The following is a 57,987-nucleotide window of genomic DNA, read 5'->3' on the forward strand; positions in this document are numbered from 1 at the left end:
ATTTGACATCATTTCTGTACTGAATAAGTAGAAGGCTTTCTGGCTGTTTTAGGATTTTCTTCTTTGACTGATTACATACTTTTCACTTTTGCCATGAACTGCAAAGAAAGACTTGTTGAGAGACTACTGTAACATTGGCATTCTGACTCGAGCCTCTGTTAGATCTATAGGCAAAAAGTGTGATGTATGGAATGGGTCCTGTTACGAATGTTTAGAATAGTAGCAAAAGTTCAACACTACGGGGCATTTTAGTGAGAAGAGTGGCTTGGTATACGGGAATGTCACGGCCCATATTCCTTTGCAGTTGTTAACGACAATAGTTTTAGATGAGAAAAGAGAGAGAGAAAGAGAGAGAGAGAGAGGGAGAGAGCTTTGTACTATACACACTTTTGTGCTGCAGACTGTTATATAGAGAGACGTGATATCCAGACATACACTTGTAGCTAGATTCATTCTGTTCAGCCTGTTTCTGTAAAAATGGATATGCTCCTTTTTGTGGCTGAAGCACATCATTGTAGCGAGGCAATCATGTGACATGCAATCCCAGAATCCCTTGCATTGAAGTCGGCGGACCGTGCCATACCTGTAGCCAGTGGTGTCCGAGAGGTACCATGTGATAGATGAGATTGACGTCTCGCCACTTAATGATATTTTCAGGAATGATAATCAAGGGATAATATTGCAGAAGGATTTCATATGTGTGTTGGATTTAGCATGTGCATTGGTTTATGTATATAATGTGTGTGTGTGTGTGTATACATTAATACACATGAATAACAGAGCAATACACATAAAGATATTAATATGTAAATAATACAGACTTTACTTTGCGAGATGACCCTCATAGGCAGTACATTATAGATAGAGATATTGGGTGTGTGGATTTTTCTTTTGGTGGTAAAGTATATGATATGCGACTTTATGATACCATGAAACACACGATGAAACGTACACTTCATATATGTCCTTTATTCAGGAGAAGACAATGCATATATATTGATTGACTGTAACATGTACACATTATCCAGAAAGTTATGAAAAAAAAATGTGTTTCTTGTTCATTTGTATATTTTTGTGGCACTATTGTCTAGTGCAGATAACATGTTAAAAATAATACCAACAAGTGTGTGAGTAGACGGATGTTACCAGTGAATGTATAGAAATATGCCTGTTTTCACCCATTGGATTTGTACAGTGGAAAGTTAACATTTTGGGGGCTTTTTGCTAGATTTAGAATATGTGTGGTATTTTTGTTTGTTGTTTGTGATTTTCTTATCTTTTTGGGTTGATGTGCAAGCAATCAATGTTGCATTCCAGAGGGACGGTGACTGGCGTCCTAGGCATAGTGCTCATTTCAGAATAGCTTGAGCTTTGATTTCAGGAACTTTTCTATAACAAACCTCAACAATGGTATTGAAGTGTTGAATAGCCAGTTTACTCTAGGTTTTCTTTGTGCCAATCTCTAGAATCAAAACGGGTTGCAGTGCTTGCAGCAGGTTGATTTTATCAAAGGGCAAGAATATTCAATGAAACGGACTCAAAATTTGTGTCACTTGACAGTGAGTTAATCAAGCAGTGTTACAAACAAAAACCTTCCCCTTATTTTGATCAAATTTTTAGATTAGTCAAACTCAATTGACGATTAAGATTAGGATATCTGCAATGAGAGAGAGAAAAAAAAAAGATGTTAAAAGTAGACAATTTGTAACCATTATCCAGTGTAACAGACACATACATGGTTCAAAAGTTTAAGCTACCCACACAAGATTATTTCCACATACAATGGATAATCCCTCATATTTCAAAGGTACTACATTGAATCACAATGTATTCAGTGGTCAGTATTATGCGCATGACATTTCTGTTGCATTATGGGAAGAGCAAGAAAAGCTCTATGTAGTTCATTTTGCATTCGTTCAAACATATTACTACTATTCATGCAAAATTGCATTATCATCACGTATCTTTTCTTTTTGTTATGAATGTTGCTTTTGTATCAGTACTTGTGAATATATCCCTCCATGGGAGGAGATAAATACAAGAGTAGATTACACTATGCCAGATATGTCACTTTGACAGTACACATGATGTTTTATGCATCCGTAAAAGTCAGAGATTCCGAAAAATGGCTCTATCTCAGTTTCTATGTATCAGCGGTAGACATAACTTAGCATTGGAGGTGATCAGTGCCAACATGTAACCTATGGAAATGATGCAGTCCAATGCAAGAAGCAAGTTCTGCCCACTTGGTGGAGAGTATTTTATGCCACTGGGGGAGCTGCCCGATCATCATTTCAATTTCCTTGCCCAAAATCACTTCATGGAAATGACATAATAAGCAACAACCCTCCCCGATATCCACCTCTTGTCAAATGGTAGCGATGATTTTTTTTTTTTTTTTTAATTTGTCTCTTTTAAATTACCTTTGATGCTGTGTAGGATGTGGATTGTTTACTGTTGATTTCACCGACTCGGTTTTGCTGTGAATGTGTGTACATTTTTTTTTCTTCTTCAACTGTTGTTGAACTGGCAAGACACTGCAAGTTAGAGATCAACCCATTCACTCACACATGAGGATATGACATAGTAGAGTCACTTGGAATATAATCAACTAATGTCAAAGAGAACAGTGCATCAATTGCCGTAGCCAACGTGGAATTGTCCTCTGTATTGTAGAGATTTGTTTTAGCACTTTCTTCATTTGGCCAAGTGTGAATATTGCACAATCATCTTAAATACATTTGTTATGTAATCATATCAGTGCAAACTTCATTGGTTACCCTTTGTCCCATGTGGAATATTGCCCTGTAGTATTTATTTGTTCATGAAATGTGAAATAGCATGCCCCCATGGTAAGCTAAGTCAATATACTTCCCTCTTGGAATTTTTTTTTTGTTTTTCTGACTTTTCTGCAGAGAATTGACTAGGACTTTTTATCACTTGATTGGACAGTTGTTAATGTCTTCCTTGCTGTGTTTCCCTTTTTTAATTTGATGGAGACAAATAAAAACAGTTTGAAAATAGCTCCGCTTTCTCTTCGTTTTCCCTCGGTGGATTCCCGTTTCTTTGTCGTACATGTTAACTTGGGTAATATCCTGCCCCCGCAGAAATGCGTGGGCACAGCTTGATATTGAGTGAAGGATGAGAATCAATGAGAGACCAGCTCCCAAGATGAATTGAATCATCCACTTTGCTTAGCTAAACAAAACTCTGTAACTTTACATCTTTTTCTCTTTACATTTTTACGTCACTTCTGATAAAGGTAGTTTCCCCTTTTTATCCTCCTTCAGAAGGTACTGTGAACGCAGTTTAACTTTTGTTTTTTCACAATCATCACACTTGAAATCCTTGACATAGTGGAGGAAGAGACATTGAAATGTTGTAAAAGCGGAAGTTTTCTCGCAATTAATATTGCGCGCTCAGACAGATAAGATGAATTTCACACACTTTTTAATTTCCAAAACAGTCACGACAATTGAGCGAGCACTTTAATCAGTTCACTGCTTCCATGGCAGTGAAGGGCTTTGGCAACACATACTATGGTAAAAGGTAACTGGTCCACATTTCACATTACAGATCTAGTAAACAGGAAGGAAAGTACAAGTAACAGAAAAGCAATACAATCAGCTAAAAAATTGCAAGCTTTTATTTTTGTGCTTGCTTCCTGTTGCATAAAATGTGGGAAAATTTCCACTTTTACAGGAGAACATAAAACATGGTTTGGTTTTGTCAGACATACATTTGCACTTTAATTACACGATTCCCATACCATCTGTACATGTGTGTTGTCTGTTTTTTACAAGTAAGCTACAGCTATGCAGCGCCCTGCAGGCATTCCAACTCCAACATGGTAGCTGGACTGGGGTTGGTGGGGTCGTTCTGAGGGGCTATTTCATGAAGCATTTTGTCGGGGGGGGGGGGGGGGGTGGCATTTCATGAAGCTATTTGTCAGATACTTTTTTCTGACAAACTGTTATAAGCTAACGAAATCCTTGCATCTGATTGGCTGAGAGAAAATTGTTGGACAAAACGCTTTATGAAATGCCCTATGAAGTGTTTTGTCAGATTTTTTTTTTCTGACAAATCTTTTATGAGCTACTGAAATTCTTGCTCGTGATTGGATGAGAGCAAATTTATCTGACAAATTGTCAGACAAAACGCTTCATGAAATGCCCTCCAGGTCAATCTGACAAGATTTACCGTGTAGTTTCCTCTGGTGGACCACACTGACATGCTGCCGATGGGTGCAAGTCCCATTGATGCATGGAGAAGGCCCACCCTATTAAAATAGATGTGTGTTTGTGTGTATGGGTGTGTGATTGGGTTTGATATGGGTGTGTGGTTTGCCGAGATGGAGGTCATGCAGTCCAATATATTCAAAATTATGTAGGGTCCAAAAAATAACTAGCCACGGTCTAGCAAGACATCAACATTTTGTCAACAGTTTTTAACAATCAACATCTAGTGAATCTTTGATGTGCACCACAATAGACAGAGGTATTATACCTTAAGTCCAGTGTAATAAAGTTAAGTTTAATGGTGAAGTGAAAAGCATCTCATTCATAGAGTGATGCTTTACAATTGTTTGAACTGGTGATGCAACATTTATGAAAACCCCATTTCTGTGAAATTTTAACTCTTCGAGACTATACCATTTCTTCAACTCTTTGTTTTTGAACATACAGTGTAAATTTGTTCACACTTTACCAGTTTGGTGCAACGTAAAGTTTTATGAAATTTGATATTCCGGAATGGAATTTCATTTCAAGCAGAATGGATCCGGGTGTGTGGGTGTCAGTTCACCACCAGAAAGACAAAGCTACGACCATTTATCTGGTCTCAATGTTATCCTTCTCACTCGCAGCGTAAACAACCTCCTTTCAACATCCGTTTCACCAAGCAATTGAAATGTGTACACCAGACTTCTCTTCTTGCACACTTGTCATCAAGCCCGATGGTATTTTGACACAAATTATTTATTTACAATGGTCAGATGTCAACATCACACTTGATGCATCACACCTGCTTGTGTATCATGACCAACCCCCTCACAATGTTGACTGATTCTATATGCTCCTGTAAACATTCATATACAGATAAACAAGACACTGAGAGAACTATGCACTTCCAACCAAACCAAAAGATGAGATCAGAAAACAAAGCAAAACAAACTACAACTGCTTTCTTTTCTCTGTTCAATAAATTATTTAATTTTCAGAGAGCAATTTTCTTGGGTGTGTGCCATTTCATAACAGGTCAAGTGTCCAAATTTATAAGCACAACATATTGAAATCATATACATTGTGATAAATGAGAATGTAGTCACCATTCATGCTTTTTTTAGATTTAGATTAAGTGGACTCTGCAACACTAGCTTCATGATTTAATTAGATGCATCTAAACTTTAGTTTGGCACAAAACAAAAACACAACTTGAGAGGGATAATTCATAGGACCAGCTCTCAATTTACTCCTCTGTGATATACACTATTACAACAAACAAAAAAATGCTAATAACAATAAAGTTGTGTACCGATCATCTCACTCAGCCATGTTTCACCACAAGAAAACGATATGAAGCCACTTGACAAAATCGTGGGCAAGTGTTGGTCTTTGTGGTCAGTTTTGAAAGTCAAAGCACCTTTTTGAGATATCAAATATGTGACCCGCTACAACAAAAGGATCCTAAAGTCGCTGACGGCCGAGCCGAGAAAATCGAGTTTGAAGTCACATCATCAAAATTGGTCCAAACAATCGGATTTCTGTTTTTGGCGTAATTTTGTAGTCTCATGTTTTGTCCATCATCTGCCGAAATTTCGAAGCTAAATGATCAAAGGAAAGGCAAGAAATTAGCGTTTTTCTGGGCCATGATTTTCTGACTTTCAATGTAAGAGAAACGTGTCCGAAGATTTGGATTTAGCGCCGCAGGTAGACTCTGCCCCTAGCAACGAGGGAGTGATCTTATTGGTCAGTGCGTGGCATCCTGATTACCGACTGGTCGTGCGTAGACCGCTGGCGCTAAGCTTGACTGAACATGGCGGAGGTCGCTAGGAGCGTGCCTTCTATTGTCAAGCGGTGAAAACTGTCTCGCCTCCCCATGATCATGATAGCGTCGGAAGGACAACTTTGAAGGCGTTTTTCTCGAAACTCTGATTTCCTCAACCACTTGACATGCGCTGATAAAATCATCGATATCTCTGCAACCGAGTACTTTTATGAGTTGTGCTTTATATGGAATTAAAGTAGAAGAGTATGGGAATAATATCATGCCATTTTCAGAAAATTGTCCTCCCCGACTTTCGGATCCTTTTGTTGCAGCCGGTCACATATCTCAGCAAGTAATAAAGACTGCCCTCTATGTAGGACACTGAGACAGTAATGAGGTTTATCTGTGTGAAGTGTCCACAGCTATCTACAAAGGATCAGCATTTAGAGACAAACTCTGGCCCATCTATCTGGATCAAAACCAACTTCATTAGACTTCTGGGGACCGTTTCATGAAAGTTGTCAGCCCTGACAAGTTGTCAGTCTCTGACAATCACCATAGTAACAGTCAGTGACCAAGGCTTCTCAGCCAATCAAATCCACAGATTTTGCTGAAATTGTCAAGCAACTCACAACTTGTCATCGCTGACTTAATTGATGAAACACCCCCCAGGATTTCATCCATATGTTGACAGTCCCCTGCCTTTCATTCCATGTCGATTTCTGCAGATGTCAAAAGATCTACATGCACACTGTACATATCAAAAATTCTGAAACTGAGCCACAGGTTGTTGTTTTTCTTTTCAGTATTTTATTTTGCATTTCTTTTTCTGCCCACCCCAACTCCCCCCTCCCACCCCCCCCCCCAAAAAAAAAACACACACAAAAAAAACTATCGTCCTTCATAAAGCTATCATCAGGAAAGTCAGCTTAAATAAGCATTGCGATGCGTAAAGTTATACACCTTACCATGACTAATGCACAAGCTAACAATAGCAAGAGAGGCCTCAGAATAACATATCAGAACCTTCCAATTATGATAGATAGTCATTGCTATTGTCACTTTCATATGTATGTACTGCTATTAAATTAGTCAATGAGTCTATAGCAAGAAAAGGTAAAGAATTGTATTGTATAAAACATGTCTTGCTATTGTGGGCTGGTAAATCTTCAAGGTAAAGTTCTAATTCAGAATTTGAAATTCTGAAAAGCCTGATGCATAGACTACTGAGAGTAAAGCACAGCTTTACAAGACTGCAAGAGAATGTCACATGATTGACTTGAACAACATGTCACTGTTTTCACACAATCCTTGGCTACTTTCCTGAAGGATGCATGTGATCTTTCGGGGTCAGTGGTCAACATGCTTTTCGGAATTTCAACGGGCAGATGTCAATTAAATTCATGCCAGTTACAGAAAGAAAATTGTAATCAGCAGCACTGGTGCAAAAATATTTCATATGGTCAAATCTCCTACATCATCCCAGAATAAGACATATAAGAAACATTCAAATGATAATAGGGACTTGATGTTGTACTCAAGTTTTTTCTACAAGGCCAGATATAAAATCTGTTTTACATTCGTTAAGAGTTCCTTCTCAGAACTGTAAAGAGCTCCAGAGTTATATTTAGCCAAATATGGATCAAACGACCTGCTCTTAAAAACCTAGTTCTACACACACTTTAAAACACTCAGGGAAAGATACTCATACCAGCAGCATTTAACCTTTGTAAAAAACTCTGGCCACTAGAGGGCGCTATATCAGTACAACATGCAATGCAGTCTCAAGAACTTGCTGTTGACAAGCCAAAATCCATGGAAGATTCATTTGCATGATTAGTGGAGGCAAACTGTCACTCTTCCAGGCACTAGAGGGAGCCCTATCTCCACATACCAGACCCTGACTCCACTGTTGGGTGACAAGGCCAAAATCCAATGCCTTGTGTTCGCCTAAATCTGCCCAGCACGCTGCACCAATCAGGGTATAATTAGCAAACCAACTCAGAGCACATCAGACATCATAAATGATTCGCCTACACTCCTAGGTCTCATTCAGGCATTGAATGGTGCTCCATCTAGATCCGTCCCTCACTCTGTCAGTGTTGGGACTGTATCAGTCTGGATTAGTACTGTCCATTTCCTCTGTCCACTACTGACATCCATCCAGGCGTTGGTGTGGTCTGGTAACGTCTGGTTGAGGAACGGTGCAATCAGATGGCGATCTCACCTGACTTTCTTGAGGCCGAGGACGGCTATTAAAACCCCAACCTCAACCAGGACTGGAAATGCACTGTAGGCAACAGAAACCACATTTTACACAAACAAAACAAGAAACAAACAAAATAATCCTTCAGAATGAACCACTAATTTCACTGTACATGAGATGTTAAGAAACATACAATTGTAATATGCATGTTTCGTTGTAGTTATTACTGTTGTTTTGGTTGTTGTTTTTTTTTTTCATTTTGTTTGGTTTCTCCTGCATTTCCTTTTGATAATCATATTATGTTAATCTAAGAGGTGAGTGGTGTACAGGTATGTACTGTAAACTACAGTCCGGTGGCCATCATAACAGCAGACGAAACACACATTGTAAGACACAAATGGACCAATGCAGAAAAAGATCATCTCCTCTGCTGAAGTATATTATATAAATTGTAAACACGGACATTTCTCATGAATAATTTTTCATTATCAGTCAGGTTATAAAACTGTCTCCAGAATCAAGATGTAAATCATTGTTACGTATTACAAGCAAAAATATTTGCACGCTTTTATTTTTGTGCTAGTTTTATGTCAAACGAAATGCGTGAAAATATCCGCAACGCAAAATTTACACTTTTACAGTACTTTGATAGTCATGCACAATGTATGTCTAATGGTTGTGTTTTTTTTTATTCTCTTGTATTTAACAAACCATGATTCCTCTAGCCAGGCTGTGTTTTATCAAATCTATGACTGTAAAGCATTAATTGCATGCATACATACATACATACCATTACATAAAAAACAAATACTTGTAGTTTTTATTAACTTCTTTCTTGAATACTTCTTTGGTTCCATTCCTATCATCGTATAGGATTAATTTCTTGAATTGATATCTTAACTTCAAGTTAAAAAATTGCTTTATTGATATTACAACAAACATGAATGAGTAATTACCATCAACAACACCACAATCCTTTTTGTCATATCCTAGCTAAATGTTATCATCTCATTTTGCCCTGACTGCATCCGATCCTTACCTGCAAAATCCAAAGATGTACCAGAAGATATAGCAGGGCCACTCCTCAAACAGGTAGAATGAAAGCGCAATGGCTGCACTTGAGTGACAAGCAGTTGCTATAGTGACACAAAATGAGTCAAGGTCAAAGCAGATAAATTGGAATGCAAGTTTAACCCGTTGAGGACAGGTCCCCAGTACATGTATACCTGGCAGGTGTCTATGGGAAATGCATGTCTTGGCAAAATCAGTCCGTTCTCAATGGGCTAAAGTGTGAAATCTCTCCAAACTTTGTGATCTTTATAGGTTGCATGTAAACTTAGACTTTTACCAGCGATGAATGGTCAAATGATACCAAATTCCATAAATGAGAGATATTTTTCCCAATTACCACAAATACAACCAATAATATGAAGAAATGTGATTGAGGTTACTGGTACTGAAATGTAATTACAAGACAGCAATTCACTCTAACAATCAAAGGCATATCTATTGTCTCTTTATCACTTTTTTTACTTGGAGTGAAAAGAGGCCTGAGTTTTCCATCCTAGCAAAATCTTTCTCAGATGCATTTTTGCCTCTGATGAAGATTCGACTAGAATTGATGGCTCAGGCCCCTTTTGACTCCATTTTACTCCATTGGCTCGCCACTATCTGATAAGCAGTTTTCAGCAGCTTTTTTTGCTACTTCTCTACTTGGTAGATAACTTAGCACAAAGCCAAGTAGGCTAAAATAACTAGCATTTGCAGAAAAAAATTCAATAAATAACCTTCTGCTTTACAGTGATCTTCAAGGAAAAGATAACCAATGTTAACAAAAATACACACTCAGATATGTTTACAAATAAACTTGAAATAGGTGTGAGTTTCTTCAACTTGTCTCCCTCTACAAATGAAATTTGTTAAGATTGTAACTGCTGATCTGTAAATCAAAAAAACATGTCGGAAAAAGGAACCAGTGGGAGGGAGAGAGGGAGACAAAGTGAAGAAACTCACACCTGAACCTTCACCCCTCTGAATAATATCTTCCTTTCACTTAAACTTGAAACAGTCATGTGTGTGGATTTATGTCTTCATAAAGGATACAAAGCAATCCAACTGGGTGGATGAACATTGAGATCCCTGCCATGAAGCCGATAAGTTCAATGGACAGGAATACTATGCTGAGAGCAAGACCAATTATCAACCTGAAAGAGACAAAAATTGGACGAAGCAGTTAAAAAATTGACCATACGTAAAAGAGGTTGCCACTCTTATGTGCAAAGCATTGTGGGATCTCACAAAGAAACAATTTGATATGCTTAGAATGACATTTTGATGAGAAAACATACTATGACTGTGATTAAAGACTTACATATCCAATGTTGGAAAAATAAACTGACCATTTATATCCTGACAAAAAGGGAATGCCTGAAAGTCTCAAATAGAAAAGTAAAGTATTTCTTGCTTTCAACAAACCATGGGGCATTTTGACATCAAATCTAAATAAATACATACATGTACATACACACATGTAGCAACATTTCTGCCATGTGTTGATGTCATTTTAAAGTTGGTAGAATCTTTCACAAAGAGGTGATTCAAAGTACATTTGCCTCTCTATTAGATCTATGACATGCTATGACATAAATAATTGTGCTAACCCTCTGAACACCAACACCCCCATAAATCCCACTGTAATTGTATGCAATGGTGTTGCCATCAGCCACCACAGGGTTAAGAGGCTGTGACCAGAGACTGTTAATTTTATCTTTTACTACTACTGCTTTTGTTTTTGTTGTCATTGGTGTTGTTGTTGTTTTTGTGTTGTTGTTTTCTTTGCTGCTGACGTCAAAAAAGTGGATACAGGAATGATTTCCACACTGCAGCCCAGAAAGGATGTTGGTAGAGGCATTTTCATCAAAGGTTGAAAAGCATTTCGCATTCAAAACTGATAACTGTCATGAACCAACCATAGTATTTCCTAATCTTTTATAAACTCTATTTGTAAACTTACGCTGTGTCTACAGAGTTGTACTGCTCTGCTGTGTACACTTCTGGTAAGCAGGCTCTCACATTGGCATCCTACGAGGAAAAAAAAAAACAAGCACTCTAATATTATGAATTTGTCATTAATGTATTACTGTAATTACATTTACAATACTATAATAGAATATGATCATCCATTCAAACAACTGTCTTTCCATGAATACTATTCTATAATGTTGGGATTCTGTGGCAGATAGAAAATAGTCTCATCATACCTCACTATCTATCTTTCTTTTTTAGCCATGAAAGACTTCAGCAATAGGGTAGACAAATTGACTGAAAAGTCGATGATTTTCCTAAACTTTATAATATTATTGAAAAGTCAGTGTTAATCAAATAGCATACCATTGCTGCATTCAAATGATTGCTCATACTTCTCCCCCCTTTCAGAGCAATCTTGAAATTCCTCCTATCAATGCGAACACCTGACCAAAACAAAATACACTGTGAATGTGAGACAGAGATTATCCACTGTCTTCACATGGAAAATTAAAAGTGGAATCACTATTTTGATAACATATGAAATTTAAAGAATATTGAGAGAACCTGCAAAATGTACTTTCATTCATGTCATTATCTGAACTGTCTACCACAATCTTCACTATCTCAGTTTATGAACTTCATTCATTTAACACATTACGAACACACAGTTACTTCATTTGTAAACATCACAGTTGTTTGCGCTATTGCTTCTCATACCTGCATCTGTTTAACTGTATGTTTGTCTGGGTTTTTTTTTTTTTTTTTTTTTTTGGGGGGGGGGGGGGGGGAAGGGGTGGTTTCTTCTTACTTACCCTAGACCAGATGAGGGTGATCAATATTACCAGGTGAGCTATCAGGCACAGAAATCGCGCTGGTATCAGATTTGTTATTGTCATGGTGACTTGAGTTGGCTGAGATAATCTGGAATTCCAATACAAAGAAAAATCACAGGATGTAATTGGGTCTCTCCTTTTTTTCCTTTTCTTTTTCTTTTTTTTTTTTTTTTTTTTGTTGGGGGTTAGGTCTAAAGTCCATGCTCTCAACTGAAAATGCTTTCTCATAATCAGAAATAGTGATTTTCAGATATCAATAGTGAGCATGAAGATATCATGGTGTAAACATCACTCATTTGTTTGTAATCATGTCTTACAACACCAGAGTAGTCTTGGTGAGTGAAAAATTAAAATGATCAAATGAACATCAAAGCGATTCAAACATTGCCTGCATCAACAGTACTGTGATAGTCCATGTCATCTTATTATAAGATGACATGGACTGTCACATAACTTGTAATCAAATTACAAGTTTTGTGTTGAAGCTGTGTAGGAGGAAGATTCAACTGTAAGACTATTAAAAAGCATTCAAATGAATCAGTAAGGTAATAAAAGTATGATTGAGGGTACCACCTATCGGCACCCTAAGGATCTGCAGCTCATTTATTCCAAAAATGTAAAACAAATTCGCCTCAGTTTTTCCTCAAAGTCAAATATGCCGTACTGCAGTTTCGAATCTTGTTACCGTCCTGTTGTGTTGATTCTGAATCTCAGTTGTAAAATAACTCAATTTTAGTGCATGCAATGCATTTTCTTCGTGCGGCTTGTAAAAGGGTAGATCTAGATCTACACTGTATCTAACGTTAGAGTCTACCTCAAAATCGGCACCTCTCCCTCCATGTGAATTTCACAGTCATGCATCGTTGCTGATCAGCTAGCGGATGTGTAATTGAAACGTGTTTAGTTTGGTTTGTTAGTTTGTTTATGAGTTTGATTTTCGTTTCTTCGTAATTATTGTTTTCAGAGCTAATGGCACTTAATCCCACGCGTACCTTTTCGTTCTATACGCAAACAGCGAATGGCGTATGATACGCAGGGTGCCGATGTCAAAGCCAAAAGTTTACCCTGCCAATATAGGTGGTACCCACATAGTAGTCCATACTCATTCTTCCACAGCACCACAGCAGTGGATTGGAACCTAAAGTAACGGTAGGCCTAACGTTACTTGAGAAGTTGAGGAGTAGACAGTAACGTCTTATTACAGCTACAGTACAGTTCAGTGTAAACTGCGACCAGCAGCCCCAAACGCGTAAGTTGGGGCTGCTGGTCGCAGTTAAAAGTTCAGTGCAGTCTTCACTCAGCAGGGATCAGCGAGCTCGGCACACTTTACCCCCAAAAGAGCAGGGCTCTGGCCTCTGGCCTCTGGCTCTGCCACAAGGCCTGGGGGAGAGAGGTGTCGCTTGCTCTGCCCACCCAACCCAACTCGTTGATAACCCGTACCCCGGCCCCGGCCCCGGCCGCACCTTGCACCCCGGCCCCGTCCCGTGTCTGTGGATTCCGATCCTCTCTGCACCTCTGGCTCTTCATCTTCCCGCCGCGGCATGCTGCTAGAAGAAGCCTAGAACAACTATCATCTGCCACGAAAATTGACACATCGTTACCACTTTTCGCAAGGTCGACAATTTTTATATCATTTCATTCATTTAGTACCCCGTGAAATAACTATAAACTGTCATTTTAAGACTTACCGGTGGTACCTCTCCTTACCTGTTCGAAACTAGGGACGCGGAATGTTTACGGTCGAAAAGCGGAACCGGAAGCCTAGGTCAAGGGTTCGTGTACAGTGCAGTCACTGATGAGAGGTCAGTGAGAGCCACTGTGAGATCAGTGGTGAGAGCAGTGCTTGTGCAGCAGTGCAGTGGCTGGCATGCAATACACAGCTAGTTAGCGAGCGAGATGATGTGGAACTCCTTCTGCCACGTTTGACAAACCACTGAAGCTGCGGTACGCGAAAATGGTGAGTGTGTAACTGATTTTCCGCTTTCATAACATATTTCGGTCACATCAATCGGTCACATTGTCTTTGTACATGTAGTATATAATTCTGATAATCACTGTGCATGTTAGAGAAATTAATCACACTCAGATTCAGTCTGTCTTGAACGAAGAAACATGTTCATGATGTTGAAGTTCCTCTGCCGGTGCATTCCTTCCGTCCACTCACTGTGCTATTAAACATAGACACAGCACAGTCCGATGCATGTAATTGAGACGTGGGCTTCAATAATTCTGTTGATCGCAGAGAAAGAGACCCTGAAAGACAGATGAACTTGAATTAGGCCCTATGTGGTTTATTTTGAGGATTTGTGCAGAGTGCATTTGTCAATTCGATCTTTTTTATGTGTAGTGTCTATGTGTTTAGACAACCACAACACAACGGTTATTAAACATGATAAACCAGGAACAGTGCGGCTCTGTTCTGTATTTTTCTAGGCCCTAGTTTGATTTACAATTGTGTAAACTGAGATGTGCTTACTTGACAAATGCCTTTGAATGGTGAACTTGTGAGTTGTAATGCCATGGTAATAAGATGCAACATTTCATGTGGGTCTAACACTCACAGGTATTGGAGCTAGAGATAGCTCGATAGTGACACAATTACATATTCTTTGTGATACTGTCAAGTGTTATGATACATGCAGATCTACTACTGACGCATTTGTAGTTTTACTTTAACAAACTCCTTGCATTCACCATGATTCATACTCCAGTCTTGAAATACTAGATCAGTGTCATGCATACAAGAAAAATAACCCTAAACTAAAAGAAGTAACAAAACAAGTTTTGAACTCTTGTTCAATGTTATTGTATTTGTATTTTGGATTTATATGTCATGTGATCATATTTTATTTGTCTGACTCTTTTGCAAACATCACATAATTTTGCATGTTTGAATAGTATCTCCTAATCAATGTTTGATTTATTTTTTTTTTTTGGGGGGGGGGTCCAAAGAAATTCATTGAAAATCTATCATATTGTTTCCTTTCAGTCATATAAAGAAGTTTCTAATTTTATTACACTGTACTCTGAAAGAAAGGTCTAAATTGCCTACCTCTACAATATATCACCTTATGAAAGGACTCTAATTTTCAGGGTTGCAAAAGAAGAATGATAGCATTTAAAAATCAAAATTACAACACAAACTTGACATAAACTTAAAGTTCTCCAGAACTACAACAGTGTTTCCTATTGTAAATCAATATGATCACCCTATTCTCTCTCTCTCTCTCTCTCTCAATTCTTTTTTTTTTTCACAGCCACTAAGACTTGATATAAAGGTGAGTTTTTCCAAAGCATACGGTACTTTTTATTGTTGCCGAACCCGTGCATGTACATACAATGTATGAGTGTTGAATTGCACTCAGTCACCTTTCTTTGGAATCCTCAACTAACAATGTCCTCTTTGTCCTGTTACTTTGATTGATAACGTCTTACATTTTAACTAAGATTATCCAGCAGGGTGACGTAAACCTTTATACCTCGAAAACACCTAAATGAAACTACAATTTGTACAATGTAACATAAACATATTCATACTTTTCATATCCATTGACAACTACTAGACAATTACTGTGAAATATATACAACTCTACTATTGAATCATCCTTAAATGTTTGTTGAAATTCAACAGTTTATCTGAGACCATTTGTGTGTATTGATTGTTGTGAACTATTTTCTCCTGTAGCGGAAACTCTCGGCACGGTCTGACCGTGTGAAGAGTGTCGACCTCCATCCTAGTGAACCATGGATGCTGGTCAGTTTGTACAATGGCAACGTCCATGTATGGAACCATGAGTCTCAGGTGAGAAATTCTCTCACTCTCGCTCTCTCCTTCTAGCACTGTTGTAAAACCAGCATTGGGTCGCAGGAATGAGAACAAAGATGTCTTCGAGATTAATTGATACAATGTAGATGCACATCAGATGCACAGCATGTATCTTGTATCATTTTTAAGAATATAACAAACACAAACAGAAGAAAATTGACTAGAAATTAATATAATTTATTAGTGAAAAAATGGGCAAAGAAAATGGGATTCCATCGGGATGGAATCCCGATGGAATATTCTTTGCTCATTTATTCACTGATAAATTTTAAGAATATGACGCTTCAGAAAATTAATTCTGCATGAAGCAAAAAATATTCTACAATTGTGTTATAAGATGCATTACAGTGGATTTGAAGAGTACTCATATGCTTGACTTTTGTGTACTTTGAATACCAATTGTTATTATTGTTGATTAAAAAAAAAATGGATTGAGAGCATATTCCTGTTTCCTTTATTAACTATATATTCTTTCATTTCATTATATCTAGACTCTGATCAAGTCCTTTGAGGTCTGTGATCTTCCTGTTCGAGCAGCCAGATTTGTGGCCAGGAAGAACTGGGTCATCACAGGATCGGTGAGTTTTTGTTCATTTTCTTTGTTTGCTCCTTTACATGAACACTGTTGAGTGTTTACACATATCTTTATGAACATCAACTCAGACTTTTCTCAGATGCTTTTCATGTTTCACAAGAGGAAATAAACTTTTTGTTCTGTTGAATTTATAGGAAACTATTTTGGTTTACAATATTTAAAGGGATGGTACAGTATTGATGGAAATGAGAATTGGGCTTTAAACGTTTTGCGAGATACCAAGAAAGCATTTATGATATAGTGCAGAGCATACCATTTTAAGAGGAATTCAAAGTTTATTTGATGAAAATCGGGTTTGGAATGACTGAAACATCCACAAACAAAGTAAAACAAAGCGATCATAATAAAGTGTGGGTCCCACACTTTATCAGAATCGCTCTTTTTTGGATATCAGCCATTTGAAAACCAATTTTCATCAAATAAATGTTGAATTCGTCATAGAATTACATGCTCTTTCATATTTCATAAGAGGTTTCTCATTATCTCACCAAAAAAATGTTAGAAACCTGAAATTAGGTCTCAACCAAAACTGTACAATCCCTTTAAAAGCATGGCTGGACTTAGGTCTTCATGATATGAGGAGATGTATTAGCACTAACAGTGACATCAAATTATGCAACTTACTTGTTGTGGTTACAGTTTGACAATTTGGTTCTTAATCAATCCATGCATAACAGGATGATATGCAGGTGAAAGTATTCAACTACAACACTTTGGAGAGAGTGTTCTCATTTGAGGCTCATTCAGACTACATCAGGAGCATTGCTGTCCACCCCATCCAACCATTCATCCTCACCAGCAGTGGTAAGTCTTTCCCTTATCCAACCCTTCATGCTTCACCATCCCACCCTGTTTGACAGCAGAAAGCCCTTTGTACTGCAAAATACTTGGTATGCATGAATCAGGATTCCTTCAGGTTTTCAATCCTCGCCCTTCTTCTAGATGTTCTTTTAGGAAAGTTTTGTTTATTTTAGTTTCCCTTCCTCCACTGTCTCCATCTTCCCCTCCTGTCAAAAGATGTTCATTCCTGATACCTTAGACGACTATTTTCAGACCCTTAAAGCTCCCCAGAGAAGAATCTCTCCATCTTCATTCCCACTCCCAGCTGCCAGATGTCCAGGGTGTTCGAACCTGTCATGTTTAGCTGCACTTTGTTAATGAAATCATATTCCAAGTCTGACATGTACATAATATCTAAAGTACAGTGTAGTTCTGTTTACTAGGGACCTCCTCCTTTTTGGAAAAGCAAACACAATGATTCCGTTCAAGTATCGAGTGTGTGATTACAAATTGAACTGTATGTGATGCTTAAAGTTGCCCTACTGGCAAAAGTTTTATATTAAAAAGAGAGAAAGAGAGAGATGTGCAAGAAATGCCATCCATACAACAGAAAAAAATGTGCAGCAGGTTGAATATTTATACTGAAAAAAAAAAAATGGTTCCCTTGTCTGTTTCCGTAACGTAGATGACATGTTAATCAAGCTGTGGGACTGGGATAGGAAATGGCAGTGCACTCAGGTGTTTGAGGGCCACACCCACTACGTCATGCAGATCATCTTCAACCCCAAAGACAACAACACCTTCGCCAGTGCCTCCCTGGACAGGACAGTCAAGGTATGCTGGGCTAAAATATGATTATGATTGTTTATGAAAAATGGCCTTCTGCATTTCTATGACACTTATATTTGCTTAATTTGTCTCTTGAACTGCAGGTAGGTTGAAATCTAAAAAGCTTTAATATGCTTTGATAAAATGACACCTCATCACTATTTTGTATTATCATGAAAAAAAAAAAACTGTGTATTTAAGTCAGGCATTTACCTGTTTCATGTTTATTTACTGTTAGATTCCAGTTTTACCAGTACTTTTTAACTTATGTGGAAAAGGAATGCAAAATCACATCAAATCAGATCAAATCAAAATCAAAATGACTTGCTAGAAATCTTCCGAGTTTGTGCATCATTATTAGACTTAACGCTCACATTGGAGTTTCTTGTATTTTAGGGTGAAAATTTTATCTCAGTATGGAAGATGTAGTTTTGATGTGATTCAGTCGTGATATTCACACTCTTTTTTTTTATTTATTGAGAGATGCGAAAATATTAGGAGACAGATACTTTTAGTATAAAGAAAGTGATGTGTGTGTTTTCATGATTGTTTTTTGTGTCTGTAGATGTTTTCGGAAAGGAATGTGTTGGCAAGCATTAATGTTAGGTTGAATTCAACAATCATGTAATGGGGATTAAAATCGTTTCCTGAAATTTGGGAGCTTCAAAGAATTTAAGAGCAAGCATATGCAAGGCTGACCACTAACATGGATCTATGAGCTACATCCATGATTAACAAATTTCAAGGTTACAGAGAAGCTTTCCTACAGCGATAGTCAGTAGAGTGGAATTAAATGTTTGGATGTATGGTAAAATCTTGTCCTAGGTGTGGCAGCTTGGATCCAGCACACCAAACTTCACCCTAGAGGGACATGAGAAGGGAGTGAACTGTGTGGATTACTACAGTGGTGGTGACAAGCCTTATCTCGTGTCTGGAGCAGATGACAGACTCGTCAAGATCTGGGATTACCAGGTTAGGAGATGCACATAGATAGACATCCCTGTTCGTGGAATTGTTTATGTGTGTGTTGCAGTTTGTATTACAGCAATTGGTGGTGATGATTATAGAGTTAGACAGAAACAAGCAAATATGTGATTCATTTATTCATTTGTTCATTCATTCATTTTCATTATATAAAACGTGCATACATAGATGATGTGACAGGTAAAACAAAGTCATTGAATGAAGGGATGAATAAGAAGGCAGTGTAGTATTGTTTGAACAATCCCTGAGAAAATAGATACAGTGTTAAGTCTTCATGATGGTATTTTTTGTTTGTGCACTTGTCTTTGTATTGCAGCCAGGCTCCTGATTGACTGAGATGCTATATTGGCAGGATATATGTTCTTGCCTCTGTTTATACAAGACAAAGACAACTTTTCTTTGATGTGATACTGTAAATTGATATTCATTTATTAGGAGAATCTATCACACTCTTGAATTTAGAAATTAAAGATAAAAGTTGCATCATTCATGTCATCAGGGAGACCTCATTGTATGTAGCATGATGATGAAGCCATGTACCACTTACACAAATTCTTGTCATGTTGCAGAACAAGACTTGTGTCCAGACCCTGGAGGGACATGCCCAGAATATCTCCTGTGTGAGCTACCACCCAGAGCTGCCAATCATCATGACTGGGTCTGAAGACGGTGAGACTAACCTCATTCACAATCAGCATCTGTGGTTTCAGGTGTATTTTACCTCCACCTTCAAACCATACAGTTAAAGCATCAAGTGGCTTGTTTGACACATGGCAATCAGATTCTTTTTTATAAACATATTAATGAGAGTTGGTAGATATATCAAGAATCCATGTACGCAAATTGCTTTGTATCATCCTGATAAAGGTAAAAGAGGATGAGTGGGATACCGTTTGTTCCCAGTGTGCTGCAAAGCTAGTCTTATCATAGTCTCATATTGCACCTTTGCTGCACACTGATAGTGAAAAGTATTACCAAAGCATTTCACCGTAAATTGTATGAAATTGCAAAATTCACCTTACGAGTAAGAAATGTTCATATCTTGCAGGCACGGTGAGAATCTGGCATGCCAATACCTACAGACTGGAGACGACGCTGAACTATGGCCTGGAGAGAGTCTGGACTGTAGCCTACATGAAGGGATCCAACAATGTTGCCCTGGGATACGACGAGGGCAGCATCATCATCAAGGTACGGACCCCAGAAGAGAACAATTAAGGATTCAAGAGTGATTATCATTGATAATGAATACTTTATAGTGCCTTGTGTTACAATGATGAGTAGATCTGTCTTCTCTTTATACAAGTAGTGAAGTCTGAAAAGAAACGAATAATTTTCTGCATTCAAAAGTCACATGAATTTACTTCAATATAACTTTGTTGTCTGCATTATGGCTTAGCTTGCAACCAACATCAACAACTTTTTCAAGCACATGTTTATTGCAGTAGAACAAAAAGTCAATGTGTCAAGTAACCTTTATACAAACCTTCAGAAACTTCATTCCCCTGCTGTACTTCTATTTGTGATGTTTTACATTCATGAGAAATGTATAAGCTACTACCATATGTGTTTTTAATGAGATCATTTGTTTCATTTGTAGCTTGGTCGAGAAGAACCAGCCATGTCTATGGACTCCAGTGGTAAAATTCTGTGGGCCAAACACTCCGAGATCCAGCAAGCCAACCTCAAGACTATCACAGGTAGCCTACGATGTCTTACATTGTTACTCAGTTAGGAAGAGTTCACTTCACATTCTAAGAACAAAATTAAGAGTCTTTTTTCTTGCTGTCTTGATAGCTATGTTCAGGATTTGTAATCATATTTCCCTGAAATTAGTATGACGTTGTACATACACATACTCACACAAATGAAATATTTCCAATGGTCACCCAAAATTTCTGAATGCATTACTGAAAATCAGTTAAGGTTGCTGAAGACAAAGACAAGTAGCTGAAGCAGGATGCAAGATTGATGTCAAAATACAATTGTACTAAGGACTGCATACATCATTAGAGAAAAGATGCAGTCGTTGAAATGAGAGTGGTACTGATACCATGGGGGGGGGGGGGGGTACCTCTAGACTCAAGTAGTACAGTGCATTCCCTGTATAACAAACACTGTTATAACGAAATTCCAGTTACAACGAAGTAAAAGTTCATCCCGCAACATTATCCACTCTCTGTATTTTTATTGTTTATTTGTTCGGTTATGATGAAATTTTGATATAGCGAAAGGAAACTGCGAGTCCCAAGGACTTTGATTTAACAGGAGTCAACTTTACCACTAGAGTCAGGGTGGTACCATTGGAGTCGAGGGGAGGGGTGGTACCACTAGACTCAAAGTAGTACCATTAGAGACAGGGTGGTACCACTGGTACGTGTGTGGTACCTCTGGAGCCAGGGAGTAATAACTGGAGGAAAGAGGCATGACTACTGTCAGAAATGCTGATGGGAAGTTGTTTGTTTGGTTGATCGAGCAAAACAAGATGGGATATTTTCATCAAATTTGAGGTTTTGATTTTATTCCACCAATCAGATCATGAGATCAAAGATGGAGAAAGGCTGCCAATCGGTATCAAAGACATGGGAAGCTGTGACGTCTACCCTCAGACACTGTCTCATAACCCCAACGGGAGGTAAGTGGTCACCTGTCTTGTGACATCCACAGAAGTCTGTTTACGTCATAATGTTGCCTTAGGTGGCATACTTAACATTACTCTGTTAGATATTACTATGAAATTTTTTTTTGTATGTGTAGATGTAAGTGATCTCCACAGTCAGGTCTCAATGATAAAGTGAAATTGACACTGTCTCTATCCAAGAAAGGTGCATGTTTTGGGTTTTGTTTTGTTTTCTACAGGTTCCTCTAGATTTCTTTAGTCTCTCTGGTAGGTCACATCACAGAAACAGGCAGCTTGTGGGATATCTTATCAATTTATTTTAGATAAGACAAAAAGAGAGACTGCTTTTTCTTGTAATGAATATTTGTTTCTTTTTTCGCAATCTCTGTATGAAAGTATCAAAAGTTTTCACTCACAGAAGTCACAAAGTTACAACAACCATTCAGCTAGTGCTTGGAGTAATCATAATGCTTAGCAGCTGTAAGTTGCTGAGGTGTACATTGTGTACAATGTTACTCAAGTATAATGTACAATGTATGGGTATCAGCATCTCTAGTGAGTGATTGTTTGAATGTTTCTCTCTTTGTCAGGTTTGTGGTAGTGTGCGGAGACGGAGAGTACATCATCTATACAGCCATGGCCCTGAGGAACAAGAGCTACGGCTCGGCCCTGGAGTTTGTCTGGTCACATGACTCCTCTGAGTAAGTCTTATCTCTTATGATCAAATTTTCCATATGTTGAAGCATGAATAGTGACTGGCCTCCTTTTTCAGAAGCATTCCATTGTGTTTTTTGTTCTTATGTTGCATGATAGCTACATTGATATAAAGAAATTGTTTTCCACCATCATGCTACATAATTGACCATTGAATATATTTTTGAAACAGCCTTAAAAACAGGGAATTACACTTGTGAACATTATCGTTGTGTTGTTGTTGAATCAATGAAATGTGAATGGCAGCAAAGATATCACTCTGACGTGGTCAAGTCATAAATCTTACAACAATAATCCAGAGAGTGGCAGATAGTGTATTCTGTACCTTGAGAGTGGATGTCACCTGAAGTCTTATATCTGAGGAAGTTGTTATTCTCTTTCAGGACTGAGAAGCAGCTTCCCAAAGATTTTGTTTATTCTAGTGGTTCATTGTCATTTAATCGTGATTTGATAGAAGATTATGTTTTATCTTGAGCACCTCATACACAAGCTATTCACTTTTGTTTTTATGCATCTGCATCGAAGGTTGCGAGAGGTGGTACTATACCTATTCTTTCCTGAATCACTGACAGTAGTATGTACAGTGCACTCACGTTATAACAAACACGGTTATAACAAAATTCCTCTTACAATGAAGAAAAAATTCAGGCCGCAACATTATACATTCTTTGTATTTTTATTGTTTATTTGTTTGGTTCTAAGGAAATTTTGATATAACGAAAGAAAACTGCCAATCCCGAGGACTTTGTTATAATGGGAGTCCACTGTACAAAACCCTGTACATACCTGTACACTGACACACAGCTACAAACATTTACAAAGATATGTACTAGTATTATATTATACACTCTTGTAATTGTTTGTATCCATCCTTTCCTGCTATACTCCATGTACAGATATGCCATCAGGGAGAGCAACACGTCGGTCAAACTCTTCAAAAACTTCAAGGAGAAGAAATCATTCAAACCAGACTTTGGGGCTGAGGGTAAGGATAGACCACATTTGCTTTTCTTGACAAACCTGTAATCTGTTGTAGCTTTTAAATCTCATGATTTTGCGGGAGTTATGTGGACTGTTTTTGAGCAAGTGCTTCAAGACCAACATTAAATATTTGCTGGTCTCATGTATTGTCATGTGACAAGCACTGTACTGTACACATGTTGGAACTGTGAAGCCAATAAAGTCTCTTGGAAATAAAGAGAGAAAACATGGGAGGCTTTTACATGAAATAGTTATACGATCAATGTTACTCGGCATGGGTTTTTCATTTTATGTGCTGATGTAAAATAGCCATGAATCATTTGGATGAAAATGGTTATTGTCCTTATTTGTCAGTAATTTCAGATGGCTTCTACTCTAAATTTTGATTAGGAATCAATCTGGAAAGGTTTCCATATTTGATTTTAAATTAGCAAATGACAATAGGCTCAGATGTACAAACTTAATTTTTTATATGAGAATCTTAGAGTGAAGTTTGTTTGCTGAGTTAGTCAGTTGAAAAATGTACTAGTAATTGAAGTCATCCAGCCAAATTTAAATGCTTCCCAGAAGAAAGATGGTGTAAAATATCTTTGATTCATGTGATTCTGTCTGTGCAGGAATCTTTGGAGGCCACCTTCTTGGAGTGAGGTCCAGCACTGGGCTGGCTTTCTACGACTGGGACTCAACAGAACTCATCCGGAGAATAGAAATCACACCCAGACATGTAAGACTACCGGGAGGAATTTTGGGGGTTCTTGAAGGGGAGGAGGAGGAGGAGGAGAATGGTGGTGTTGATGGTAGTGTTATTAATGATGATGATGATGGTGCTGATCTGATGATGATGGTGATAGTGGTGATGATGATGATAATGATGATGATGGTGGTGGTGGTGATAGTGGTGATGATAATGATGATGGTGATGGTGATGGTGATAGTGGTGATGATGATGATGATGATGATGATGATAGTGGCTATCTTGACAAAGACTTGCATACCAGCCAACTACCGTATTCTCCTTCTTTTTTTTTTCCAGGAAGAGAAGTCAACCTAGGGATATGAGACTGGTGAATTAAAATGTAGCACCTAAGTATCAAAATGCACATGTTTGCATAAATGATAATTCATCTCCAGTTAATTGACCATGATAATGTAGACAGGAATATCTATCTAGTATTCCTGTCACTACAGAAAACATATTCTTGAGATGTTTGTTCCTGGTGGATTTTTAGAGCAAAGTGCATGTCTGATGTTCTCCTTTAAATGAGTATGTCTTGTTAAAATGATGTCACTTTTTGAACTTCCTTCCCCGCAGTTATTCTGGTCAGAGAATGGCGATCTTCTGTGCATAGCCACAGACGAGTCATTCTTCATCCTGAAATACAGCCCTGATGCGGTTGCCAAGGCCCAGGAGACCAATGAGGGTGTCACAGAGGATGGGATCGAGGATGCCTTCGAGGTCAGCAATCATATTTTCGTCTTTCAAATTTTGCATCAGTTGTAACCTGCAAGAAGTGAAGTGCAAATTATAGTGACGGAAAAAGGTGTTGGCTCTGTTGGCCCTGTACAGGGAGGGAAAAGGATGTTAGCCCTGAAGAAGATTAGAAACCTGTATGCCTGGAGAAAGACATTGTAGGAATTTCTGCTTGGTATCATGATTTTAGTTTTCCTTGTTTCATAATTTTAACCACTACTTGACTACTCTCATGAGAGAATAAATGAAGCATATGACAGCACTTCAGGACTGGTGTGTAAACCCAGGACCTGTTGCATAAAGCTTTTTACCTGGAAAACTCAGGTTACTTTTTAGCAGAGTTTTTTCTTGTGTTGAAGTCAATGGCAGAATCATACTAACCTGTGTTTTCAGTTTCTACCAGAGGGTTTTTTTTTTTTTTTTTCTCAGGTAAAAAGTTTTATACAGGCCATTGATGTACACATTTTAATGAGGAGGTAGGTTCCCTGTAGCTTAGATTGAAACCTTGCATTTCTCCTCATGAACAGGTTGTTGGTGAGATTGAGGAGATAGTGAAGACGGGATGCTGGGTTGGAGACTGCTTCATCTACACCAACTCCGTCAACCGTCTCAACTACTACGTGGGCGGAGAGATTGTCACCATTTCTCATCTTGACAGGTACCAGACACCAATTAGCAAATCATCTTCAAGATATGGGCCCCATCTCATTGAAAATGTTGCTATGATAGCAACTCTTGCTAGAATAACATGTTTCATATCAGTGACAAGGATCCAACTTCCTTATTGGCTTTTGCTATAAGAAGTTGTTATTCCAGCAAGAGTTGTTATCCTAGCATCTTTTGCGAAATGGGACCCTGTTGTACATTCATTGTGTGAGGTTTGAGACATGTGAAGTATATGAGAACATCTCATGTAGCAAATTATGTGTTTTACTTGACATAAAAAGTTGATTTCAGAAGAAATGGATATTATAAACAATAAAACAATGGGACAAAAGGTGGAAGCTCATACAAAGTTATAAAACAAATACTACAAACTCTCATTGAGTGTCAGTAAAATCAAAGAATGAACTACAATACCTACTGCATATGCTCCTTTATATAATCTTTTTTCAGCGTGAATAAAATTGTGCCAGTATTAGTTTGTGCTAAGTCAGGCTGGCTTTAGGGTAACATTGTATAGTTTCTGTAAAAGGAGCATGTAGCATACAATTGTGTATATCACCGTACTAGGTTATCATTCATGGTCCCCCCCTCACAATTATGTTAACAATTTTGAATAGCCTTTTTGTATGAGACTGGAACCCTTTTCTCACCACCCATCCCCAGGACGATGTACCTGCTTGGCTACATAGCGAAGGATGACCGTCTCTACCTGGGTGACAAGGAGCTGAATGTGGTCAGTTTCTCCCTCCTCCTCTCGGTCCTAGAGTATCAGACAGCCGTCATGAGGAGAGATTTCACCACGGCGGACAAGGTCCTTCCCACGGTGCCGAGGGAGCACCGGACTAGGGTAGCTCACTTCCTAGAGAAACAGGTTTGTCTTCATCCAAACCCTGAGTGAACTCAAGTGGGGTCATGTGACCCTCCATCTTAAAACCACCAAAGAGTTACCAGACATGGATTTTTAGTTGAGGGCAGTGTATGAAAGAGCAGACTCTAAGCTTTAAGATGATGTATAACTCAATACAAATGGACTCTCCCAACTTATCTAAATGTTGGAAAGAAAGCACACACTCTGACAAGTGTTAATTGAGAAGAGACGCCATGAAGTAGAGGGTCTATTCAAGCACGTGATCTCATCAAGCTGTGCCCAGTGCAATGAAAGGAACAAAAACCAGGATGTGAAGCTCTATAGGAACCAGAATGAAAGGATTATCAGATTGAGCTGAAACTTAGCACACTCTGTTAGCACACTCTATGAGCACATTTTGTTTGTGACTTATACTAGCTTTCAAAGCAGTAGCATTATCTTTTCAAAAGTTATCAGAGGTGAAAGTGAAGAGTGTGTAAAGGGTTTTTAAGAAATGAAAAGGTGCCTCTATTAAGACATACCTAATCACACTATTCTAAAAAACAAAACAAAACAATGTTCTAGTAGAATTTGCAAATACACAATTTCCCATTCATTTTATGATCCCAAACTTAAGAATTATGTGGAAGGAGAGTTGTGTTATCAGAAAATATTAAAGACTGACTGACTGACTGACTGACTGACTAGGTTGACCCATTTCACCTATTTTGAGTCCTCACATAAAATCTTGGCATGCAACTTTGTGTTGGTTTTGTGATGCACAGTCACATGTATCATTTGAAGGTTTCCAAGGTGCTATAACATTTAATAGTGGGTGATGTCTCAGTTCAACATGTATTCTGTTTTGGATACAAAGTGGTCCGAAAAAGGACCTACTCATTCTCGACCATGTTCTTACCGTCCTCAGGAGAACTAGTTTAGTAGGGTTCAAAGACCAACTTTTTATTTATAAAGTTTTTAGAATGAGCAAGTCCTTCCATTTCTTTTGTTTGTCCATTTGTTTGATAACAGCCAAGTAATATCCTCAATGATTGTTGTTTAGTGACTTCAATTTAGCTTATTTCAAGATAGCAGGGTTCACTATCACATACAGATCCACTAGTCATGTTAGTTGTAGACCGGATGGAGTCAAAAGGGCCTGAGCTTTTGATCCTAGCAGAATCTTCGTCAGAGGTAAAATGACAAACGGGCAGGGACAGCAGTCACATATAAGGACTACGCACAACAAGAACAGTCAGGGGAGGGCTAGGGACACAGAACAAAGAGAACAAAAGGGGAGGGTGGGAGGTCATGGGCAAGGAGCCCAACAGGTAAAGGGAGGGGGATTAACCCTATTCTAACTGGGCTATTTGAGACCAAGTTTTTACTGGGGGGGGGTCAATTTGACCCCCCCTTCAGATCTCGGCCGCCGATCGCGCGATCGCCGCAAAATTCTGCCTGAACATAGAGCCGGATGTCAACTACAAGATTACATGGTCATACAATAGAAAAATTTTGATTTCATATTTTTTAATAAATTAATTATGCAAATTAACGCATGAAATCATATTTTCACCTATAACTCCATCAAAAAGACTGAAGGATTATTAAATTTTTGTGTTAGAGTTCCTCAAGACACATCAAACAATTTTCTAGTAAAAAAATAGCGCAATCAAAATCATTTTCTTTTGTTTTTTATTGTTTTGTTAATTTCTTATGTATTTTATTGTTTTTTCAATCTTTTGTTTTCTATTGTTTTTTTGCCAAAATTTGTTGGAGGCACTTTTTCAAGCTTATCTACATTAGAATTGATTTATTTCAATGGTTAAAAGTTGAAATAATCTAATTTATATCAATTAAACAAAAAAGCACAGTTTGCATTGGATTTGCACACGAAATCATGAATTTGAGCGTTTTTCGGGTTGACATGCATATGCAAAACATTGCATAACTTCAGAACGGTGTACCCGGACGTCGCAAATTTGGTCTCAAAATATGCGGGAGACTCGAATGAAAAAAGTCATGAAACGACGCGGCAAAATCTTTGCGCGTTGCGGCATCATGGCGCGAAACGTCGAGGGGGGGGTCCATTTGACCCCCCCCCCCCAGTTAGAATAGGGTTAAAGGAGGGTGGACAGACAAAAGGCAGAGGAGGGTCAGTGATGATCCCAAAGACCAAGGGGGCAACCTTTGAAGGATAATGATAGGGAGGCAACATCAAACAAGATAAGGAACAACAGAGAGATAAAGAAAGGAAAAGAGTGAAATAGCAACAGCAAGAGTGGGGAGGGGGGGGCAGGCTGAGCAGGTAGCAAGCCCTGGTGTACCAAGAAGAGACAATAAAATGAAAGTAAGAGTCAACCAACAAATACAAGTTATCAAACATATTAAAGTGTATATATGAAATAATAATGATAACAATAAAGATGATATTGATAATAGTAGGATCGAAAGCTCAGGCCCCTTTTGACTCCAATTTACTCCATTGGCTAGCTACTGTTGGATAAGCAGTTTTCAGCAGCTTTTTTTGCTACACTTTGTTGTAGACCGTCTGTCATATAGGCCAGCTCTATGTTATATGCAGTCATGGATTCTTTGAGATACTGAAATACCAAGAATTTTAATTTGATCCAAGCTGATGCACAGAATGTATCGTCTTATTCTGGATCTGTTCTGTTTTGTTTTGTTTTGTTCTCCTGTTTTACAGTAACACTCCTTGGTGCTACTCACGTTTTGTCAAACATGTCTAGAGTTTAATGTATTTGTCCATGTATATCTTTAAAGAGATTAGAATAAGATTGAATGAATTTTCACTCCAATTTGCTTTGTTTTTCCTGGTGTTTTTGCTCCCCTAGGGTTTCAAATCCCAAGCTCTAGCTGTGTCATGTGATCCAGAGCACAGGTTTGAGTTGGCCCTTCAGCTGGGAGAGTTGAAGACAGCTTACACTCTAGCCATGGAGTCTGAGGTGAGAGACTAGCCCCCTTGGGCCTGGTGTAGATGTACAGTCAAACCTGCCTTAGCGACCATCTGTCTGTAGCAGCCACCTGTCTGTAGCACCCACCTGTTTTATAACGGCCCTGACCCTGTCTGTTGAGGACACCTGTCTTTAATGGCCTCTTCTTTCTCCTTTTTTTTTTTGTCCCCCTTGGGTGGCCGCTGTAGACAGGTTTGACTGTAGATATATTCTGCCTTCATTCACATTGCACAAGTTGGCAATTTCTTTACCATAGGCTTATAGCAGTGTTTGTGTGTAGGTATGTGAAGACTTGAATATCAATGGAGCACTAATGTGTGCCCTACCACCAGCACAAGTGTGCATTGTGTCTGTGTGTGTCTGTGTATGTGTCAGGGGGCAAGTAGCAGATATAATTGACAATTTGACAAGAAAATTAACACATACCATCACTTCACAGACACTCCAGTCTATTCACAAGTGTTTTATCCACCTTCACTGGGTTACATTTGTACAGTTGTCAGAAATGGTTTGCAATGTGAACATCATGTATGATAATGAAATGAGAAAAATTAATCGTTTTAATGTAATCTTCACCCCTTCCCTTCCAGTCTGAACAGAAATGGAAGCAGCTTGCAGAGCTTGCCACCTCCAAGTGTGAGTTTGATCTGGCCCAGGAATGTCTACACAAGGCCCAGGACTACGGAGGGCTCCTCCTACTGGCCAGTTGCTCTGGCAACACGACTATGATTGACAAGCTGGCCTCCACGGCAGCGGAGAGTGACAAGAACAACGTGGCCTTTGTTGGCTACTTCATCAGGGGAGAGTAAGTGGCCATTTCACGTCGTCTTCTCTTAACTGGATGTCTGTTAAGCTTTTTCTTTCAAAGATAGGAAGCATAGGGATTCATGGATAGCCTAATTCATTTGCAGCCCACTAGGGTACATGTGAATACCAAGAATATCACTGGTCGGTGAATTTGTGAATCAAAGCTTATACCCCCATTCCACAGAAATTTTTCTCATCGGTCACATGTCGGAAGCAAGGTTTGTTGCTTCCGGCCACCCACTGAAGTGTATCGGACCACAGTCGGATGGATCCGACTTGTTTTGTCACCTATCAGGTCAGTGTCGAGACATGTCGGGCTGTGATCCGATGAGGCAAGATCAACCGATAAGGATCACGCGTGACATGTCTGACACTCACCTGATAGTCAACCAACCAATTCGGATTCATCAGATTGCGATCAGATACACTTCAGTGGGTGGCTGGAAGCAACACACTTCACTTCTGATGAGTGACCAATGAGAGAAAATCTCTTTGGAATGTGGGTATTTACGCTCATCGGAAACGGTCGACTCCAGTCAAGATTCTGCGTTTGTGTGTGTACTTACCTAGAGATCAGAGATAAAGCTGTACACAGTTCATTACAGGAATTCTCAAATATATCTGAGCTGAGCCAACCTTCCCACTCCATTAGTCCCCACACTACATGGTCTTTATTACTTTCTGTGGCACGGACTTTGGACAGTGTGTACAATGCTATGGGGGATTCTGAACCAACCAGCACTCACAGCATACAAAGGGTTAATCTACCATGTACACGTATTAGATCACAGCATAGAAGTTGATGGATATTTTATACAGAGGTCCAATGTCAGAAAACCGAGCATCTGTTTGGTCATTACACTTTTAATCTCAGTGACCTTATGTTGTCATTTCATTTCACACCATAACTTGTGTTGATTATACAATTTAAATTCAATGCTTCAACATATTCGTTAAGACATCGAAGTGATCGTATGATTGCTTTATGTTGTGTCTTTGGAAGCCAGGAATCACATGATTTTGAATTGAGTTTGACAAATCAGTGGGGGTAATTTGCTATCAAAGCTCTGTATGATATGCTTTGACTTACTCCCTGCCCTTTGTCTCAAAGATTGAATTAGAATCATTGTAAATTTTGAATGCTTCATACTCTATCTTCACACTAACTATAGACTGAATACCTTGCAATTCAGCCATGAAATAATGTTCTGAGATGTCTTTTATATTGTACTCTTCATTGTAGATCGCATTGTTTTTGTTTGTTTTTTTTTTTTTTCTACCAATCTGTAGGAGAGAAAAGTGTCTTGACCTGTTGTGTCGGTCAGGGCGATTCCCAGAGGCTGCCTTCTTTGCAAGGACTTACCTGCCAAGCAAGATATCAGAGTAAGTGGGATCCTAGAGTTCATCCCAAGTGACCCCAATCAACCGCTGACTTTTAAAATACGGATGGGTCCCAGTGATCTTCCTTTTTATGACCTTCAAGAAGTGCAGCTCCTTCAGGCAAACATCACATTTTAAAGTATTTAACATTGTTGCGTACATGGATGTATTGTAGGTTTAGAGCAGTGTCTGAGATGCATTTAGTTTGACATCATTGGATTTCAGAAATTGTGTAGTACTCTTGCTATGAGCACTTCAGTTCTGCTGTGTTTCAAATATAATACATACTTAGTATGACAGTGTAAACAGAGGGTCATAGTTTTAGGGGTATCCTGTGGTATTTCTCTTGTTCAGTTGTCACCTGTTTCTGTCTTTGAGCTGCTTGTACATTCTATTCCTGTGTCTGGTAGAGAAATCAGTTCACACTATTATTACCTCTGCCGGGGGGGGGGGGGGGGGGGGGGGGGGGGGGGGGGGGGGGGTTATGTTTTCGTTACCGTTGGTTTGTGTGTTTGTCCGAGTGCAAAACAACTCAAAAAGTAGTTAACGGATTGGGATGAAACTTGCACGAAAGGTTGAGAATGACACAAGTAACAAACTATTAACTTTTGGTAGTAATCCGAGAATTTTGGGGGAATTTATGAAGGATTTTTGATATTTTGGCAGGTAGGGTCAATGAACTTGGGAGTTCAGGCTGTGCGTATTTGAGGTTTTCATGCGCACACTAAAATGCGTGCTCCACTCTCTGCTAGGGCGAGGCGCGCCGTGCAGCTGACGGTTTATGATGTAACAAAGGCTTCTATATTGGGAAATCAGGTGATTTTTCAGTGGGTGAAAATCACTGATCTCTATGGAAGAGCAAGATCACAATGGAAAGTAGCTGCTTGGCGGAGGTCTGCGCTCTCAGAGTGCTTTTCTAGTTATCATTATTTTACATAGGATAAAGTAGTTGATCAGCTTATAGGGTGTTATGGCTATGGAAATGGTAATGTGTTAATACCATTTATTACTTCTTTTTTTTTCTTTCTTTCTTTTTTTGTTACATTTATCTGTTGCATACATGAATCAGTTTGCATCATTTCAGTGTAATATAGAATAGAATACATGATCGACACAGTCGTACTGTAAAAGTGAATAATATTATATTTGTGCAAGTAATTTTTCATGCTCTGCCGAGTAGGATGAATTTCGCATGTTTTAATTCTACAAAATTGAAGGCACAGTATAGTGGTGCATATGTAAGCAAAAGTATTTGCATGCTTTTATTTTTGCAGTAATTTCTGGCAAAAATTTTCACATTTTTAGTAAAAAGGTCAAACTGATTTTGTTAGAATGGTAAAGGGTCACCAACCTTTTGATTAGAGAGTATTGTAAATGTTGTAAATGAGAATTGTTGATGTGTTTTTAATGAGTGGTAGCTGATTTTGTGTTCTGTTCCTCACAGAGTGGTCCAGGGATGGAAGGAGAGTTTGGGTAAGGTGAACCAAAAGGCAGCCGAAGCCCTGGCAGACCCCACCCAATATGAGAACCTGTTCAGCGGCCTCAAGGAGGCTAGCCAAGCTGAGAGCTTCCTCAAGGGAAGACAGACCTCCATTCCAGCCAACAAGTATCCCTCAGTCCCAGTGAGTACAGGGTTTAGAATTTTTGTATAAACCATATATTATGCACGGTTTAATATTTTTGAAGATATGGCAAGTCAGGTGATGTTCACAACTTTATAAACATGTGATTATATTAATCCTTTTTCTACTATGAATGTGACATGTACCATACATTTCTTTCCTTGATCAGGAATTTACCCAAATGTGAAATTGTCTGAAGATTTGCAGAAACTTTGACTCGCTAAATATATGGCATAAACAGTACTCCTGTGAGAAGTGCAAGCATTTAACGACCATAGACTTGATGAATTGTCAGCACCCTCTCATTCTGATAATGTACTGGTAGTTATACTGCTGCCAAATTTTTGAAGGACTGTAAGAGTGGAGGAGCCAATGTTTTGAAAGAAGTGGTATCCCATATTCAGAAGGTATGGAGAATACTACAACAAGCTCCTTAGTTTCAAATATGCTTTCCTTGTAAAGGTTTACATGATGACAGCCAGTACCAAGATAACTTTGACAGTGTGGATAAAGAAAAGCATGATGGAACCAAGCACTGGTCAGACTTTAAGGAAACATTAGTCTACACTGTCACAATATGATGCCACAACTTCAGCAGTGATCTTTTTTCTTTTTCTTTTTTTACTTCTTTCAGATATGATAAATGCTTCAATGCACAACTGATTTTAAAAGTCTGTAGTAGTGAATGGAATAGAATATTAGAATTGGAATTGCCTTTATCAAATCACATTATTTGCTTTGTGAAATAGCGAGCTCTTCACCTCTGTGATGTAAAAGAAGCAAACCTTTCAGTAAACTAGAAATTTCATTCATGTAACTGTTTTCTATACACAGAGTTCCAGTGAGCGTGATGTCATGGCCGAGATGCAACAAGCCATGTCTCAAGGGGCTTTCTCACCAGTAAGATTTGTCATTTCATTTTCACATTCATTCATTTTATTCATGGTACTGGACTCAGCCAATAGCTATTTTTCGGCCAGTCCATGAATTAAAAACACATGTAAATATACAATACACTAATCACATCATTGAAATGCATCTAAAATGTGGTATAATAGCAATACGAAACTAAAAACCTGAATAGATGTACAAAAGTAAGTTGATACAAAAGAAAGAAAAAGAAAGAGAGACCGTAAAAAGTTATACATAGCATCATCCAACCATTGATTCTTCAGAGATTTTGAAGACATTTCTCTTTAATTGATTGTCAAAGTATCAAAGCCCCAAATGCACTAATGACCTTTTTCCACTTATGAGCTCATATGGCTGTACTCTGGTGGTTATCCTGTTGAGGACGGGCTGATTTTGCTACACTACACATTTCCCATAGACACCTGCCCGAGTGTACTCGGGACTCGTCTTCAACGGTTTAAAAAAGTGTTTGTGTTTTTTTCTTTGAATCAATTCTCAGGACCAGGAGCCATCACCAGCTCCCGCTGAGACTCCTGCCGAGACGCCTGCCCAAGAGACGGCCGCAGCATCTGCCAAACCACCGGCAGAGCGCCCCAGGGCAGACACCGATGACCTGGACTTCGACTTTGACAATCTGGACATCGACGACAACGTGGATACCTCTGAGGTGAATCTGGACGAGGACTTGTTAGAGGATTAGGATGATGTCCAGAGATGCTGGAAGGGGTGTGGTGGGATGAAGTCTATCCAAGGGTCATAATGTTTGGCAGTAAGCAGGGCAGATGTTTCTAGTCCATTGTAAGTTGAGGTCGACCTGTCATCAGCTAGCGTGATATCCCCATTGTTGATTATTTTCCACAGCACTTGTTGTCCATTAGTATTGCATCCATGATTTGCTCAAATTGATATTTATATAGAATATTTAGCACCTCTGTCATGCTGCTAATGTGAGATATAGCAGACATACAGAACAAGGACACACCAGCAACTCATCCTTTTTGCAGGAAAAGAATCCAAGAAATACCTAGGCACATTATTCATCTATTCCAACTTGAAAGAAATATCTGTAGCTGAATTGCAAGCCATACCCTCAAGATGCCTGTGGAAAGATAGGATTGTTTTGCTAGTGGCATTTTAAGAAGGGAAGTCAGAGAAGGCATCAAGAGCTAAAGAAATGAGTGAATATGAACTTGGTTTGTTTGGATGATGGTGACTAGGCTGCCCTCAAGGCCACCCTCTGTGCCTAGTAAGAGTCTTGCATACAGGGGTGTCGTGGGGCTTGGAAATTCCTGCCCTGCTACTGTGCTACAACACCATAAACTATCTAATTTGTAAATATTATAGTGTTATTTGTAACAGTTGTAACAGTCTCCAACAATCCTTGGGAAGCAGAAATAGCTTTTCACTGTAAACAGAATGAGGTCAATAGAAGAAGAAGGTCATATGTATAGTTTAATGTCAGCTATGAATTTTACTCTCTTTTCCTAGACATTCTTCTTGCTCTTAGTTGGCATGATAGTGTCTGAAACATGAAATATCAGAGAAGAGAATAAATAGATGTTTGTAGAGAGAGAGCTGAGAAGCCTAACAGTATCATTCTGTTGACATCTAGAGCCACAGCACAGATTTTGTTAATACAAACTTTATTATGGAAATGTAGTTCTGTCCTTTTTACCTGCACAGTTGCATTTTTTTTTTTTTTTGGAAGTACCTCAGCCTACCATGAGATTATCATGATCTTTTTCTTCAGCTTGTATCATGATATTTAATGCTGTCAGTCGAACATTTTGATGTAGTTCATTTCAACAAAAGCTCCTCTTTAACATAAATTCTGCTTTTCTCTTATTTTTTCTTTATTTGTTGTATAGTTGTGCTTTATATGATGATTACAAGTAGTCTGGTAGATAAAATGGGTACCAGACTCCATTGCAGGGGAGATGTAAAATGTAAATGTGATATATGATGATTTAAGAGAAGGTTTGAGGTTTATCTGTCTGCCTGTACTTATCATGCATGGTGTAAGAATGTCTTCGTTTGCAGAAATATGATAGCATTCCTTCTGTTCATGTATGTATCTGGTTTAAACTCAAGTGATGAAATAGAATGGGGGGGGGGGGGGAGACCAGGGAAGCAACATAAGAAGTCTACTTATCTCAAGCTATCTTTACCACTTCACAACAGACTCTCCTTGTTTTGACATTGGTGATAGAAACAAACCCTGTTTCTCACACGGAGACATTGTTTGGGAGATGTGAAACTTTCTTGGTCAAGTGCGGAGCAGACTTTGGGAGACCGCATGTCAATCATGAAATAAATGTACAGTGTGTTTCATGATTTATTCCAGCTAGTCCATGATTTTTTTTTTCTGGTTTTATTTGAATTGCATAATCCTCTTCAGTGGTATGTTCTTTTTTTTTCTACATTATCTTCAGTCACAGCAAAACATGACCAAGTATTTGTTCAAGGTATAATAAACATTCTGTACTGTGAGACAGAGTATAAAACTATTACACATCTTCATATTTGTGAGTGTTTGATTTTTGAAGTGCTGCAGGTATTCGTTGGTCATCTTGTTATGCAGATGGATTATGAATTACAGAATGATTGAACTTTGGGAATGTGACAAGCATATATAATTATCATAAATGCAAACATATAGGGAAACTATCCTGAAATATGAATGAAAATGAGCAAAGAAAATAAGATTCCTTGAAGATTCAATCCCAATGGAGACCTATTTTCTTTGCTCATTTTCAAGTGTAAATAATACCTGTTTGTTTCCAAACATGATGACAAAAAAAAGTAGTATGTGTGTTTGTGATTGGGTCAGGTTTGATGAAAACAAACATGACTGGTGTGAAGATGCTAGGAAGGTTAGAGGAGGAGGAGGAAGAGGAGGAGAGATGGATGGAAGAGAATGATGCTGATTTGGTTGATGATGCTGGTGAGGGTACTGACACTGAACATGATGACAAACCTGATAATGGTGATCAGATTAAGCACTCCCATGCCAGGGCCATGCCAGGGCCATGGGGCCTTCTGTGCCAATCAGTGCTCAAAGCACTCAAAGGGTTAATGAGGATAATGATTGCATTTGATGGTGATGTGATCGGGTGATCGTGATAAGAACAGAGATGATCCCGTCGTGTGTCTGGTTGGATTTGATTTTACATAAGGAAAATCTGCCTTGTATGCTGTTCGTGGGCCAAGTTGGTTGTATGAAAGGGAGCTGTTTGTGGTGATCGTAAAAGCATAGAAAGAAAATAAACCCGAGTAACAAGATAAAATGCCCAGATTTCAAAGTTTCCAGAAACAAAATGTTAGGGCGATGTACATCCAGATGCCTATGACTTAAAATGTACATTTGTCCAGATGCCTATGACTTAAAATGTACATTTGTCCACAATTTACTCTTTCAATTCATTGCAATAACTCAATAACAAATTTGAAAGGACCAGATTCCTTTTCAAGCTAAGTGTGGGGATGTAGAGTATGACAAATTGTTACGTGTTGGCCAAGGTGTTTCGACATCATCAGAAGCAAGGCTGAGTTCTGTAACTTCAACCACATGAAGTCTGGGAGTCTATCCAATACTGGAAACATGGAATTAGTGTCATTGGAGTGGTAAGGGAATAGTTTGGAGCAAAACCTAACGAAGATAAATTCTGGGTTCGCTTGGGGCGTTTTTGTTGTTTGTTGTTTGTGCTTTGTTGTAGGTAAACACAAAGGTAGGTGCGTGTAGTTGGAGTATCGTGTGTGTGTGTGGGGGGGGGGGAGGGGGTCCACAAGGAAATTCACATTGTAGTATTGGTGTAACACTGTACACTGAAGTTCTACGCACTCTGTGGTACTGTTTCAACATACTTCAGTCGATACAGCTTGATACAATGAAGCAATGTGCTCGCTCTCTTTAATCAGTTGTCAGTTTGTGTTCAATGAGATTTAGCGTTTCCATGACAAAAAGACGACTCGAAAGTCACGTGTCAGCGTGAAAAATGGACATTCCTAGTCAGAGGGGGAAAAAAGGAATTCCACACTGATAAAGATGTAAAGAAAATAACTGGTGACGGTAAAGTGCACGTCTTGCTAGAAGTCTCAAATTCCCTTTTTATTTTCTCTCTCTCGGCGAGATTTTCTTTTGGGTCATGTTGTGAGTGAGAGTCGTGTTTTGAAGTTTTCCCGTCCTGTTTTCCAAACATCGTTCCGCGTTGCAGGTGTGAGATTCAGGCTTTTTTCGATAAGGTTTCGTGGTTTGGTTCACGAAAGAGTCCGTACATAGATGAATGGCTGCAAGGAGAAAGGCTTACCCCCAAATAATTTTTGCTTGGAATTTCGTGAGGGAAAGGGGGAGGGGAGGGGAGTCGGTTGCTGTGATGAAACTGAGCGACGAAGAAATCTCGTCACTCTGCAATTCCGGCAGCGTACTCTCTACGCACAAACGCCGATACGAATTTCAGTAATGTCTGTCTAAATGAGCGAGGGAGCTATATGTGTGTGTCTGTCTGTCTGTGTACGTGTGTTATCGTGGTTGACATATACCCCCCCCCCCTTCCTTGCCTTTGGGTTTTTTCTCTGATCTTCGACCGCTGCGATACTTCCACACGTGTTCAAGCACTGTTTTATATCGGCGGCAGAAATCCCGCAGACACACCTAGATTCAAAGATAGACAGACGGACAGACAGACAGACAGACAGACACACACACACACACACACACACACACTATAATAGTAGCTTGGTCCATTTACTTTGTATGATATGTTGATGATAATGACCACAGCGGTGAAAAATCATGGATTACAGTGATGACGATGATATAATTTTATATAGGCCTGTATATATCTCTTTCTCTCTCTCTCTCTCTCTCTCTCTCTCTCTCTCTCTCTATATATATATATATATATATATATATATATATATATATATATACAGATAGATAGACATATGGACAGATAGATATAGATAAATAAATAATAGATAATATTAATGAAAGAATAAGAACAAGAAAAATAGACATCGTTTAGAAGAAAATAGGAATGGATAATTATTGTGTCTTTGAAGTTATCATAGGATTAAATTGATTTGAAAAGAGCAGTGAAAGCTTCATTGCAAGTATTACGACAAATTACAGCTTTCCCTGTTGTTTTAAACAAGTGAAAAAAATTAAAAGTCCTAATTACCAATAATATAGTAATTACAAATTATCCTGTGAACAAGCCAGGATTGAAACAACACTTCTCATGCAGAATAATTTGATGCAAAGGATATTATTGTTCAAAGAATTTCAAAGTGAGGAATTTCGGTCAAAATTTGAGTGGAGGTCAAAGAGAGACATGTGATTCGATCGCACCACCCCTCATCGGCGCTCTATATGGGATTGTCTCATTTTTCTATCAGTTAAATCATAATTAGTCATTTTCCCCGAGACAAATTGTACAATTCCCCAGATTGTAGAGTTACCACCTTTCTACTTCAGTTGTATGCCATCTACGAAACAAAATGAAATGTTTTCTTTCTCATTATTTACATAGCTGAAGTTTCCTCAAGGAATATTACTCCACATTAGCCAAACTTTTTTTTAATCAGAGCAGTGAGGTGTAAAGCAGGAATCTTCGTGCCCAAACTTTGCATTTTGCCCCCCCCCCCCAAAAAAAAAAAAACCAACAACAACAACAACAACAACAATAACAAAATGAAGACCCTGTGTTCATCTTCACAGATAGGATGCCGCAACAACCCGACAACAATATGGACATATACAAAGAAATTATTGGTACTTTCGTCAATTGCTGAGGTGTGCGATTGTCATTCTGTCATTTGTCGTCTGCACAGCAAGCTGTCGGAATTTTCGTGAAGTTTGAACAACAGAGCTCTGCGAAGGTTCGCCGGTGGCGGGGCTGCCATTCGAAGTCACCACCCGGCAGCCGGCTGCCGAGAGCCGGAGGCTGGCTGTCGGAAAGATCGGTTGTCGGATAACCGCGGGTATTCAGACTTCCGGTATCAATGACAATGTTTCCATTAACTCTGTTGTTTTGTTTACCAATAATGATTATCGCGTTCACATTTTTACTTCAATACCTGTCCACTCTACCGGGCCTTCCTGCCAAACAACCCCACTTCCATCTTCAGAGTCCATTCATCTCACTGAAGACAGCGTCACTTATCTCATAATAAAAACTTTGGACAAGATAAGCGGTCACTTGATGGACAGCAAAGATGAGGCGTTTGTTTTTTTGTCCGAGTGGTCACTGCTCGTTTTTACCAAGAACACGAGTCACGTGTAAAGATGTCAACAAGCACTGTGTAGTTTTACATAACACAGTTTGGTCATAGAAATATTGTTAGATATTTTGTGAAGGATGTGTTTCACATGTGTTTAATTTGTTGCAAAGAGATGAAGAGAAATGTTGAATGATCTTTTGATTTGTATTTAAACAGCTGGCAATAATACAGGTCTCGACAAAAGGCAAAAGAGGGAAACTGCAGATACAAACTTGATAATCAGGGAAACAGCTTTCATTTGACTTTGCATACGCTAAGCAAATAATTGAAAGGGAAAATTGATTTTGATAACATATAATTTACAAATCATATATCCTCGTGAATATATTTCTTTCTTATCATAGCGGTAGTTAAAGGCCGAGTTCTAGACGATGACCAAAACACTCTCTCTCCCTTCCATCACTTTCACTTCTTGACCTGTTGACCGTTCTCAAAAATCACCACTGTCATGAAGATTTACTCTTCAAAATCAAACATGGTACTTGTCTCTTGATAGTTAATGTCAAGACTAGACTCCAGCAGAATATAGAGCCGTATGCGAAAAAAATATAGATACACACACACAAACACACACACACACACACACACACACACACACACATATATATATATATATATATATATATATATATATATATATATATATATATATATATATATATATCATGGATACATAATGATAACATCCCGTTGTTTTCGAGATACTTCGCAGAAAATGACTTATCTGACTTGTAGTCTTAATTCACGCTCTACAATTTCCTGTGCGCAATTCAAACATTAACGAATTTTTCCGGAGAGGGAGGAATCAAAAGGCTTGACTTGTTGAGAAAAAAACAAAACAATATATATTAGGATCCATAACGTGAAAAGACAGGGTTTTTTTTTTTCTTGAATCCATAGAGAGCAATGTCTAAAATGATGATTGAAATAATGATAAATGAAATGAAAGGTATAACAGCTGTAGTGACGACAAGATAATGATGCTAAATCGTGATGATAATGACAACTACCTACAATAATGATCGCATCTTATGACCTGACTAGGTTTTGGTATCGCCTTTATTTCTGTGATTACTTTATCAGTACGTTCACATAAATGTACCAGTTTGTCGCTTTTTTCTCTATTCTTTCGGGAAATTGAGAACAAGAGTGATCATAAAGGTATTTACTAGAAAGATCGTGCGATAAAATGGTGATAACAAACAAAATGAAAGAGAAATGAGATGATACATAACAACAACAATGACCATAACAATGACAGCCATTGAGGCTTAGACCAAAGTAATAAGATCGCAGACTCTCAATCGGGTATCATGTTTGATTCCTCTGTGAGTTCACAGCACCCTTTAGCAAGGAACGGGGATCTTCGTTAGGCACTGTCGCCTCCTTAAATTAGTGTCCACGATACAACGATAGTGATGTTACCAATAGCAATAGCAACAACACTGCTAATGATAATATAAATACTATACTACTACTGATAATAACAATTAATGTGATAACGAAAAGAATATTTGAATAACAATAATGATGATGACAATGGTCATAACAATTGGTAATGAACATCATCACCTTTGATAAGCAGCTACATGGAATGCCGCATAAACTTTGGAAAACAGGGAAATTCCGACCAGATACTATGTTACTTTGTATGAAAACAGGTAAATCAGAGAAGCATAATAGATCACTTAAAACTTGGAGAAAATCGAACATAAGATGTGAAATGTTAAAGTTTAGAGAGTAAGCCTAAGGCAAATTGGCAAATCTGCGTGAGATAGGAATTGAGCAGCTGTCTTGGGTTTGGATTGGGGGGGGGGGGGGGGTTTCCTCACATAAATTCACCAATTTCATTATTTTTTTTTTTCATAGAAACGTTTTCTTCAGCTAAAATAACAAAAGAGAGTGATGCGTTTTTATGCGTCATCTTGAGCTGATAAGTTCTGTCTGACTATGAGCCCATGTTTTTGAGAAAATAGAGTTGCCAAATTGTCTCCGGGCCTACTCTTGTATCTTGCATAGTTTAAACTTTTTATATGTCCACTTTCCCCAAAATTTTCATTGATCTATACTCTCTGGCTTGTCTGTTTTTATACAAAGCAACAGAATATCATAACGGATTTTCCCTGTAAACAGTGGAAGTCGTACAACAGGTTTGGCATTAGCAGAAAATGATTGATGTATTTGACGTCAAATCGCAGATATTCTGCAGGGAAAAAAAAAAACCGGTAGCAATAAAAACGTTACAGATATACCTGAATACCAGTTTTGAAATACAATGAATTTAATTTACCTGTAAAATATAGTCCTTTCTGTTGACGACTTATCCAAGTTATACTTATCCAAGTTGGAATAAATTTAGGCTTATTGCACTAAAAAAGAAAGAGACACGAAATATGTGATGGAAATAATCGACAACCATGTCATTCGGACTAAACAAAACCATTAATAACTAGCTACTGAATTGAACTTCATAATGATTTGATATAAAGAATTGACAACATGTCCTCCTTTTACATAAGTCTTTTGACCATAATATAATATAAAGGTTTGAAATTTCAAACACTGTCAAAAGTGTTGAATATAACCTCTATGTTTATTGTATGGCCAATACATGAAAGTATAAAGCAAGGGTACAAAAGTTTCAATGAGATGAATTACGTAAAGGAACATGAATATTCTCTATACACTGTTTATATAAGACGCGGGTTTCGCACTCGGCTTCATACATTGTAAACGCGTGTGTGACATCTTGCATATACATCCTTGTCTGACTATACTGGAATTTAGTCACAAACTTATGCTGTAATCTTATATGTTATTGACATCATGATAAAATGTTTTAATGTCGATTAAATCTTCTATGAGATTCTCACATTTTTTTTTCATTAATATAAAATAAATGAAAGGTCACGCCATTAGTGAGGTAGTCCTCATATCAATCAAAGAAAACAAGCAGCTGAAATTGATTGACATGGAATCTAAACACAATAAAAACATGATATGCGATATATCTTTATTTGATTTCAACATCTCAAAGCAGATGATGCAAACTATAGAAAGCAAGAGCGCACAAACATGAACATATGCAGACATTTTGCAAACGTGTAAGATGAATAACACGCGTAAAATTTTTAGCAAGTCACATCATTTTACAAAGCAAAATTTATATGAACAGTAACACAGAAGGAACGATCTACATAGATTCTACCTACCTATATACATGCAAAGTAATTTACACTATTTGTGATATATAAAGTATGAAGGCATCTTTCTAGTTCTGGTATCAAAGGCAAATTATCAAGTAAATTAATTTGTTGAGTTATTTGTAACATTATGGAGCTTTGGAATTTTGGAAAATGGAATGATATGGGACCAAATTTTGGTATGTTCAGCAAGTTTGACGAAATGACAGCATCCAACTTATTTCCAAGGGACGCTCCAAACAGAATCACCGACTTTGATTTTTTTATAGCAGGAATACAGTAGCTGTCCACATAATAATACAGTTCACGAGCCTTCAGATGTTTTAAATTCATAAACTGATAATTTATGATGCATTTGTGAACTTAAGAAATTCATTTTTTTCCCTTAAACTAAGATAGCAAATATAAACGTGGAGAGAAAATATACAGGTTCACATTAAATGGTACATAAGCTCTTTCAAAAAAGGGGAAATGGCAAAGTATTTTGGTGCATATTTTTACGGGGGTGTATTATTTCACACTTATTAGTTCACAATTTCTGAAAAAAGATATGATATCAGATGATTACAGCATTCATATACGAAATGTGAGATATGATATGATCCATTAGCATTAAATTGTAAGATTTGCGTGATAAGTGTTTTCACCTAGTATAGATATTATGTTACAGTGCAAATTGGAATTTTGATATGGGTACGCGCACTACGTGCAAAGACTTGTTGTCAAGAAAAGAAGGACGATGAAAAAAGACACGACTGACGAGGTGTGAGGTGAATATACATGGTGTTATTAAGTATGGATGTGATATCAGCCCTGCATCATTGCAATTTCTGTATTAAGTGAGAAAGTAACTATTGCTTTTCACCATTTTGTGGCAATGTAAACTATAAGATGAAATACAAGACACTAAATAAGAGTTACGATGTTGGTAATCATGATGGAAGAAAAGAAGAGAAAAGGCGGCTTTTTACTGACTTCCTAAGTAGACTCCACCGAGAGGGAGGCCGTCGTTACGTCTCATACTCGAGTACCCGCTCAGCAAGCCGCTGGAGTAGACACCGGCGAGATCGTTTTCCTCGTAGCTTGACGTCGAGCTGGAGATCGACAGCGAGGAGCTCTGGGCCAACCCGACACCGACGGATGAGATAAAACCAGAGTTGTGAGAACTGGGTTGAAACTGAGAGTAGGTGGGCGAGTACTGGGACGGCACGGTTGACATCAAGGCCCGGGAGGTCGCCGGAGGAGGCGAGGCCGTCATCTGCCCGTAGGAGGACGGCTGGGGTGGTTGGTGAGGAGCCGGCACGGGTGGGGGTGGCGGTGGTGGACACATACTCCAGCTGCTACCGTACTGCAAACAGCGAGAATAGGGTGAGTAGCCCCCGTCAGTCATGTATGAACGATCGATGATCGCAATGGGACGATGAGGACGGCGAAGTCTTCTTCGTCGTCGGTAGTTCCCCTTCTCAAACATGTCGTCGTAGGCAGGGTCAAGCGTCCAGTAGTTTCCCTTTTTCTCCCCGCCACCTTCCCGTGCGATCTTGATGAAACACTCATTGAGGCTCAAGTTGTGACGGATGGAATTTTGCCAACCTTTCTTATTTTTCTCGTAGTAGGAGAATTTGTTGATGATGTACTGGTAGATCTGACTTAAAGTAAGTTTTCGGTCAGGCGAATCCTTTATTGCCATGGCGATAAGAGCCACGTAAGAATATGGCGGCTTTTGGGCGGGATCTGGTTTGTCGTCGTCTGCGTCTTTATCTGTCTCTTTCTTGTCCACCGTCTTGTTATCGTCTGCAGTGTCCTCGGTCTGCACGCTGCGGTTGCTAAGAATGGGGGAGCCGGATTCCGTCGGCCTGGTTGACGATATGATCACGGCATCACTTCCCGCCATTCTCTGACCAACAGACGAAAGACCAGTCAGCTGACATTGTTGAGTGTTTCTCGAGGAAGGGCCGTCTTGTTGGAGGTGCAAAGCGTAGTGTTTGTTGTCATCTCGGCCTGAGAAATAGTCAACCTTCTCGTGGACCATTGACGAGAAATTCAACTCGCTGGCAGAGGTAGGAGGCGGGACTTCGGACGGGACGTGGCAGGCGATAAGAAGACCCGATCCATGGACGTCAACTGCTTCCGTCGCATCAGCTTTACTCAAGCTCCCGTAGCCTTCTCCGATCGGATGCTGGGAGCTGGTACCCGGAGCGATCGGCTGGAAAGCGCCGTGAATTCGATGATAGTAACTTTCCATATCACACACTGGAGAGTGAGAGAAAAGATGAGGAATAAGGGAGGTTAATCCAAAGAAAAATGAATTATCACTTTGTGTTAATAGAAGTGCGATATTCTGACCTATCACATAAACGACTAAACTGACCATTGCTGATCGGTGCTGTGATAGATAGACCAAGACAAGATACAAATTGCCTTAAGTTGATAATCATCTTGAATATTTAATCTAAAGGAGTGATGTAAGCCGTATCATAAATCTGGAAAATTCCATGTTATTATACGTACCCCCTATAGATGAAAATCAAATCAAGAAAATAGAAATTAAAATACACTAACCACAGTGACTTATGGTAGGATTTGTTCTCATGAATTTAACCTATGTCCCATGATACACCTGTTGAGTGATGTATCTTCCAATTTCATCGCTTTCATCTTCTGAAGGACAATCGTTAGCTCCCATGATATGAAAATCAATGCTCCCATTCTCAGGAGAACTGTGAAATAGAATGAGTATTGTGTGCGAAAGCTTTGGTAAGAATGCCTGTTAGTTGCATCGTAATTAAAATCAGAGAGGATTTAAGTGGTATAATTATCACAACTGGCATGGTGCTGGAAACGTATGTTAAAAGAGAATCTCTCTATTAACAGTAATCATTATACATGTATGTGACAAATTTACAACAACGCTAAAGAAAATATAGATTATTTGGAAGAAAAATAAAACAGAAGTTTTCTACCAAATACTGCATCTTTGTCTAACATTCCCCAAAGATTTGCTTCTACCTATTGTATCGATTGCAGTGTGACATTAATATTGTTTTGAATTTCAAAACAATTAGCATGGCTTAAAGTATAAACGCTCGTGAATGAATTTAGATACGAAGGCCCCATTTCATCAAGATTGGTCGAAAGGTCGCGACCTACTGTGAATTGGAAAAAAAGTTAGCACTAATATTTACAATGTCTTCGTAGCGGAACATGCACTATATTTTCATTCATTAACATGAGATGATTAATGAACGAAATAGAAAGGTACTGTGCAGGAAAGTGAAGTTAGACATTAACTTTTCTTTCATGTCGTTTTCAAAACATCAACACCCACACAACTACAAAATACATAATATTTCCGTGGCAAAACTCACGTTTGTTTTCCGATGGAACGCAATGTTGATTAACAGGGCCCAGAGGATGAAGTGTGCGAAACGTCTTTACATGGGAAGTTTATTAAGCGAAAGAAAGTGTTGACAAAATACGAGTTCTGCACAAAAAGAAACGAATAGACACGTTGGGGGATGCGTACCATGCTGCAGAAAGGCCTTGTGACGTCAGGGACATTGCGTTGGGAGAAAAGTCATCGTGTTCGCGCCAGAGAGTCTGTCGTGCGCAGCGATCGCAAACCACTATCGCTATCGCGGACGATTGAAGTAAGATAACTGCGTTGTGCAAAGAATACTTGCTGTTGTTTGGACCGCTCCCCGAGCTGTCTGACACTATCCTTAGCTTGTCACTATGTCATTTTTAAGTGTCAAGTTGATCGATTGAAGGTGATTCTAGCTCCATCTTTGCCCGTACATCACTAGTATCGGGTGGGAGATATAACCCCGATTGAGATTGAATGGAGAACAGGGTGACGGACCCAGGGAAGAGAAGAAGACAAAAAGAAAAGTGAAAATTAGATAATAATAATAATTATATAAAAAGAAAAAAATGAGGAAAATACCATATGGAAGAGCAAATAAACAGAAAGAAAGAAAAGAAAACGAGATGTAGAAAGACTGAACAACAGAAAAAAAATGATTAAAATGATAAAATGCATAAGGAAGATAAAAGAAAGTGAGATATAGAAAGGATGAACAGCGAAGAATTAATGATAATTCGTTTTAAAATGTGAAAAAATAATTTGCAATATGAAAGCACTCGTCCGTAAAGGGAGTCATTTACCTGAAAAAAAAAAAGCCTAATTCAGTTGGCATAGTCAGAACAGTCAAGTCTCGATCCTCCCTCTCTCCCCCTCTCTTTGCCGCTCTCATTCAAGCATGGAACTACAAACAGTATTAATTTTCTCTCACCAGCCCGAGTTGGCATGAGGGTAAGGGTTTACTTCGCTAGAGTCCATTTACATTACTTGTCCGACAGTAAGTACCAGTTGTCCAGTGCTAGTGGCAGGTGGATTTAGCGTTTCAACAAGAGGAAACTGCTTTGATTTGGGAGAAAAAGGGCAACAACTTTCTTTCATCGATTGCTGTTGGTAAACGCTGCCCAACAATGAAGAGTCCACCAGAGCTGTTTGTCGCCATCTATCGTCTGAGCACGCTCATGGTGTGAAGTTATTTCTTGGTGTATCGGTGTGTGTGTGTGCGTGTGTGCGCGTGTGTGCGTGGCACAGGAATAACGTGGTTGTCAAACAATGCTACAACTGCTAAGCGTAAACAACCATTACAAACAAAGCAGGGATTACGATTAACATTAATTTTGTGCAATCAATTTATTACATGGTCTTTGATCATCCTAATCATGGCCGGCGGGGGGCCATGGGGGCCGTGGGGGCTCGGGCCCCCACACTTTTTGAGCACCATACAAAGGAATACACAAGGTGTCATCACTTTGGGCCCCCACACTTTTTTTAACCCAGAAGTACGTAAGTGGCACTAAATACAAAGAGAACAAATAATCTAGATAGAGATCTTGAAGTGTGAGCGCAGTAAGGTTAGGTTTTTCGCTGAGGACTTTTTTGTTGTTGTTGTTGTTGTTGTTGTTGCTTGATAGCTCATGAAACCCGGAAGTGAGCCCCCACACTTTTGAAAACGCTCCGCCGGCCCTGCTCATTGCAATCATTATTGTTATTACTTCAGATCCCACCCGGGGGCCTTTTAATGGTGTCATTCCCCCCCCCCCCCCGCCCCCCCGGGCTGCAGCAGAGTACAGGTGTTGCAGATCACCAAAAAGTTCGATTCCTGTTCAGCCTACACAATTCTTTTCAAAAGGCTATTCTCCTCCCTTCTCTCTCTCTCTCCTCATTATCCACTGTTGCTACTTTCAATGAAAGAATATCCCCTTTTTCTTACCTGTTATGTTCACTCTTCAATCCTCTTTTCTGTAACTTCCAGTGGTCCATTAACAATCCCCTCTACATCATCTCTACGATAATTACACCAAAGTATTTCTCACCAATACCAGTGAAATATTCCATCATCCTCATTGTACTTATTACAATTCTCCTAAACTCACCTTCACACAATAGGCGCCGGAAGTGGGGGGGCAGGGGGGGCGGCCGCCCCCCCAATCCAAAAAGTGGGGGGGCAAAACGCATTTTTGCCCCCCCAAAAAGCCCCCCCCCCCAAAAAAAAAAAAAAATAAAAAAAATAAAATAAAAATAAAAAATAAATAAATAAACAAATAAATAAAAATAGATAAAATAAGACAGATATGTATATAAATGAATAAACGCGAAAAAACATAGCTACAAACGGCAGTTTTTGGACTGTAAAATGTCAAAATTTCCAAGCTCGCTCGCTCCGCTCGCTCGCATTCAATCGCTATGCCATTCTCCTAATGTTGCTGCCAGTAATTGCCAGCAGTTGCGCCTGGGCCGCCCCCCTTAATTTCCAAAGCTAAATATATATATATATATATATAGCTGCAAACGGCAGTTTGGGGACTGTAAAATGTTAAAATTAATCGTCAAATTTATTCGTTATGCCATTTTCCTAACGTTGCAGCAAGTAATTGCCAGCAGTTGGGCCCGGTGCGCCTCCCCCTTAATTTTCAAAGCGAAAAACATAGCTACAACGGCAGTTTTTGGACTGTAGAATGTCAAAATTTTCAAGCTCGCTCGCTTCGCTTGCTCGCATTGAATCATTATGCCATCTCCTAATGTTGCAACCAGTAATTGCTAGCAGTTGCGCCCGATGCGCCCCCATAAATTTCCAAAGCGAAAGATATAGCTACAAACGCCAGTTTCGGGACTGTGTTCAATGTCAAAATTTTCAAGCTCGCTCGCTTCGCTCGCTCGCATTGAATGGTTATGCCATTCTCCTAATGTTGCTGCCAGTAATTGCCAGCAGTTGCCCCCGATGCGCCCCCATTAATTTCCAAAACGAAAGATTATAGCTACAAACGCCAGTTTTGGGACTATAGAATGTCAAAATTTTCAAGCTCGCTCGCTTCGCTCGCTCGCATTGAATGGTTATGCCATTCTCCTAATGTTGCCGCCAGTAATTTCCAGCAGTTGCGCCCGATGCCCCCCTTAATTTCCAAAGCGAAAGATATAGCTACAAACGGCAGTTTTGGGACTGTAAAATGTCAAAAATTTCAAGCTCTCTCGCTCCGCTCGCTCGCATTTTATTGTTATGCAATTCTCCTGAGTTGCTGACAGTATATAATTTGTCGTTTCACACCGTCATTCCATAATCCATGTAAGGAAAACTTACAATGTTGCTCAATGACTGCGATGTTGAATGTATCGCATTCCGTAATGTATTGTAGTCCCATTATTGCGCACGCACACACGCACATGCATACACACCGTCAAAATTACTTTTCCACAAGGTGCCCACCCCAATGTTTCGACCCACCGTACGCCACTTTACATTACATACACACACACACACACACACACACATATTATATATGTATATATATATATATATATATATATATATATGAAGAGTTTGTTTGCAAAAACCGATAAGTCCATATTTGCCAAATGGAGATATTTGCGATTAAAGGTCAAGAAAAATAAAGAGAATAATAAGAAAATTTTTGCTTCTTTTGACCATAACTTCAAAAATATACCTTTATATGTAGTGACCAATATATCATTTAAAAGGTATTATTTTGTACTTTCTGACAGAGACCGTACTTCAAAATCTTCAAAAATGGACTTATCGGTTTTTGCAAACAAACTCTTCATATATATAAAGATGTGTGTGTGTGTGTGTGTATGTGTATATTGTGTAACATATGTATGGTCTATCGTGAGCCCCCTCCAACATTTGCCCCCCCAATCCAAAACTGCTTCCGGCGCGCCTGCACAATAGCCTTCTACTTCTCTATTATTATTCCAGTTACAGTAATCCATAATTTCCCTAATTTCATAACCACCATTACCATCATCCCTCCTCCTCCTCCTTGTAATCAGTCATCATGACCACCACCATCATAATAAGCAGTCATGATTATCATTACCACTGACACCACCACCACCATTACTAACCATCATCACCAAAGACATTTTAACTATAATCATAAGCACCATCACTACCACCAATTATCACTATCATTATTATCACCACCATACATGCTATACTGTCATTATCTCCATCATTATCATCACCATCACCACAATCACCATCACCATCATCACACCATTATCATCACCATCATCGGCATCACCATCACAACCATCACCATCCCAATAGTTACTACCCATCATTATTACAACCAATCATCAATACCATGACCATAAACATCATCACCACTACCATAAACATTATCGCCATCATCACAATCATATCAACTATCACCTTTATTACTACCACCATAATCAACATTATATTGTATTACTGCCACCAACATCATCATCACCATCACCATTACCACCATCATCATAGCAACCATTCTCACCACCACCACTATATCTCTCCCATTCCTTGTCTTGATCCTCCCTTCCCTCTAACCCGTTTCATCACTCATAAATAAGTACAGCAGACACAGAGACAGGATCAATTTTGTGATTTTCTTTTTAGTGTGATAAAAGCCACAAACCGATACAAATGTATATGACCTTGTATTTCATTGTACCCTTTTTCTTCAGAGTACTGTGTTTGCAATTTGCTCGTTCAAGAATCCCAATAATTGAGAGGGGTAAGAAGGAAGTGGCCCCTTCCTATTAAGAAAAATAGATCTCTTTCCACACCAGAGAATCATGTATTGGAGATACTACTTTTTAAACAGACATTGTCACTCACATACACATCACAGTATATGACGATAAAAGAAATTCTTGTACACATGCATTTGCACTTCTCACAGCAAAATAAACAGTGTAATACACTTTGACATGTGGCCAGGTTCTTCAAAGTGTGGTTTCCTGCAACTTTATCATGAAATTTAAACAAGGAAAACCACATAAATGACTCTGATAGACTAATGTGCACATGTATTTTCCCCCAGTTTGCTTAAACTGCTTTCACAAACAGGAAACCTATTTTTTATGACCTTTCCACTCATCAGTGCTTTTCCCTCTTTCATTAAGACACTTGAAATTGAAAATCTTTGATGAGTGACACATTTAAACAACATAAGACAAACTCTTTCACAATTCACTGACACACACAGCTATTCAAACAAATGTGAATATCTGCTTTTCTCAGTAAAGAAAATAACAAACAAAGCTTGCCTTGCCCTAAAAGTTCATCAAGAATTTTTCACATCTCTGTAATTTCATCTGTTCGAGCAGAGAGCCACTCATAAATGGGAAGCATTGTTCATGAAAATTAAAACAAAAAAGCCCTCAAAACCATACCCTTAACATAAGCCATGCCCTCTGAATATACAAAATGGTTGACTTCATATCAAACACTCCTATTCTCACCAATACTGAGCTGAATGAAGAATTATGATTTGGCAAAGGAGTGGTGTGAAGCCAATCTGAATTCAAAATCTTTGATTTAATGTCTCCAATATGTTTTCTAACAGTGGTTTAAACCTTGCAATAGTTTGTCAAAAAGATTCATTGTATATAAAGTCAGCCTTGCAGAGAGACAATACTTTCATCAGTCTAATTAATTGTCTCAATTTGTTAGAGAAATCATGAACACGAAAATATGATCATTACACAAGCATCACATATTTCTCAATCACAAAACATTTGACAATACTTAGACCTGAAAGTGCCTTCAACCTTTCCACATACAATACAATACAAAACAATACAATATAATATTATCTCCTCTACTAACAGCCATTGTAATACAGTTGTAATTCTTTTTTTAGATCCCATGTCACAAAGCTGTGATTAAAAAGGAACACACTGTCAACATTGCAATGCACAAGGATGTACATGTATGAAGCATGAGAGCCCATTTCCCACAAAATTCATAATAGGACCTACATGTAGGATGAATGTGTTGAAGTTGGTTCTGACTCTGTCATCAACAGCGCCACCTACTGTTGACATAACTTTCACAAGGATCAGTGGCTGCAACACAGTTTTTTTTTCCTTTCAAGTGGTCCTTAGCACACTGAAATAACAGTCCTTACTGGAACTACTGTGACTGATGATTGGGCCGTCATGGATTTCATTCGTATTTGCATTTTTTTTTTAAAACATCAACCCAATCATCATTCCCATTATTTTTTTATTTTTATTTTTTTGGTATTTTATTCAAGCATTTTACTATAAAAATGCCATGCATTCTTTCAAACTTTACACAGATACATACAATGACTATCAATATATATATATATAAACAAGCAGCAGATGAAAGATGCCTCTTCTAATGTTCCAACAAGGGAAAGGGGAGGAAGGGGTGGGCAGGGGAGGAAGGGGTGGGCAGGGGAGGAAGGGGTGGGCAGGGGAGGATTTGCATATGTGGGACTGTACTACATAACCATAGATGCTGAAGAATTTGGCCTTACATTAGATTGAGTGGCTGGGCAGACTAGTCAACTTCAACAATGATATGATCATCGGTGTCATCTTCAATTATCTACATCTTTTCCCTAAAATGAATTCCTTTCTCATGAAATGAAAGAGAAAATTTAATGCTCAGTAAGTTTCACAGTTTCCCAGAAGTAGAAAGTTTGTAATACGGAGTGCATGTATGTGTGACTAGCATGGCCTCTTTTATCTGTCTAAAGAAAAGAGTGATGCCAGAGAATAAAATAACACACAATCAGGGAAGAAATAAAAAAATGGCAAGACATTATGGAAACTTGTCTTAGTAAGACATGACACTGAGAGGAAAATTCAACCAAGTCAGAAATAAAAATGTTTCTCTTGTCATATCTATTTTGTCACTGGAGCATACATGATCAAATTTCAAGTTGCCAAGATAATATTTGAACTTAGGGCAAAGTGCCAGGCTTTTGTGTATTAAAAATTACTGGGCTTTCTGGCTATTGATAATTTTCTTGTGTAACAAAGACTAAATTTGACATGCTCAATTTTAACCTAAATGATACAAACTAACCAGGGAGGTGCCCATCTCCCCGGACTAACGATGCAACAAAGGCTGTCATAACAAAATGTTGACACAGATATAACTTTTTGTTTTAAATCGTGCTGTACAATTTATTTCCATAAAAAGAGGAAATACAAAAAGTTCAAATATTTCCATGAAGAATGAAAGCCATGTAAGTCATTGCAAATGAGATAACACTTTTACCAAACATATGCCTGCTATGACATGTGAAAAATACTGACATGTATATGAGTGTGTGGGGCAATGTAAGGTAGTATCCTCACTGAAGTAAATACAAATATTCCACTGTGCGTTATTCTTGATTTATTGTTTGATGCTTCTCATTTCAGAATATGTTGACCTCACATTTGTGGCTGATATCTCCTTTCAGTCTTCTGTGAAATCAAACAAAAGTTCTTATTATTTGGTTGTGTTTGTATGAATGAAAGATACAAGATTGAGAAATATGGAGCTACAGATTTTAGTCTACTCTGATCTGATATCATCAAATGAAGAATGCTTAAATTATGCATTGTCTCAAAAACTCATGATTCGAATTCTTCATTTGCAATATTGATTGATTCACATGCCATATAAACCATTAGTACAGAATGTTCCGACATAAGTAGAAAAAACACACAAATTGGTCTTAAGAGCATTTTTGATGCTGTCACTACCCCAGAGCTGAGCTTTGATGGGAAATCATGCGTGTGATGGCTAATATGTTCCTTTAAACAGTGTCACAAGAATATACCAACCAGTCACATTGTTTCACACTTACTGTGAAAGCACATTCAGAGTGGCCGTTGCATTCTACCAAGTTTGGTCAAATGATTGGTGTTTGAAAGCATAACAAAACAACAAAAGGGTTCTTGGTCTCACAACAGGAATGTTGAAGAAATCTTCTAACAAATGGTTGGTCATGAATTTCCTGTCTCAATTCATCAAAATTAGAAGGTTTAGCAACACAAGGTAGAAGATAGGATGATTGCAAACTGAACATTGTATCAGCAGAAAACTGATAATAAGAGTAATGAATGTTAGATGATGTCACCCATTCAATCTCAAAAGAATCAAAGTCTGAATGTGGTTACCACTTTCATTCTGAAAAATATAGTATTTGCTAAATCAATTGTTGCCTATAATCATGACACAAATTGTCATATACGCATCGAAAATCAGCAATGATGACATGATTACACCTCACATAAAATGGTTGATAATGTGAATATAATTAATATAAATAGTCAGCAAAACAATTTAAATATAAACATAAATTGGTTGTTTAGGAACTGGAAAAATATTTTCAAAAAAGTATAAAAACTGACATAAGTATGTGCATATTTGTATGATACACATATACATATCTGTATATAAAAAAGTATATTGAACCCCGATTTTATCAATAGAAAGAAATATAATGAATGCCACATACATATTCTTTATTTACTATCTGTAATTTTCTTGTGAAAAAAAAATGAAATGTTTTACTGTACCTAAACTGCACATGTTGAGTATTCACTTCACAGATGTATATAAAAAGTGCATCTAACTACATATCTATATCTCATTTCCTATACATTTACTACCAAGCAGTATAGTAAATTTACACATAGCAAGTTTTCTTCTTTTTTTTTTCTCCTGATTTTCAACAAATTTGTACAACCATAACAAGTGTCAACACTTCTATCATTAACTTTTCTTACCTGCTACATAGCAGCATTGATCACACCATCACTGGGAATTATCTACCAGCACTGTGGCAGCTACAGATGTACAGGTTCAGCAGGGATAGAAAAGTATACATTTGGCCCCAGAGTTTTCTTGCAAATAATTTTGTCAAGGCTGTAAGCAATACCCATCAGATTTTGACATTGCTTTTTTTTTCAATTTGTCAAGCTACTTCAAGTTCTCTAAACTGTAACAGAGAATTATCGCTAGCAAGGAATGGCAGAGTAAAGTTATACACCTTACTCATATCATTTATGCATTATTCAACTCCATCATTTAAGTTCAATCAATTTGTAATTCCGCATGATCTTGTCCTAAAAACTTTCACAAAGAGTTATTCATGTGTATGAGATCGTTAAGAAAATATGACACTTTCAAAACCATACAAAGCAGAAACATACAAAATTAATTTGGCTCCCTTTTGTCACATCAAACCATTTCTTCTTCTTGAGACCTATGCTCAAGGTTTTTTCTATTTGAGGCAGCAGCCATACTTTGTAAGCGATTGTTAATTCATTAATATTTATAATCAATGATTTGCTGTGGTCATTTTGATTGCTTGCACTAAATCAATCGATTACCACTTTGACATTCAATCTGACTTTCTTTGAAAGCTTCAAAGGATTATATAAAGTCACTTCCAAAGGGATTCAAGATGTATTTTGACCTGGAATCAAATGATGCATCTGTTTTGCCGGAACCACCTACAAAAATTTGGATTTTACCTTCATATTGCAATTGACAATTGTGATATCGGAGTAGTAAATAGAGCTTGCGATTTTCATCAGACATAACTGGTGCAATCTTAATTTGCGACCACCTGTGGAAGATAAACGAATGTGATCACAGAGCTGTTTTTACATTCATACTATTACTGGTGGAAGGTTGAACTTGGCATGTCTGTATTTGGTAGTAAATGAGGCGTGCCAACTGACCAAGGAACCAAAATCTCACACCATCTCATTCTCTCTCTCTCTCTCTCTCTTCCTCTCTCTCTCTTTCTCTCCTAGGCAGGACAGCATTGTTCGCTGCTCTGCTCTGAACGAGTCACGTGCCCAGACACCTCGTTGGTCGTCACTGTTTGAAGACGGCAGCCTTTTCTCGAAATTGTTGTCTCCTGATCTTCGCTTCCTCTGCCTCTCGTTTCTTCTGCTCCTGCTCGTCAAGGATCTCCTGCATGAACTTGTTCTCCTGGGTTTGTTGCTGGATCTAGGCAAGAAATGAGGAGAGAAATAATGTCAGATCACAGGTGGATTGAGAGAGAGATAAAGAGAAAACATGATGGTGAGAGAGAGATAGGTAGATGTGGGTATATGACAGATGGATACAGTGGAGAAAAAATACTGACAAATTCATGGTTTGATGAAATAAAAAAAAAAAAAAAAATCCAACAATTAATCAATGAGTAAATGAATATAAAACAGAGAAATGGATAAAACCAAGAGAAAATTGCATGATGAGAGTGACTAAGGGTTGGAGTGAATTACAGTTATAGAAAATGATCCAAAGACAGATGGATATAAGAGAAAGATGAATGGAAGGATAGGTATGCATTTTAGATAGTAGATGAATAGAGGAATAGAGGTATGAAAAACTGATAAATGGTCGGATGAATGCGTGAAAAGAAGGCTGAAGGGATAGCTTAGAAAAAGGTGGATTTACAAATATGTACAGGTCACTTTGTAATAGGTATGCAAATGAATAAAGATTAGTGAAGAGTCAGGTGTGTGGATCAAAGGAGATACAGAGATAATAAATGAAGAGATAAAAGAGAGATAGGACAGAGTTTATGTCACGATGTCATCACACAGGACTAAACAAACTTGGTAAAGAGGATTCTTTTTGATTAAAGAAATCTGAACAATTTTGTGATGCCCTTAACCAGTTGAAGACATGTCCCAAATATACTCGGGCAGGTGTCTATGGGAGACGCTTAGTGAAGGATGCTGATCCATGATGGATTTTAAAGGGTGTGTACAGTTCTGATTGAGGTGAGGATTTAGCTTTTAACATTTTGCGAGATATTCAGAAACCACTCTATGAGATGTCAAAGAGCATGCAATTCTAAGGGGTATCAAAAAAGTTTATTTGATGAAAATCGGTCCTGAAATGGCTGAGATATCCAAAAACAAGGTGAAACAAAGAGATCCTAATAAAAGGCGTGGCCTGTCGCCTTTTATTATTATCACTTTTTTTGATATCTCAGCCATTCAAAAACCAATTTTCATCAAAGAAACATTAAATCCTTCTTAAAATTACATGCTCTTTCATATTCTATAAGAGGTTTCTCATTATCTCACGTA

The 57,987-nt window shown here is 38.4% G+C and overlaps 4 protein-coding genes across 6 annotated transcripts in view; 1 reads left to right on the top strand and 3 right to left on the bottom strand.

The window, feature by feature from the left end:
* Window positions 1–6,858: 6,858 nt before the first annotated feature.
* LOC140238467 (transmembrane protein 107-like) lies at window positions 6,859–13,790 on the bottom strand. 2 transcript variants are annotated; one of them, XM_072318369.1, is made up of 6 exons: window positions 13,740–13,790; window positions 12,031–12,139; window positions 11,205–11,272; window positions 10,295–10,395; window positions 9,231–9,327; window positions 6,859–8,275 (listed from the first exon to the last, which is right to left on the bottom strand). In XM_072318369.1, the coding sequence occupies exons 2-6, from the start codon at window positions 12,112–12,114 to the stop codon at window positions 8,209–8,211; spliced, it is 417 nt and encodes a 138-aa protein (XP_072174470.1). In that variant the 5' UTR covers window positions 12,115–12,139; window positions 13,740–13,790; the 3' UTR covers window positions 6,859–8,208. The 2 variants fall into 2 exon arrangements, with proteins under 2 accessions (XP_072174470.1, XP_072174469.1); XM_072318368.1 differs by having other exon boundaries at window positions 13,759–13,777.
* Window positions 13,791–13,955: 165 nt separating this feature from the next.
* On the top strand, window positions 13,956–36,569 carry LOC140239349 (coatomer subunit beta'-like). The gene is made up of 23 exons (XM_072319224.1): window positions 13,956–14,008; window positions 15,309–15,329; window positions 15,737–15,853; window positions 16,369–16,455; window positions 17,150–17,276; window positions 17,938–18,086; window positions 18,906–19,052; window positions 19,634–19,733; window positions 20,113–20,255; window positions 20,665–20,764; window positions 21,600–21,699; window positions 22,275–22,385; window positions 23,295–23,383; window positions 23,997–24,103; window positions 24,692–24,835; window positions 25,378–25,508; window positions 26,180–26,387; window positions 29,219–29,329; window positions 29,929–30,143; window positions 31,436–31,528; window positions 32,970–33,147; window positions 33,982–34,047; window positions 34,559–36,569. Exons 1-23 carry the CDS (start codon window positions 14,006–14,008, stop codon window positions 34,757–34,759), a joined length of 2,748 nt encoding a protein of 915 aa, XP_072175325.1. The 5' UTR covers window positions 13,956–14,005; the 3' UTR covers window positions 34,760–36,569.
* A 7,892-nt stretch (window positions 36,570–44,461) lies between these two features.
* Window positions 44,462–47,079, bottom strand: LOC140238965 (uncharacterized). Of its 2 annotated transcripts, none has more exons than XM_072318859.1 (2): window positions 46,910–47,079; window positions 44,462–45,794 (listed from the first exon to the last, which is right to left on the bottom strand). In XM_072318859.1, exon 2 carries the CDS (start codon window positions 45,784–45,786, stop codon window positions 44,512–44,514), a length of 1,275 nt encoding a protein of 424 aa, XP_072174960.1. In that variant the 5' UTR covers window positions 45,787–45,794; window positions 46,910–47,079; the 3' UTR covers window positions 44,462–44,511. The 2 variants fall into 2 exon arrangements, with proteins under 2 accessions (XP_072174960.1, XP_072174961.1); XM_072318860.1 differs by lacking the exon at window positions 46,910–47,079 and adding an exon at window positions 45,913–45,972.
* A 4,417-nt stretch (window positions 47,080–51,496) lies between these two features.
* LOC140238752 (EF-hand domain-containing protein D2-like) overlaps window positions 51,497–57,987 on the bottom strand; it is a 42,764-nt gene continuing 36,273 nt past the window's right edge. Inside the window, exon 4 of the mRNA XM_072318647.1 lies at window positions 51,497–56,893. Coding sequence (XP_072174748.1) covers window positions 56,759–56,893 — 135 coding nt within the window. The 3' untranslated portion in view covers window positions 51,497–56,758. The remainder of the gene's footprint in view (window positions 56,894–57,987) is intronic.

The sequence above is a fragment of the Diadema setosum genome, chromosome 15 (genome assembly GCF_964275005.1).
Source record: "Diadema setosum chromosome 15, eeDiaSeto1, whole genome shotgun sequence".
Classification (NCBI taxonomy): domain Eukaryota; kingdom Metazoa; phylum Echinodermata; class Echinoidea; order Diadematoida; family Diadematidae; genus Diadema; species Diadema setosum.

What these genes read in the sequence shown, in the direction of transcription:
- LOC140238965 (XM_072318859.1), bottom strand. Translation starts at nt 45,786, where the DNA reads ATGGAAAGTTACTATCATCGAATTCACGGCGCTTTCCAGCCGATCGCT.
- LOC140238467 (XM_072318369.1), bottom strand. Translation starts at nt 12,114, where the DNA reads ATGACAATAACAAATCTGATACCAGCGCGATTTCTGTGCCTGATAGCT. An exon ending in CCACCCAGTTGGATTGCTTT is followed by an intron (nt 9,328 to 10,294) that starts GTATCCTTTATG and finishes GTGTCACTATAG; the next exon opens with CAACTGCTTGTCACTCAAGT. An exon ending in TACATCTTTGGATTTTGCAG is followed by an intron (nt 8,276 to 9,230) that starts GTAAGGATCGGA and finishes TGTTGCCTACAG; the next exon opens with TGCATTTCCAGTCCTGGTTG.
- LOC140239349 (XM_072319224.1), top strand. An exon ending in ATTCATCCTCACCAGCAGTG is followed by an intron (nt 17,277 to 17,937) that starts GTAAGTCTTTCC and finishes TCCGTAACGTAG; the next exon opens with ATGACATGTTAATCAAGCTG. An exon ending in CCCTGGACAGGACAGTCAAG is followed by an intron (nt 18,087 to 18,905) that starts GTATGCTGGGCT and finishes ATCTTGTCCTAG; the next exon opens with GTGTGGCAGCTTGGATCCAG.